Source organism: Trachypithecus francoisi, unplaced genomic scaffold (assembly GCF_009764315.1).
Source record: "Trachypithecus francoisi isolate TF-2019V2 unplaced genomic scaffold, Tfra_2.0 Lachesis_group0, whole genome shotgun sequence".
Taxonomy (NCBI): Eukaryota; Metazoa; Chordata; class Mammalia; order Primates; family Cercopithecidae; genus Trachypithecus; species Trachypithecus francoisi.
The window spans coordinates 146,963,825-147,035,913 of record NW_022681453.1 but is presented as its reverse complement, the minus strand read 5'-3'; the positions used below and the strand labels follow the sequence as shown (position 1 = coordinate 147,035,913).

Here is a 72,089-nt window from a genome sequence, read left to right as displayed (position 1 = left end):
AAATATACATTTACTGTCCTACCTCGGGGGTATATGAATTCCCTGACTTTGTGTCGTAATCTTATTCGGAGAGACCTTGATCACTTTTTGCTTCCTCAAGAAATAACACTGGCTCTAATGGGGGCCATAGGTGACATGCTGATTGGATCCAGTGAGCAAGAAGTAGCAAACACACTGGACTTATTGGTGAGACATTTGCATGCCTGAGGATGGGAGATGAATTCAATGAAAATTCAGGGAATTTTTAACTCAGTAAAATTTCTAGTGGTCTAGTGGCATGAGTACTGATGAGATATTTCTTCTGAGGTGGATAAGTTGCTGCATTTGGCCTTTCCTACAACCAAGAAAAAGGCACAAAATCTAGTGGGCCTATTTGGATTTTGGAGGCAATGCATCCCTCATTTGGGTGTGTTACTCTGGCCCATTGATTTAGTGACCTGAAAGGCTACCAGTTTTGAGCGGGTTCCAGAACAGGAGAAGTCTCTGCAACAGATCTAGGCTGCTGTACAAGCTGCTTTGCCACTTGGGCCATATGATCCAGCAGATCCAATGGTGCCTGAGGTGTCAGTGGCAGATAGGGATGCTGTTTTGAGCTTTGGCAGGCCGCCATAGGTGAATCACAGTGAAGGCCTCTAGGATTTTGGAGCAAGGCCCTGCCATCTTCTGCACATCACTACTCTCCCTTTAAGAGACAGCTCTTGGTTTGTTACTGGGCTTTGGTGGAAACTGAACATTTGACTATGTGTTGTTAAGTCACTATGCCACCTGAACTGCCTATTATGAACTGGGTGCTTTCTGATCCATCTAGCCATAAAGTGGGTCATGAGCAGCATTATTCCATCATCAAATGGAAGTGGTCTATATGTGATCCGGCTTAAGTGGTTTCTGAAGGCACAAGTAAGTTACATGAGAAAGTGGCTCAAATACCCATGGTATCCACTCCTGCCACCCTGCCTTCTGTCCCCCAGCCTGCACTGATGGGCTCATGGGGAGTTCCCCATGATCAGTTGACAGAGGAGTAGAAGACTAGGACCCAAAATTCACAGATGGTTCTGCACGACATGCAGGCATCATCCAAAAGTGGACAGATGCAGCACTACAGCCCCTTTCTAGGACATCCCTGAAGGACAGCAGTGAAGGGGAATCCTCCCAGTGGGCAGAACTTTGAGCAGTGCACCTGGTTGTGCACTTTGCATGGAAGGAGAAATAGCCAGATATGCGATTGCATACTGATTCAGGGGCTGTAGCTACTGGTTTGGCTGGATGGTCAGGAACTTGGAAGAAGCATGATTGGAAAATTGGTGACAAAGAAATTTGGGGAAGAAGTATGTGGATGGACCTTTCTGAGTGGTCAAAAACTGAAGATATTTGTATCTCATGTGAATGCTCACCAACAGGTGACCTCAGCAGAGGAGGATATTAATAATCAAGTGGAAAGGAAGACCTATTCTGTGGACACCACTTAGCCTCTTTCCCCAGGCACCCCTGTCCTCCCCTAATGGGCCCATGAACAAAGTGGCCATGGTGGCAGGGATGGACGTTATGCACGTGCTCAGCAACATGAACTTTTACTCACCAAGGCTGACCTGGCTACTGCCACTGCTGAGTGTCCAATTTGCCAGCAGCAGAGACCAACATTGAGCCCTTGATATGACACCATTCCTCGGGGTGGTCAGCCAGCTACCTGGTGGCAGGTTGATTATATTGAACCACTTCCATCATGGAAAGGGCAGAGGTTTGTCCTCACTGGACTAGACACTTATTGTGGATTTGCCTATTCTGCATGCCATGCTTCTGCCAAGACTACCATCCGTGGACTCACAGAACGCCTTATCCACCATCATGGTATTCCACTCAGCATTGCCTCTGATGAAGGCACTCACTTTATGGCTAAAGAAGTGCAGCAGTGAGCTCATGCTCGTGGAATTCACTGATCTTACCATGTTCCCTACATCCTGAAGCAGCTGGATTGATAGAATTGTGGAATGGCTTTTTGAAGTCACAATTACAATGCCAACTAGGTGACAATATTTTGCAGGCCTAGGGCAAAGTTCTCCAGAAGGCCATGTATGCTTTCAATCAATGGTCAATATATGGTATTGTTTCTCTCTAGCCAAAATTCACGGGTCCAGGAATTAAGGGGTGAAAGTGGAGGTGACACCACTCACTATCATTCCTAGTGATCCATTAGCAAAATTTTTTGCTTCCTGTTCCCACGACATTATGTTCTGCTGGCCTAGAGGTCTTAGTTCCAGAGGTAGTAATGCTGCCACCAGAAGACACGACAAAGATTCCATAAAAATGGAAGTTGAGATTGCCACCTGACACTTTGGGCCCCTCCTACTTTTAAGTCAACCATCTAAGAAGGGAGTTACAGTGTTGGCTGGGGTGATTGACCCGGACTATCAAGATGAAATCAGTCTACTACTCCACAACGGAGGTAGGGAAGAGTATGCACGGAATACAGGAGATCTGTTAGGGCATCTCTTAGTATTACCGTACTCTGTGATTAAGGTAAATGGGAAACTACAACAGCCCAATCCAGGCAGGACTACAAATGGCCCAGACCATTCAGGAATGAAAGTTTGGGTCCTTCAGCAGAAAAAAAAAAAAAAAACTCCACCGGCTGAGGTGATTGCTGAAGACAAAGGGAATACAGAATGTGTCGTAGAAGAAAGTAGTCATCAATATCAGCTCTATCAGCTATGACCACGTGACTAGCTGCAGAAATGAGAACTGTAATTGTCATGAGTATTTTCTCCTACTTCTGTTAAAAATATGTTTGTGCATGTATATACTTGTACTAAGAAAAATCTTCATTTTATTTCCTTTATCATGTGACATGATATTTATTGACTTCATACCAGCATCTAAATATTGTTAACTTTATTTAATAGTATTTCAGTTGGGGATTGGTACATTTCCAGTTGTACGAAGGATAGTTATATTATCTTAGGCATAATTATGATTTATTATTGTCTTTATTTGAAGAGTGTGTATGATCTCAGGTGATGTTATGGGTTCAAGTTGACAAGGGGTGGACTTGTGATGGTTGATACTGAGTGTCAACTTGAGTGGATTGAAGGATGCAAAGTAATGATTCTGGGTGTGTCTGTTAGAGTGTTGCCAAAGGAGATTAACATTTGAGTCAACTGGTTGGGTAAGGTAGATTCACCCTTAATCTGGGTGGGCACCATAATAAGCTGCCAGTGCAGTGAGAGTACCAAGCAACTAGAAAAATATGAAAAGACAAGACTGACTTAGCCTCCCGGTCTATATCTTTCTCCCATGCTGGATGCTTCCTGCGCTTGAACATCAAACTCCAAGTTCTTCAGTTTTGGGCCTTGGTCTGGCTGTCCTTTCTCCTCAGCTTGCATGTGGCCTAATGTGGGACCTTGTGATGGTGTGACTTGATAAACCCCATATATGTGTGTGTGTGTGTGTATATATGTATATGTGTATATATATATATATATGTTATATTAGTCAGGGTTCTCTAGAGAGACAGAATAGAGAGACCGATATACACACACACACACACACACACACACACGCATACACACACATATATATTATATGTGTGTTTAAGTCACACCATTCTCTAGAGAGACAGAATTATACACACATATATATTATGTCTATATATATATTTTATATATATATCTGTCTCTCTATTAGTTCTGTCTCTTTAGAGAACCCTGACTAATATAACTACCTATATTTCTTTAAAATTTTAGCACTTACAAACTGACATGTATAAAATGACATTTTTCATTAAGTTTTTAATCCATGCCAGGCATAGAATACTTATGGGCAATACCAATAGAAGTCTGCCATAACTAATCTATTTTCCAGACTTCACACATTAATGTGGAAAACTTTGGTGACTCATAAAGTCTGAATTTTAATTTTTTAACGTATATCTTAACATACTTTTTCTAATATGTATTTCTCAACTACTTCTGTAAAAACTTGAGGCACAAAATATATTATAAAAAATAATCTTATTTCATATCTGAAACAAAACACTTCTCAACTTATTTTTAAATTATTTTGTTTTCTTTTTTACTAATTTACTACTTTTTAAAAACTTTTATTTTAAGTTTAGGGGTACATGTGCAGGCTTGTTACACAGGTTAACTTGTGTCATTGGGGTTTATTGTACAGATTATTTCATCACCCAGGTATTAAGCCTAGTACCCATTAGTTATTTTTCCTGATCCTCTCTCTCCTCCCACCCTCCACCCTCGTAGCCCCTAGTGAGTGCTGTTCCCCTCTATGTGTCCATGTGTTCTCATCAATTACTGTGTGCTTTCTTTACTCCAAGAGCCCATTAGGCCAAGTAGTGTAAGTTATACAATACATAGGTATAGAATATTTGATTTGTATTCATTATATGATAGTAAAAATATGTTCCATTGTATTTACTTTCTAACCTCTATACGTGGTTCCCAATATGTATTACAATTTGGGCTTCAGCGATACTGCTTGCCACATTGCTAAATTCTCTACATATTTATTGCTGAAAGCCCACACACCTGTCTCACCACATAGCAATTTCTATCAATACATTTCCCTATTAAACCATCAAAATAATTTTATACCTATATGACATTTGAAACATTGTAGCTCTCTGTAAGATATTTTTGAAAAACAGGTACACTGTATTTTAAGGATTGGTTCATCTGTTTGTGTTTTCAAATCCCCAGATAATTATCTCAAAAGCAAAACCATAATGAACTTGATCTTTATTCTATTCTTCTAATATAGCCTCCTACCTCACAGCCTGAGAAACTCAGTGAAAAGGAGAAAGTTCTTATTCAGTGAAGACGATTAGAGTAGCCCTTGTGAATTATTTAAAAGTGAATAAGACCACAAATATTTGGTGTTTTTGAAAGACTACTACTGAAATCCAAGACAAGAAGAGGCACCGAAAATGTTTTGAGATGTGGCCCCCTGCCTTTAGAATCAGTGTTTCCTTTTCATCACAGATAAATTAAGTTATATTCTATAGTAATATAACAAAATATTATCATATTACTTTTCCATTTTGTGTAGCCACAAGAAATGATGAACCTTTTTTTTTCTGACAATGTCAAGCCAAAATAACTATTCAATGAGGAAAAAAAGGGAGAGATTTGATACTTCAGCCTATCTATTATCTTTTTTCTAGCCCTCACAATTATTTCTCTACGTATTTTTTCTTTCCTTCTCTCCCTAATTCTGGCTTTCCCTTTCCATCACTTGTGAATCAAACAAGAACAATTTTAAAAACATATATTATCTCAACCTTTAAGGAGTTTAGAACCTCACAGAGTAAACATAAATGATTAAAATACACTGCAGTGAGGTTTGGGCAAAAGATTATGATAGGGTAAAAGATAGGACAGAAGCAAAGTGTCATGGGAGTAGAGAAAGGAAGTCACCACCAACTGAGATCTGAAGGGTGAGTCTGAGTCTGATGAAGAGGGAGGGGCTCCTGGGTGAGGAGAGTGTAGGCATTCCAGATACGGAAAGAAATTAAGTGAGGCTTAAAGACAGAGATAAAACTGTGGCAGTGTCTGCCAGCTGTGTGCTACAATTCATTTTGTCTCCTCCCTGGACATTCATCAACACTATCTTCCAGCTTCTCTCTCAATTTTGTATTTAGGTGTGGCTTGTGACAAATTCCCACCAATAAAATGTGAGCAGAAATGATGTATGTCACTTCTGAGCCAAGCCCACCTCCCTTTCACATTTGTCAGTTAAATACCAAGATGTACCTGCAGGACGGCAGAGTCACAGGATAGGAAGAACCTCTGTTCCTGAGGCAATGTCAGAAGACGTCCTCTCCCCTCTATGCACAAGAAGTAACACATCCATTGTGTTTAAGTCATTACACATTTGTCCTATCTCAGCTAACACAAGGGTTCAGTGGTGGTAGTGGTAGCACAGACTAGCAGGCTAGGTTAAAGTGTTCCATCTTTATTATAAGGGCAATAAGTAGCCACTGAAGGGCTTTTAACTGGAAAATGTCATGTTCAAAAAACCGGTTATCTTCAATTAGCTTTAATGATGATGAATATGTAGCCATTGTTTTAAATAATTTAGGTAATTTCCCCCAGACTCCTGCCCCTCTCACATGATAAATAATATATGCATGATTTACTCAAATAGTTTTAGTAAATCATTGTATGCAAAACCATAGCTCACCTTTTTTTTTTTTTTAAGATGGAGTCTCGCTGTGTTACCCAGGCTGGAGTTCAGTGGTGCCATCTGAATGTGGAGCATCTTGGCTCACTGCAATCTCCTCCTCCCTGGTTCAGGCAATTCCCCTGCCTCAGCTTCCCGGGTAACGGGGATTACAAATGCACGCTACCACGCCTGGCTAATTATTTTGTGTGTTTTTAGCAGAGACAGGGTTTCGCTATATTGGTCAGACTGGTCTTGAACTCCTGACCTTAGTCAATTCTACCCCCCTCAGCCTCTCAAAGTGCTGGAATTACAGGTGTGAGTCACCGTGCCCAGCCTCATAGCCCATCTTGATACAGATAATAATCATAAATATCTGGATTTGAAAGGATGTAATAGACAATTTTCTCATAGTCCATTATTTAACAGAAAAAAAAGAACCATAAAGGTGAGATGCTCAAAGTCATGAGGGGTTGGTAAGAGCAAAGTGTGAGATCAGGAACTGCAACCAAGTTATTTTGCAATCATTCCAAGACTTTTTACACTTTGTTTAGCTGTTTTAATTTCTTTAGCCCAAGTGCTTGAAACCTATCAGATTACTCAGGGGACATGAATTAGAAGATTAACCACTAAAAAGTTAAAGTGTTGCACTGAAAATAAATAAACTATCAAGTCATTAAAAGACATGGAGAATTCTTTTTTTCCATTTCTGTAAAAAATGTCACTGGTATTTGATAAAGAATACATTAAATCTGTGGATCTCTTTGGGTGGTGTGGCAATTTTAGCAATATTAATTCATCCAATCTATGAATGCAGGATATCTTTCCATTTATTTGTGTCCTCTTCAATTTTTTCATCAATGTTTTACAGTTTTCACTGTAGAGATCTTTCACACCCTTGCTTAAGGTAAAGCATCTTACTTGTTTGTAGCTATGTAAGTGGGATTTTTAAAAATTTCTTTTTCAGATGATTCACTATTAGCGTATAGAACCACAAAGGAGACAGAATAGCCAAATGAATCCTGAGCAAAAAAAACAAAGTAGGAGGCATCACACTATGTACTTCAAAATATACTACAAATCTATAGTAACCAAAATAGCATGATACTGGCATAAAGGCAGATACATACACCAAAGGAGTAGAATGAGGCCCCAGATTTGGATTCATACACCTACAGCCACCTAATTTTTTACAAACATGCCAAGAACAAACACTGGCCCAAAGATAGTCTCTTTAAAAAATAATACTGGAAAAATTGGATACCCACGTGCAGAAGAGTGAGACTAGACCCTACCTGTCATCATATACAAAAAACAACTCAAAATGAATTAGATTTAAATGTAAAGCCCAAGACTGTGAAACTAATAGAACAAAACATAGAAGAAATGCTTTATGACTTTTGGCAGGAATAATAGACTTTTGAACATTCTTACCACAAAGAAGTTATAAATTCATGTGGTGACAAATATGCTAAATACCCTGATTTAATCATTATACAACATATATACATTCTGAAACATCAAATTGTACTCCAAAAATATGTACAATTATAATGTGTCAATTTTAAAAAATAATAAATAAATAAGAACATGCAGGGACATAAAAAAATTTACAAAAGAAGAAATATGCTTACTTTATAATTTATTACCTCTCAAAGAATCAAACATCTATTCCAATCTCAATGAAAAACCCTCAAAAAAGACATGGAGGAAATGTAAATGCATGTTGGTAAGTGAAGAAAGCCAATCTGAAAAGCCTATGGACTGTGTGATTACAACTATATGACATTCTGGAAAAGGCAAAACTATGGAGACCCTAAAAATAATCAGCATTTGCTGAGGAAAGAGGTAAGGAGAGATGACTAGGAGAATCACAGAAGATTTTAGGTCAGTGAAATTGCTCTCTATTATACTATAATGGTAAATAAATATCATTATATCTCCATCCAATGTCGAGTGAATGATAATGATATATCAATGTAGGCTCATCAGTTATAACAAATGTACTACTCTGGTGGATACTGATAATGGAGAGGCTATGTATATGTAGGGGTAGGCAGCATATGGAAAATCTCTGTGTTGTATTCTCAGTTTTGCTGTGAATCAAAAACTGCTGTAAAAAATAAAGTCGCCATTGCTTTTGGTGTTTTAGACATGAAGTCCTTGCCCATACCTATGTCCTGAATCATATTGCCTATGTTTTCTTCTAGGGTTTTTGTGGTTTTAGGCCTAACATTTAAGTCTCTAATCCAATTTGAATTAATTTTTGTATAAGGTGTAAGGAAGGGATCCAGTTTCAGCTTTCTACATATGGCTAGCCAGTTTTCCCAGCACCATTGATTAAATAGGGAATCCTTTCCCCATTTCTTGTTTTTGTCAGGTTTGTCAAAGATCAGATGGCTGTAGATGTGTGGTATTATTTCTGAGGACTCTGTTCTGTCCCATTGGTCTATATCTCTGTTTTGGTACCAGTACCATGCTGTTCTGGTTACTGTAGCCTTGCAGTATAGTTTGAAGTCAGGTAGGGTGATCCCTCCAGCTTTGTTCTTTTGACTTAGGATTGTCTTGGCAATGCGGGCTCTTTTTTGGTTCCATATGAACTTTAAAGCAGTTTTTTCCAATTCTGTGAAGAAACTCATTGGTAGCTTGATGGGGATGGCATTGAATCTATAAATTACCTTGGGCAGTGTGGCCATTATCACGATATTGATTCTTCCTATCCACGAGCATGGAATGTTCTTCCATTTGTTTGTGTCCTCTTTTATTTCGTTGAGCAGTGGTTTGTAGTTCTCCTTGAAGAGGTCCTTCATATCCCTTGTAAGTTGGATTCCTAAGTATTTTATTCTCTTTGAAGCAATTGTAATGGTAGTTCACTCATGATTTGACTCTCTGTCTGTTATTGGTGTATAAGAATGCTTGTGATTTTTGCACATTGATTTTGTATCCTGAGACTTTGCTGAAGTTGCTTATCAGCTTAAGGAGATTTTGGGCTGAGACGATGAGGTTTTCTAAATATACAATCATATCATCTGCAAACAGGGACAATTTGACTTCCTCTTTTCCTAATTGAATACCCTTTATTTCTTTCTCCTGCCTGATTGCCCTGGCCAGAATATCCAACACTATGTTGAATAGGAGTGGTAAGGGAGGGCATCCCTGTCTTGTGCCAGTTTTCAAAGAGAATGTTTCCAGTTTTTGCCCATTCAGTATGATATTGGCTGTGGGTTTGTCATAAATAGCTCTTATTATTTTGAGATACGTTCCATCAATACCAAATTTATTGAGAGTTTTTAGCATGAAGGGCTGTTGAATTTTGTCAAAGGCCTTTTCTGTATCTATTGAGATAATCATGTGGTTTTTGTCTTTGGTTCTGTTTATATGTTGGATTACGTTTATTGATTTGCATATGTTGAACCAGCCTTGCATCCCAGGGATGAATCCCACTTGATCATGGTGGATAAGCTTTTTGATGTGCTGCTGGATTCAGTTTGCCAGTATTTTATTGAGGATTTTTGCATTGATGTTCCAAATGTCCATCAACGACAGACTGGATTAAGAAAATGTGGCACATATACACCATGGAATACTATGAAGCCATACAAAAGGATGAGTTCATGTCCTTTGTAGGAACATGGACGCAGCTGGAAACCATCATTCTCAGCAAACTATCGCAAGAACAGAAAACCAAACACCGCATGTTCTCACTCATAGGTGGTAATGGAACAATGAGATCACTTGGACACAGGAAGGGAAACATCACACACGGGGGCCTGTTTTGGGGTGGGGGGAGGGGGAAGGGATGGCATTAGGTGATATACCTAATATATATGACGAGTTAATGGGTTTAGCACACCAACATGGCACATGTATACATATGTAACAAACCTGCATGTCATGCACACATACCCTAGAATTTAAAGTATAATAAAAAATAATTAAATAAATAAAGTCAATTTTCTAAAAAGTTATAGCATTACATTTATGAATTTGGAAATATTCATGGAATTTTAAGAATATAGAAATAGAATGAATTATTTCTTCTGCCTTTGATTGAGACTTCATTGGACTAAAACGAAATAAATATTTTTACACCTTACATCTCCTTACAAACAACATCTCTACATCAGTTAAAGAAAGTATTGTGAAGACCATTTTCTAACTTTGTCTTTAAAATGTTATGTGTTTATAATCTGACTCTTCCTGTACATCTTTTTCAGAACTCATTTCCTAGTCTTGAAGGGAATTGCCACAGCCCCTAAGTGTTACTCTACTGCCGTTTGTAGAATACCTGATGTGACTGAATTGACTTAGATTGGCATTTTACCTGTGCTGCCAAATAATAAGAGATAAAAGACACTCTGTTGAGGAAGTTGCTTTTTAATTTTCCTGGAGTAACTAAAAGCCCATGGCTGTTACTGGTAAGAATGATAGAAATACATCCATCTGCAAATATAAGTGTAAGAGAATTGAATATATCGAATAAAAATGAAGGAACATTAGAGTACCTTACAGATCAGTAAATGAGAAACCATAATAAAGCACATGCTGGCACATATTAAGAAAGTATTAGCCAATGTGGACATTTTCCTGCAATTGATATGAATTTGGTGTCAATACAGATCCGAAGAATGAAAAACAATCACAGTCTCTAATGGCAAACTAGAAACTAATGGAAATAATATTTGTAATGTATGTTAGAACTTCTAAATAGCACAGTTGCATTTAGCTATTTATCTTCTAATCTCATAAACATAAAAGTATAACCCGTAATTAATTGTAAACAAATGAATCAGTCTATGTATATATTTAACATATATAGTATAAATATTTTTAAATTATATATACTACATATTTTAAAATATATATTATATAAATATATATTTATACATTATATAAATATATATTTATATTTACTATTATATAAATATATGTTTACTATACTATAAATATTTATATATATAAATAAAATATATATCTAAAAATGGAATATCCACCTTTAATGGGGCTTTAGGTTATATACTAATACATATATGTAGTATATTGTGTATACTTCTACCTAAAATAATGACTATATGTGTGTATACATAATATATAAATAGAAAATGTACATCTCTTTGAGTAGGGATCTTTCAGTTAATCTATGTGTTAATGGAATATCCACCTTTACTGGTGACTTAGGTTATATACTGTACATATCATTATATGTAGTATATATATATCATCATCACTATATATCATTATATATATAGTATATAACCTAAAGTATGTAACATATATGTATATATATAGTATATAACTAAAGCACCAGCAAAGGTGGATATTCCATTAACCTGTAGAAATCATTTCAAAGTAAACTTGAAATAACAGGTGATTCTAGAGTTTCAACATTGTATGGTTCATGAGGATAGGTTCAAGAATAGGTTACACCCATCTACACAATGGACAAGCTTTTACAAATGAACATTCAATACATTAGGAATGGCAAACATATTGATAAAATGTATGACAGCCAAATCTGAGAGAACGGGAAGTTGACCTAGGATAAGAGGTGTAGGAATTGCAGAAAGAGAACGATCCAGTGTAAATCTAACTTTGGGTGAGAAAGCTGTCAATTCCTCATTTTTCTTATGCGTAAAATGGTTATGATCATAACTATCTTACAAGTTTTATGTGAGAATTAGAAAGTGTACACACCCACATACAACACATGATGTCTGGCATTGTATCTGGTACATGGTAGTTATCTAAAACATGGTAGCCTAATTACCATTATTAATATTATTTTTGGATTACTGTTATTGTCACTTTAAGTGCCACAGGTCAAAGTTCTCATTCAGTTCATCAGTTCATTGTTTCTTTCAGAATGAATGGTAAATGATATTAATATTTAACTGAAAGATTACTACTTGAAGAGATGTACATTATCTAATTATATATTATGTACACACACATATAGTCATTACTTTAGGTAGAAGAATATACATATTCTATTCCACTAGGATTAAAATAAATGATATTATGCTACAGAAGTGTGGTTACCAATTACTTGCTTATTTCATAAGGAAAAAAATAATCTGCCACAGCTGTTATCTGAAGTTTGAAAACTTTTTGTGAAAACTATAAGAAAGTGTTCTTCATTTCACAACAATGAATAAAAGGGAGTTAACTTAAAAACAAACAAACAAACACAAACAAAAAATGCTTCAAGCATATTATTTCATGGTGGCCCTGGAGAGTATTGGACAGAAAGTTCAAGATAAACTACAAAAAGCAGTGTGAAGAGGGGGCTGGTGAAAGGGGCCAAGGGGCCATGGGGCCATGTGAATCCATGTGGAAAAATGATCGGAGAAGGTTAAATTCTCAGTCCCCGAAGTCTCGCTGTTGTGGCTACAGCCCAAGAAAGTTAATGAAAGAAAGGAGCACTGACAACTCCTGCTGCTTCGACAGGAGCTTACCACCTCATTACTGGCCAGATTCTTACAACCAAAAGAAAAGAATACTTCTGCCAAGAAAAAGAGTAAGAGCTAGAGTGAGAGAGTCATCCAAGCAAAGCATTGCTGATATTGGGTGAGGATCAAAGTAATATCAAACAAAGGGAACTGGACAAGAAATAGCTGAGCCAAGAGCTATGACCAGGCTAGACAAGTATCCAAATCCTAGGCAGGAGACATGGAAAGGACAGTTAAATCTCTTAGTCCTCCCTGCAGCACAGGAAAAAGTAAATGAAGTGACACCATCTGCTCAGTTTCCCAAAAGAGAGAGTTTCAAATCCTCATGGTTAGCAAGGCAAACACTTTCAGAAACATTATTCTAATTGCAAATGATTAGAAATGATTCCTAGAAGTGAAGACTTAACGCACAGTGTGCCTGATTAATGAACGTTTCCTGCACATCCCACTGCACTTTGAGCTTACTTTGAAAGCACTGGCTAGAGACAGTTTCTGAGGCTTTGAAATTATCCTCTTAAAGATAATAGGATGCTACACTTTTTCTCTCTGTTTCTGTAAGCATACAAATACATGATTTTTTTCCCCCTAAAGCACCATAGGAACTTACAGTGTTCTTTCAAGACCAGTAAATGCAGTTTTTGTTTCAGGTTTGGGGAAGGGGGTTTTGGGGCGGGGTGTGTGTACCAAACTGGAGATGTGAGGAGGGTACAGATCCACTAAAATTAAATGTTAAAACATAAATTTAAATGTATATAGTAATACCTTCCATGGAGATATATTTCTTGCTGTAGATTTAGATATTTAACTCCTAGTGTCATCTCTGTTTAAGGAGTAAATCATCACTATACCAAATTAAAAACTGACAATACCAAGCCTTGGTGGAGGAATGGAGCAAACAGAACTCTCATATATTGTGGTGGATGTGAATTCAGAAAGCTGTTTGGTAGTATCTAGCAAATCTGAACCTAAACCCTCTCTGTCCCAGCAATTACTAACTCATTATAAGCATAAACAAAACACACATGTACATGTACCTCAAAAGACATGAACTAGAATGTTTTTTAGCATTATTAATCAAACTGGAGACAATGCCAATAGAAGACTGGATAAATGAACTGTGGTATGTTTTTAAAATAGAATACTGCACAGCATGGGTTGGCAAAATATGACCCATGAACAGAATCTGGCCCAGCACCTGCTGTTGTAAATAAAGTTTTATCACAACACAGACTTGTTTATTAACTTATATATTGTCTATAGTTGCTCTCGTATTATAACATGCTATAAGGGCAGAATTGAGGAGTTGTGATAGGTACCACACAGTCCCCAAAACACAAATATTTACCATATTTACTTTTTATAGAAAAATTTTGCTGACTGTTGCTCTCCGGCAAAAAACATAATGAGCTGTTGCTATAGTTAACAACATGGATAATCCTCACAAACAAATATTGAGTAAAAGCAGCCAGATATCATGGTGAACTTACTGTTTGATTTCATTTATATAAAATTCAAAAGCATACAAAGTGAATCTATGGTAATGGATATCAAAAAAATGATTAGATTTGTTGGAGGATTAAGGTCTAAAAGGAGCATGAGGCACCTTCTAGTACTGCCTCTATATGAATACTGGTTTCATGACTGTGTTTATTTGTGAAAAATGACTTACAACTTGTGAACTTTCCTATATATTTCAAAAACTTTGCTTAGAAAAGTAAAAAAAAAGAAGTTAATCAAAAGTAAAAATGAAGGCAATTTCAATTTTGTGGATAGTTACTTATTTTCAAATTTTACCTGTCTCTCTTAAAGATTGTTTCTACTAATGATAGAAAATAAATGTTAAATAACAAGAAGAGAGTATAAAGCCATAGATATTAAAGACAAAGCTTATTTTAAAGTTGAGAGTTATAAACTGAAAATGGACACCTTACTTACAATGCATGCCTACTTAGTTTTATGTAACCAACATATATAGATGCTACTTTTTGCCTACAAATAATTTTCGAAATTTTCTACCTGCCTTCTAAACAACATAGAAAATAACCCTCTAAGGGCCGGGCACGGTGGCTCATGCCTGTCATCCCAGAACTTTGGGAGGCCGAGGCGGGTGGATCACGAGGTCAGAAGATTGAGACCATGGTGAAACCCCATCTCTACTAAAAATACCAAGAATTAGCCGGGCGCAGTGGCGGGCGCCTGTAGTCCCAGCTACTTGGGAGGCTGAGGCAGGAGAATGGCGTGAACCCGGGAGGCGGAGCCTGCAGTGAGCTGAGATCGCGCCACTGCACTCCAGCCTGGGAGACAGAGCGAGATCCCGTCTGAAAAAAAAAAAAAAAAAAAACTAGGACTATAAATACAATTTCTGTATATAAATAGTGAAATTGAAAAGTGAAATTCAATGTTATAAGTCCTTGAATATCCATGAGTTCTTCTAAAAGAAGATATTCTGATACTAGATTGTTTAATGAATCAGTAACATGTCAGAAAGAAAATCAAATAATTATCCAATCTTGTGGAGGAAGACTACCTAGATTATGGCTGGAAGGATTTAGGACAGCTAGAAAGTTGCAAGTACTTCCACAACATGATCAGAATAAATACACACACACACACACACACCACACACACACACACACACACACAGTGGCAGATGTTCAAATACAGAAACCTACTGAATGCCACATAGTTTTTGAAACTTGCAGATTATCTGTTTTCTTTTTCTCATCCCCCTAGAAAAGAACTCACACTTTTAAATTGAGTTCTAAGCCTTCCCTTTTGTAAATACTCTCTGTTATAATTTGCTCTCCTAACTATGAGTTCCAAAAAAGCAGAGATAACAAGTGTTTGCTCAATATTATGTTCCCAAGACCTGGCATTGTACCTAAAACATAGCAGGAGGCCGATGAATATTTATCATATGAAAATAAATAAATGAATGAATGAAGGCAGACAAAATCAATCCTAACTAACTGCAGATGAGAAAAACTTCAAAAAATGTAAAATCAACCAGAAGTGCAATAAACACCAAGGACAGGGAAAGGGAAGTTTCTGAGTTGCAGGTCTTGTTTATTCATCTTAAACCACAAGTTAAATTCAATTAGAAAAATTAAGACACTAATGTTAGCAATGGCTGCTTCAAGATAATAAAGTTAAGAGCAATCAATGTTCTTTATATTCATAGATGTCTATCAAATATTCCACAATCGAGTTTATTATTTTATATTCATAAAAAGGGAAAATAAAGAAAACAAAACACTTATTTTAGCAAATATTTACTTACGGTCTAGTGTATGCTAGGCATTGCCCAGATGTCTAGATGTGGATATGAGAAGACAACATTCCTGCCATTCAGAACCCAGATTTATGCAGAAGACAGAGAGTAAAATGAAATATTATAAGCAGTATAGTGAGTGCTACAATCGGTGTGTTCATTAAGCACTAGAGAGAAAGCAATCATCTGTGCATATGTATAGCAGAGTGGAGAGGCCTGAGAAGATTCACAAAGTGGGTGAGCTGTAAACTGTTTTCTTCTAGATTATATTTAAAGACATTACTAAAGGAACTATTATCTTTAGTAAAACTGATCTTAAAACCACTCCGTTACATTTTTTTAGTAAAATTACAAGAGCTTGAGAACATAACTATAAATAAACTAATCATTTATAATTTAAGTAATAATCACAAGCATGAAGCTAGAAAAATACTAAGTGATGGAAAGTATTTATAAGTGGAGGAGAAAAGGAATTTTCCCTTTTTTCAGAGAACATCAATTTTAATAAAAAATGAATGAGCTTTTATAAATCAGTAGCTCCAAAATCTTTTCCTTTCAGAAAATAATAACTCTTTTTTAGTGATCTCTTATAATAGAAGAGTCTGATAATCTCACAACTTTGCCAGAATCAGAAACTAAGAGGTAAGTGTTGAATTTGTTCATTCAAACAAAAACAATAAAACAGAATGAAGGAAAAAAGAAGCCTATGTTTTCGTTATTTGTCCTGCTTGTATATGTGTTTTTTTTAAAAAAATCCCACAATAGTGGATTAGTTTAGAATAATACTTATCTCCTCTTCCTCTTCTGGAATCTTTGAAATCAGTGGGAGATGCACACACACACACACACACACACACACACACACACACAAAGAGATTGAGTATGAGAGGAATAAAAAGCATCAGCCTTTTGAAGCCAAAACTACATTTATATCAATGCCCATTTTAAATATACTCAGTTTGAAAAAGTAACCTTTTTGAATATTTAACTGGTTAATGAGTTAGGAGACTCTTGATTTTAGGCAGTGACTTTCTACTTTTTAAGTACTTAATAGGAAAATCTTTAAGAGTGATTTTTACTATATATCAATTTCTGAGTTTTGTGTAGGTTCCAAATAGTAAAACAAAGGCAGTAAGATGAGTCCTCATTGCTCAACTGATTAAAAATAATGTTTAATACTTATTTAGTATATAAAAGCCTTGGCTATCCAATATACAAAAGCGATCAAGTCATCTTGCCCAAGGACCCTATTATTGAAATGTGTCTGGTCTTACTCTCAGAACATCCTGAGTGATTAAAGTTTAAATAAGCTACGAATTGGAGTTTTTTTGAGAGTGAAGAGTCTCCAGTGGCAGAGAGTGTTTTGGAAGGATTATCCTCTCTAAATTTATTTGGAATGTATTGGGCACCTTCCTTATCATGTATGCCACCAGATGAGACATCTGCAAGATGTTTATCAGATAATCTATACCAGATAACAGGTATATGTTATCAGATATATTAGAGGAAAAATCATGAAGTGTGTGAGAGAAGAGATTTTAAAGGAGATGAACTGTATAATTATATACTTATTCTATAGAACCAAAAATAAAATAGATTAAAACTAAATAAATAAAATAATATGCATAACATTATCTACCCAACTAAGGGTAAAGATAGTGTAATAAAAATACTTGGGTCCATTCTTCCAGATTCAACTATAAATTAAATTTATCTATCCGATACACTACCAAAACCATTTTTATTGAAACATTAGGTGATTTGCAGATGAACCATATTCCCCAGCTTTTCTGCTAGTAACAGATTTTCCAAGATGTGTTTAATAATCTGAATTCCAATGAAGAATACTTATAGCAATCTGCAACATTGAGGAAATGTCTACTATGAACCTTATTTTAGTTGCCTATTAGGAGAGGATCATTATTAGACTTCTACTCTTCAGAATTTCATAAAGAACAGGTTCTTCTATTACTCCAGAATATCATGAAGAACAGGTGCTTCTGTAATACTTCTAATGCAATATTACCCTAGTCTCCGCTCCACAAACTTAGAAGAATGAACCAGAGGCCTAGACACAAGTATATGTCATAAAATGCATATTTTAAGAAAATCAGGATTTCAAGTAAGCTGCATTTTAAAATAACTGCCATTTTTTTCACAGTGAATTGGAAAATCAACATGCAACAAGAGTGAAGATATGAAATTTAGGAACAAAGCATTAAGACCTGTGCCAGAATTGTAGTTTTTTTAAAAAAATTAATTAGCTGTCACATACCAGAAAAATGTTCATAAAGTGAACTAATCTCCAGGCAGGGAGCAAGTCTTGAGGGAAGTCCCTCTCCCACTCTGCTCCATGCATCAAGAGAACCATTGGTCCAGATCTTCATTCAACAGGGACCTCATCTGCCCTCCTTTCACTCCACTAGGTTCCATCATTGCTATGGGGACTACAAAAAGGCATTATAAGGTAAGGTCACTTATTAGCTATTCCCATTTCTAGTTGTCTTTATTTTATCACAGGTACATATAATTACAAATGTTGTGCTGTGGATTTTTATTGTAATTTACAGAATAAATTTTTCATTGCTAACTTGAAATAGTAACCATTATTACAATTGCAGCCCGTAATCATGATAGACAGCTTCCTACTGTAATTCTCTGCCCCAATCTCTTGGTTTCATACTAACCTTAGGTTCCGTTTATTATGCACCTGCTACATGACAAGTGTGAGGATAAAGTTGTGAGAATGTAGTCTTATGAAACTTATATTCTTCATGGGGAGATGGAGAAGATAAAGAGTGGATAAATAAAGATTTTGTGATAGGAATTCTGAAAGTAACAAAACTGTGTGATGCTATTCAGCATAGAAAGTAATTGAGCTGGGAGCGGAGGAAGACACTCCTCAGACTGAAACATTAGAAAGGTTTCCTGTAATGAAAAAGTGAGCTGATTTTGAAGTGATGAGGAGGAGATGGTTATGGGCTGATCTAGAGAAGGTGGGGGCAAGCAAAGAGAAAATCATGAGTGTATTAGTCCTCACTGCTGATAAAGACATACATGAGACTTGGAAGAAAAAGAGGTTTAATGGACTTACAATTCCACATGGTTGGGGAGGCCTCACAATCATGGCAGAAGGCAAGGTGGAGCAAATCACATCTTACGTGGATGACAGCAGACAAAGACAGACAGCTTGCGCAGGGGAAGTCCTCTTTTTAAAAGCCATCAGAGACTTATTCACTATCATGAGAACAGCATGGGAAAGATCTTCCCCCATGATTCAATTACCTCCCACCAGGTCCCTCCCACAACACATGGAAATTCAAGATGAGATTTGAGTGGGGACACAGCCAGATCATATCAATGAGAAAACCCTGGGGCAGCTCCATGCTTACTATGACCTAAGGATAGACAGGCAGCAAGTGAGTGCAGAGAGCACCAGAAAGCTTGACATGAGATTTAAAGGAGAGAGAGAAGGGTCACAGAGAAATTATATAGGGCTTTTAGGCCTGAAATTCAAAATGTGATGAAGTTATTAATGGATTCTATGCTCATGTATGGTGTTATCTAACTCATCTCTCTGACTGAATGTGCAGAATATATTATAAAAGGAGCCCAGTATAGAAGGTAAGGATAATTAAAAGGCTCTGGAGAGGTTTAGGTGCCTAGGTGACCCATGTTGGAGGTTTATACTGAAGACAACAATAAAAAGGGACAGTGTGCATCCAAGTTACTGGTTAGAGAACATCCTTTCTTAAGGCTTTCATAGATCCCAAAGCCCTTGCCTCTTTTTTTGCAAGTGTTGATGGTAATAAAGAAGGTAAGCAATTATCAAATAGCAAGGAAATACACAGTATATTTTATTTTTCTCAAAAAAATGTATTTGAGTTAAGCAGTTTGTAAAGTTTTATCCTTTCTTCCTTGTAATGCTGTGAGATACTAAGGAGTATTTATTTTAGAGATGGATTTTTTCATTAAAAAATTCTAGTAATTATAGATTTGTGGTTTAATTTTTACTTGATGAAACAAAATTTATTCAAATAACAACAATACAAAAGAAAAATTAAGCAAATTCACACACACTCAAACAGAGAGAGAAAGAGAAGAGTTGTGGACCACATTTTTATTCCTATGTCATGAAACAGCCATTATATAACTTTTAATTTATGTTTATGTGGGTTTGAAAATTTAAACTTTAATTCCTTAGATGAAAAAAACTAAAAATTTTTATTTTGGAGATATTGGTGTTTGTGAACATTTGACCTTTCCATTTTTTCATAAATTCAAAGAAAATATTTTAGCAAGAAAACTAAATTAAAACATAACAATTTATGAATATTCTACAAAGATTTCAAGGTGCAACATGTTCCAAAAATAAACTGTAAACAACCTTGCCATTACAAAGCTGACTTTTCTAAATCCAAACTCTTGTTCTCTATCTTCTACCAACTGAATAAATGAAAGACATATTTAGCAGTGTCTATAGCTATCATATTCTCATGCTCTCAAGAAACAAAGTGTGATAATACATGAAAACACAGTAGAGCAATGGAGTAATGAAAATTTGGTGGAAAAAAGAATCAGCTATTCTGGAAAAGCTAGAATAAGAAGATAGGAGGCTCTTGTATTCAGTTTATGAAAAGGTATAAGATGAAAAAAGTGCCCCTGGGTGCATTGGATTAAAATCATGAAAACAAACCATTTACATGTAAAAGGCAAAAATAAGTGTGTATCCTAGAATAAACTTAAGTCCAGCCAAAAATAAAAATTTTTTCTGTCCACGTTATGTATCATACACTCATTTTATTACACACCATCTTTTTTAATATTGTTTATACATTCTAACATGGAAATAGGAGAAAAGGTATGGAAATATGATAGGCAAAATCCTAGAGAATTTAGAAAGTTTTCATTTGGAAAGATAAATAGCAACAAAAAATGTTATAAGAATAAATTATCATCTTGCAAACTAATTTTAAAGATAGCAGGCACTCATCAGTAGCCTTTGCCACCATGAGAGCTAATATTATCTGTGATGATAAAGCTTACTGGGATTTCTCTAAAGGAACACAGTTGGGACTTGTTCCTAGCAAAATGCAGTATGCTCTGTGAAAGGTAGGGGTCCCTCCAAAGGGGATTACATCCTGCCAAAAAGCTCATTTGTATAAGCATTCCCCCCTCCCAGGCTCCCCAGCAATTCTCCCCTTTGCTTGGCACCATGCAACAGCATCACGTGACTTTTTGGATTGGCTGATTGAGTTCATTGAACATACAGCCTTGGCAGTGGCAATTATCCTGGCAGTGTCAGAAGCCAGGAAACATATACCAGTAAATGGATCTCATTTTAATCACTGTACATAGGGTTTGCTTGATTTATCCCATATCATACCAAGCTCTAATGTGGCAGCCAAACTCTTCACTCAGTTGCCATGCTCAACAAAATGATTAACGTTGAACTTCTATTACCTTGCCAATGTATAGTTTTCTGTGGTTACCTTTTCCTTTTTAATTGTTTTTCTGTCATTTTTGTTTCCTTCCCACTTAAGTTTCTTTAATAAGGCTGAGCAAGTTCAATTTTGTTCAATTACTACAAGCTATGTAGGAACGAAGATGTTTCTGTTTGAACCACAAACTACTTTTAACAAAATTTTAAGAGAAAATAAAGATTATTATTCCAAAAAAATTAGGAGAGTTTCTTGCTTTATTAATTTTTCATATAATCTGAAAATTGTGGCTGAATATTTTCATTAAGCCCCTTGATGTCTCAGTAAGTGCCTGAACAGAGATTGAAAAAAGAAAGGTCGCATTGACATTTAACATACTGTCATGTTCTTTTCTATGTGTCCCCTTGGCTAGGCTATGGTCCACAGTTACTTAATAAAACATTAATCTATGTGTTGCTGTGAAGGAGTTTTGTAGGTGTGATTAAAGACTATAGCCAGTTAATTTTAAGATAATCTTAGATAATATGGGGAGCCTTATTCAATTAATTGAAAGGTCAAAATCATCACCAAGACTTCTCTCAGGAAGAAGAAACTCCACCTGTGAACAGCAGCTTCACTTGACGTGCAAGAGCTCTAGCCTCTCCTAACAGATGGCCTGTCTTGTGGGTTTCAGACTTGCCTATTGAGCCCCCAAAATTACATAAGCCAATTCCTTATAAATCTCTTTATACATATGTGCATATATGTGTGTGTGTATATGCATGTGTGTGTATGTGTGTGTGTGTGTGTGTGTGGTGTGTGTGTGTGTGTATAGTACGGGTTCTACTTCTCTGGTTGAGCCTTGGTTGACAGGTATTTGGGTAACTAGAAGTGAATTGCTATTGTAATAAATACCTAAAAATGCAAAATGGCTTTGAAATTGGGCAATGAGAACATGCTGGAATAATTTTGAGCAACATAATTATTAAACACTACCTAGATTATCTTAAACATGCTATTAGTAGAAATATAGATACCAACAACTCTGTGGATTTATTACTCAGAAGAAAATGAGGAGCATGGAAGACAAAAGCTAAATCACCTTAGAGAACATCTAAATTTTCATGAACAGACTTGGAGTAAATGTATGCATATTCTAGGTACTCCTGGTGAAGGATCAAGGGAAAATGAGGGATATCTTATTAAAAACTATTGAAAAGGGGATTCTCATTACATAGTAACAGAAATCTCAGCAGAATTGTGTTGTGAAGTGATGTGGAAAGTAGACCTTAAAAATGATGAAATAAAACATTCAGCTGAGGAAATTTCCAAGCAAAGTGTTGAAATTGTGACCTAGTTTTTTTTCTTCCTGATTATCATAAAAGGCAAGAACAAAGGGCTAAATTGAGAAAAGATGTGCTAAACACAAAGAAACTAGGTCTTGATGATTTTAAAAATTCTTGATCTACCAAAATTTCAAAATGTCCTATAATTAAGAGATTTGCCATTGTAAATGGAAGTTATAGTGGAAAAAAAATCAAGAATATGATCAGGCAACCTTTAGATAATATCTCAGGAAGATTAAAAAGCTAAGGATTTAGTCACAGAAAGCCTTCTTGAAAATAATGTGTGTGATTCATTGATTCCCTCAGTCAACTAGACAGAAGCCAAAAATAGAGATGGGATCTTTCAGAAAACATCTCTGGAAAAGATCGTTGTCTACTGGAGTGAACCCTCATGATATACACAGAAAAACCCCAAAATTCTTGAGAATTGTTATACCAGGAGGAATAATGCCAACTTAGAATTGAAAGAGAGAGAGGATAAAATGAAAGAAGTCTTTCTGACCCCCAAAATTCTGCAGGCAGGAAATAGGTGGTAAAATCACCCAGCAGCAAACCCAGGATATCTTCATAAAAAATATATGATGGCTCACCGGGTAGATCTTCAAGGGACGAGGATGAAGCCTCAAACTCGGACTGCAGAGGCTGGAATTGCAAACCACAGACAATCATTTCCAGATTTGAAATCTAATGTAGTTTGCGTGGCTAAATTTAAAAGTTGTATGGGATTGATGACTCATTTTTTTCTTATATTTTCTCCTTCTTTGAGAAGGAATGTTTATAACTACTCTCCTATGCCAGTCTCACTATTGTATTTTGAGAGTAAATATCTTGTTGTCTAGTTTCACAGGTCTACAAATGGAGAGAAATTTTGTGACAGAATCCAGTACACTCAAATCTAATTAAAATTATTTTAAAGATAATGAAATTTGGAACTTCTGTGCTGATGAGATTTAGATGAGATTTTGGACTTTGAGCTGATTATATAATAGGTTGTGATTTTATGGACTTTAGAACAGAGTGAATGTATTTTGCATGGGAGATTAGCTTGAATTTTGGGGGTACAAAAGATAAATTGTGATGGGCAAAATAATGACTTCCCAAATGTATCCTAATCACTGGAAACTGTGATTATGTTACTTTATATGGCAAAAGGAATTTCACAGTTGTGATTAAGTTAAGGACCTCAGGATACATGTATTAGCTTGGATTATCTGGGTGGACCCAATATATTCACAAGGGACCGTAAATGAGGAAAGATAGGGAAAAGAGTCAGAAGCAGATATGTCCATGGAAGAGGTCAGAGTGATACCATGTGAGAGATGTGAAAAGAATTTAATTCAGCTTTTCTAGTTTTAAAGATAGAAGGAGTCTACAAGTTTAAAAAATGTTGGCAAGTTGGAAGCTAGAAAAGGCAAAGAAACAGACCCTACACAGAGACTACAAAAAATAATTTAGTCCTGTTCTAAAAACTTTATGTTTACCCTGGTGAGACTAACATCAGACTTTTGACCTACAGAACTGTAAGATAATAAAGTTGTGTTGCTTACGTGTGGCAAGAAGCTATATTGATTCATTACCTGTGGCTAAGGGTTTGGCTGGATAGCCAAGTACTTAAAAAGAAATACAACTGCCAATTTGGTTACAACAAGGTCTTGGAGAGAGAGGTATGTGAATAGAACTCTCTTAATGGACAAAGAATATAAAGATATTTATGTTTCATATGAATGCTCACCAAAGGGTGATTTCACTAGACAATGCATTTAATACGTACTTTATAAGATGGTCTGTTCTGTGGATACCAATGAGCCTCTTTCCCCCCTCATTTCTCTGATTTCACATAGGGTTCATGAACAAAGCGGCCATGGTTGCAAGGATGGAGATTGTGCATGGGCTCAGCAATACAGACTTGCGCTTACAAAAGATTACATGGCTAATGTCATGTGTAAGTGCCCAATCAGCCATCATCAGAGACCAACACTGAGTCTCTCATGTGACACAATCCACTAGTATGATCAACAAGCTGATAGATTGATTATATTTGGACCATTTCCATTCTGGAAGAAGCAGCATTTTGTTCTTACTAGAATAGACACTTATTTTGGATATGGATTTGCCTTCTCTGTCACAAGACTTTCACCAAAACTACCATCTATAGACTTATAGAATCCCTTATCTGCTATTATGTTATTTTACATACCATTACTTGTAATCAAAGAACTCACTTCATAGCAAATAGGGTACAACAATGGGCCCAGCCTCATGGAATTCACTAGTCTTACCATCTTCTCTTATTTTGAAGCAACTGGCTTGACAAAGTAGTGGAATGGCTTTCTGAAGGCACAGTTACAGTATCAACTATGTAGCAACAATTAGTTGGAGCTAGGACAAGTTCCAGTCTTCTGTGTATGCTTTCAATTAGCTTCCAATACATTATTCTCTTTCTTCCAGAGCCAAGCATCTTAGTCTGTTTTGTGTTGCTGTAACAGAAAACCATAATTTTATGATGAGCAGAAATGTATTGACTCATAGTTCTGGAGACTGGGAAGTCTAAGATTGAGAGGCCAGCATTTGATGAGGCCTTTTTGCTGCATCATTCCATGGTAAAAGGGAAAAGAGAGGGTGAAAGAGACAGTAAAAGGGGGTCAAAATTCCCCTTTTATAACAAACCCATTCCTGTGCTAACAGTATTAATTTATTCACTCTGCACATATGGTCTAATCACCTCTCATTAGACCCTACCTCCTAACACTGTTATATTGGGAAAGAAGTTTTCAACACATGCTTTTTAGGAGACACATTTAAAATATAGTTCCAAGATTCACAGGTACAGGAATCAAACAAAATAAATGGAAGTGGCATTACTCACTATCACCATAATGATACACTGGCAAATATTTTGGCTACCTGTCCCTACAACTTTACGCTCTGGTGGTCTAGAAGTCTCAGTTCCAAAGGGAGAAATGTTTCTGCCAGGAGACAAAATAATTATTTTGTTGTTATTGTCGTAGGGCCACTTTGGGGTCCTCATGTTTCTAAATCAATACGCAAAAAATGTGGGACACTCTACTGGCTGGTGTACAGAGGAAATTGGATTGCTGCTACACAATGAAGTTAATGGAAATGTATGTCTGAAATACAAGAGATACCTGAGGGTTTCTCTTATTCCAACCATGTCCTGTAATTAAATTCAACAGAAAACAACAACAACCCAATATAGGCAGAACTGCTAATGGCCTAGACCCTTTAGGAACAAAGATTTGGGTCCCCAGTGAGTAAAGAATTATGATCTGATGACCTCTTGCTGATGGCAATGGGAATATGGAATAGGAAGAAGATAATTGTAATTACCTGGTGTGACAACACAACTAGTTGGAAAAACAAAGATTGTATTATGAGTATATCTTCCTTATTTTGCTATAAATGTTTGTGTGTATATTATTCAAACATTTGTTTTGCTTTTATCACCCTCTTGTTCCTTCATTATCTATAAAAAGTGTATCAAAAAGCTAACTTTCAACTTTCTCTCACAATACTTAAGTTGAAATATATCAAAGAAAAAAGAGTGAATATTCCTAAAGGACTTTACATCCTCTTTTAAGGCAAGGGTTAGTTTGTTCTGGGTTGAACCCAAGAAAGTTTCATCATGTTGGGCAAAAATATGACTTTGTTATTGTCTCTATTTAAAGATTAAATAAGGTTTAAGATATGTCTTAAGGAGAGAAGTGCCAAGTTGACAAGGAGTGAACTGTGATGGCTTTTTTGGTGGGTCTGCTTGGCTAGCCTATAGTCACTAGTTATCCAGTCAATACAAGTATCGCAGTGAAGGTATTTTGTATATGTGATTAAAGTCCACAATCAGGCGAAAGTGAACATACTGCAAAAATTTAATAACGCTGGGTATTTTCTGTAAATTGAGAAATTATACTAGCTGTCTGGAATGTAAAGGAAGGCGAGCTGAAGTGCTTTAAGGAAGGCGAGCTGAAGTGCTTCATGCAACCCTGATTTACTGCTTCATGGGTTGAATGTAATGTGGCTTTGAAACAGAGTAGTAGAGAATGGCTAACATAAGGTATAGGCTGCAATTATTAAGATGAAGAACAAAGTGGTTGAGTTCAGAGAAGGGATTCACGTAAAAAAATCAGAAGGAGTTGTTTGGATACAAGGACAGTAGATGCATGGAATTAAAAATGTGATTTTGCTATGGAAATTTATTTTTATATAGAGCATACAAGATAAGTACTGAAGAATAAAGTAGTAACAATATGCAATAAAGGCAGTGTACTCAATAGGTTAAAAATATTGTAAAGTAGCGCGAGCAATGTGGAAGTCAGAAAAAAGATGATATTAAGGTAAATAGTGTCTGTTAAATAACCAGTATCTGTGTGAATAACTGTGAACTATAGCCACCAGAAGAGAAACACTATCTTAGCATTTTATTGCTGCAAATGAAAAAACTAGTCTCATCTTGTCATCTTAAGAATTAGAAATCAGAAGCCCAGTTAAAGTATCATCGTCAGTGGCATGAGCTAGTTCAAGGTGGCAGAACTAATAAAAATTGTTTGTTTATTTTTTGTTGTTTGTTTCAGTTGTGAAGCTGATTCTCAACATTCTTACTTTGAGAGATAGCATAGTATACTGGATAACAGCGCTGGCTCTCAACCCACACACACTGGCTTGAACTTGTCGTTTTGTTTGTTTGTTTGCTTTTGTTTTTGTTTTGTTTTGTCTTGTTTCGTTTTTTGAGACGGAGTCTCGCTCTGTCACCCAGGCTGGAGTCCAGTGGCGCGATCTCGGCTCACTGCAAGCTCCGCCTCTGAGGTTCACACCATTCTCCTGCCTCAGCCTCCAGAGTAGCTGGGACTACAGGCGCCCGCCACCACGCCCGGCTAATTTTTTTGTATTTTTTTTTAGTGGAGATGGGGTTTTACCGTGTTAGCCAGGATGGTCTCGATCTCCTGACCTCGTGATCCGCCGGCCTCGGCCTCCCAAAGTGCTGGGATTACAGGCGTAAACCACCGCGTCCTGCCAAATTTGTCATTTATAAACTATGTAACCTTAGTCAATGATACACTGCTTCCTCATCTCTAAAATGGAAATGATGAAAACTGTGTTTATTTCAAAGACTTATTGAATGTAATAAATGAGTTTGTTCATTTAAAGTACTTAGAATAGTGCTAGGCACAATTGTAAATGCTGAGCAGATCTAGCTATTATTATAAGAACAATTCTATGAAATTATAATGGGTAGATTTTGAAGTTTTAGGTTACAATAGATATGGAATACTTGGTGATGCATTAAAATTCTATTCTCAATATCTTCATAGTTAAAGTGAAAATATGGATTAAAGAGTAGAATGAATGAATGACAATCATGGTCTTTCTTCATTTTGTCAAATTAAAGATTGTAGTAGGTCATCCATTTAGAAAGTCAAACACAAGTGATTTTTTAAAAAAACATGAATAATGGGTTCAGACATTTAAACACTATCAAATAAAAGAATTTCTCCAGTAGAAAAGAAGCTGAAGTCACTTGTTAAAGTGGTGTCTTCAGTGACGGTGAATTGATAAAATTGATAACCATTCCCATATGATGGGAATGGTTATAAGGAAATTTCTGAGAAGAAACCCCAGATAAGTAGTAAGAAAGGGAGAATAGAAAACAACTTTGTTTCTTCATGGAAGGATATTCAACAAGCCTGTGAACTGCTGATAAGTGGAAATAATCATAGCAGGAGAGTCGTTTCGGATACACTACGTAGAATGAAGCAAGGACTGGGCGCCATAGCATCATATTCAACTATTCAAATAAAGACTTGTTAAAGTAGACCAATAAAGGGAAACGGAACTCAGATGAAACCTCTCAGTGGCATCATTGACTTTTTTAGAGCAACTAAAAGTTAAATGTATTTAAAGTCCTAAGCTCTGTGATGAAATATTTTCTGGATACATTGCCGTGAGAATGACTTTTTGAATGGGTGGAGCAATTGTCTAACCCTAACTTAACAAGACCCCATATGTTTTTGGTGTAGGAGTTGCATCAGTGGATCATAAAATATAGTTAAGGAATTAACCATTTATAGTGCTAGATACTAGGAATTTTTGTATTTGGCTACATAACATATTTCCTTTCCACAGGAGGTAGTTATGACAAATTAGAAGTCTGAAAATTTTCTGATGGTGTAAAGGCCCAGCTGTCACTGGGGAGTTAGTGATCAGATTTCATAGCTGCGTGGTCCTGTGGCGCCACGGAGAGCTCCATATGGTCACCCAAATGTTCCAGCTAAATCCACTGAAAATTTCCAGTCTGAGTTTTACATGTAAAGAATAAAATGCTTGTATGAATTTATCATTATGTGCCTACCAAGAAGAAAAGTCTTGTTAAGTAGATACATTTTAAAAAATGGAAAAAATAATCTATCTAGGAACAACTTTGTACAGCTGTTATGTTATCCTCATGATAAACACACAATGATGCACTCCTGGGAACTCCACAGAATTTAGTCTCCAGTGATTGTAATATATCTAGGGTAGGGAGACTTTTTAATGGATGTATAGTAAATAATTAAAATCTGTGAAAATATCTTCTTATGATAAGAAACAATTTTATGAGACACTGTTCTCTCATTCACCCAGAAAATCACCTCTGCTAATTTGTTAATGTAATTACTATGTGCTGTGACACTTGTATTCATGTCGAAGATGTCAGCTTAAGCCTTACCTAATAACAAATGACAAATGCATAATTTATTGATTCTTAAATGGCTATTTCCTTTGATATATTCCCTGTAAGCAATTTGCTTGAAAACACATCTGGCTCATAAAGGTAACAACTGTTTAAAAGAAGGTCAGTTCTATGTCTTAAAGTTAAAGAAAGAATACAGTAGTCTTTTATTTGTTATATTTCTATACCAGATCAGGAAGGCTTTATGTTTTGTAATTCCATTTGGGTTTTGATGATATTAACAATATAACAAAAATATTTCACTAAAGTTTCAAACTATTGAAAATATAGGCATTAACTCAAATATTCTTTTATGAAAAGTTGTTTCATTTTTAACAAAAGGATCTGGTTTACCTAGTTTTTATGACACCCACTGGACTCTACGAGTTTGAATATTTGTTTTTATTGAAATTTAAATGCACGCATCTGTCATTCTGTTATTGAAAAAACTAAAATATGAGTGAGGGTGCTTCAAATATTTAATATTTCTCAATTTAAAAGGTTTAACCATTAATTCTTAATCACATAAAACTGACACAGCTATTTGCATTCTTTGTGGTGGTTTTCAGATTTCCTGAATAGTTTCATTCCTCTTACAAACATAAGAAAGTATCACCTCTCATTAATTATCTCATCCTTTATGTTTCTCTGATGAAAACAAAGTATAACTTTTGAAATACACTTTAAATATTTTTGAAATTTTTATTTTGTCTGTGTACAAAGAAATGCACATAGAGAACAGATATTTTTAAATCCCTATAATAAAGAGCCAGGCCCCTTTAACTTTACATTTCACCTTGCAGCACACACACAATTTTTAATTATTTGAGGATTAATGGAGGTAGTTTATAATTAAGCTGAAGTATGAACTGATGTCATCATCTCAGTATGATGATATACATTTTTATGCCAAAGCACCTGTTGTTTTGGAAGGAAGCAGCTGATATCATTATCTGCGCAGCCAGATAGCCCTGTTTCCTGCTGCTTAAAAAATTATCCTAAGGGTTACCTAAGTTAGAGTAATTCAGCATTTACGTTTCCATACCCAGAAGAGGACAGAATGGAGAAAATGACTTCTCCAGCAAAGAGAGAGAAAATGAGAGACACACTGGGAAAGGAGAAGGGAGAGGAAAAGAAGAACATCAACATAGATCAACATAGGTGACCAAACGTTACTAGAATGGTCTTTGTAATTTTTCTAAGAGCATTTGTAAGTTGCAAAAGAAGAAAATAACTGAAACACCTAATTAATTTATATTAACATTAATGAAATGTGCTGCTGGTGGAAGTGGAGTAGAAAATATATACTTTAATGCATCATGTAACAAACTTTATTTCTAAATATTAAGAAAAATGTTTTCATTTACAACTTTAGTGTGTACGAAATCAATGCATCACTGACAAGATACTAGTGACCCAAATTTTCATTTTTTTCACATCTAGTACTTACCCTGTCCCTGAATTTTTTTATGTTCTGGTTGGCCTTTTGGTCTATTGATATACATTAGTTAGGAATAAAGGTAACCCATAAACACAAATTACCATGTAAACATATCAATCAACATACCCCCTTGCCCTGTCACTTGCTTCATCCCCAAATTGGGAAGAAATCTCTAAGTGTCTCAATATAAGACAACTCTACAATGTCCCATACTGCCAAAACATGTCCAATATACATTGACTATATTTATTGATCCCATGCATGTGGATCATGTATGCTTCTATACTCTTCTATAAAAAGTTGTTGCCTAGTCAGTGCTACCTCTTACCAGAGTTCTTCTCAACTTAGTTCTTACTGTTTATTCCTCATTGAAACTCAATTGCCCTAATCAATAAAGCCCATCTTCCACATATTATTTCATATATTTTTTCCTCTATACAAGCTATCTCACGTGATACCTACACACTAGTTATTGTATCTCCAAAGATTATTACTGTTCATTATTGAGCTACATTGTATTCATACAAAAATATCATGATGTAGGCACTATTGCTATGTTAAGATTGTACATGAGGAAACTAAACATTATAGAGTTAAAGTAATACCCCTGGTCATACAATTAGTAAATGGTAGAGTTGACATGTGACCTTAGTCTGCCATATTAAAGTATGTTGTCTTAATCACTACATATATCCTTTCCAGTTTAACTTTTTCAAGTGTACTATTTCTTTTCCTTAAGTGAAACCTGATTTTTCTCTGAAGACCACACTTACAAAACTTGTGTCAGGATTGCTCAACTCTCACTTTCACTCTTTTTCTCTACCACTCCAACACTCCTAATAGGTCAAGGGCCATGATAAGCAGCCTCTTTGCTACCCGCTGGCCCCAATAGTAACACACAGTTTTCTGGGTTTTTTGTTAGGCAGCTACAGGAATTCACCTGGAATAATACAGCACAGATACAGATCACAGAGATACTGAGTTTCCAGTCACTCAATACTCGTAACATCAATGGCCTATACTCTGCACTATTTCAGCAATCATGTGGGCTTCATCACGATTGTATGCGTGTATGCATGTAAAATTTGAAATTCTGAAATACTCTTCTAACTATGAGATCTCACCCCTACATATATTTTATTCTCATTCCTACATGTATTTTATTCTCATACTCCGTTTACCTTGTTGTTCATCTTCTCATAACTTCCAGTTTTTCAACTCTTTCAGAGTTAATTTATTTGATTTCTCTGGTTTTTAGGTCACTTATTTCACCTATCCAGCTTGAATGTATGAACCCTGTGGTTTTGCATTTCAACTATTATCTTACTGCCAACCTGGAATCCCTTACCCTTATCATCTTTTCTCTCATCAAGTCCAAATCTGGTTATTTATTTTATATACTTTCATTGTTGGAGAATATCTGAAAGTCATGTAAATTGGTTCAATTACATTTTCAGGCTATGTAATCTTAATGATGTCTATTTCTCTACTCCTTAACACCACACTTTTTCGAAAGTTGAAAGTATATTCAGATACTTCAAACAATGATTTTAGCCTGCCATGCTTTTAAAATGGATTGTTCTCTTCAATGTTCACGCACCAACTTGCAGGTACATTTTAGGTCCTCATCGCCTTGATTTGAACCTTTTCATTACTTTATTAAACTTCCATGACATTAACAATAAAATATCATGGTACATGTCTATAATGCACATATTTGTATTTTTTTAATCCCCACTGATGGTTTCTCCTAATCTTCAGGTAGTATTTTACAGATAACAGATGCAAACCTAATATAAACAAGAAAATCTCTAAGCATTTTCTACTTATTGCTGATGAAGGGATTTTACACAGGAAGTGTCATTATTGTGCAAATGGGGGTTTTGTTTCACATATTTCCATAAGAGAGAAAAAATTTTTTCCAACATAAAGGGTTCAAAAATCCATTAATAAGTAGAGAATTCAAGATACTCTTTTAAAAATGTAAAGTGCAATAACATTTTATGTTTCACTCATTAGATCAAAAATTTTGTAACATACTATTGATAAGAGTGTGAGGAAATAAGCATTTCGTTCGCAATCTTGTACAATCTCTGTGGAAGCAGTAATCTTTCAAAATTAAAAATGTTTGCAACTTTTGACCCAGCAAATCTAATTTTAGGTAAATATTTTTAGATGTACATATCCCTTCAACATAATGGTGTATGTGCAAGGATATGATCTGCAGCTTTGATAGCAATGGGAAGACACTGGAAACCACCTAAAAGTTCACAAATTATTGGAATAATTAAATATAAAGAGTATTGTGCCACATTTGGAAAGAATTATGTAGCTTTTATGTAATGATATATAAAATTTTACAATATATTTCAGGAGAGAAAACATGGTGCAAAAGACTGTACATCATAAATTACTCATTTTCTCTCTCTCTCCTTCCGTACACACACACACATACATACACACACACACACACACACACACACAGAGAGGGAAAAAAGGAGCAGAATGTTCCATTATAGCTTAACAGTAAGAGTCACAAGATGGAAGGTGAAACTATCAAATGGGAGCTGGAGCCACGGAGCAGCCTCAGTTCTGCAAGAGATGTTGCCGAGATAGAGAAGTATCTTGTCCTCTCTCCCTTTCTCCAGTCTGACAGCCTATGACCTGTGCATTCCACTGGCTGAGTCCAGTAGGAAATAAGCTCACATGAAGACTTGGAAAATGAAACACTCAGGGATCACTCCACTGGATATATAAAACAGAAATGGATTGGAAGGTAAACAGGCCAGCTAGCTTTTCCTTTTTCTTAGCAGCCATTCTCATTTATAATATATAAATTATATATAATAATTTATACCTATGTATAAATTATATATAATAACGTCATGTTTTATCTAACATGAGGCAACCATTCATTATATAAACTGAAATCCTCTTGCCCTATCTCCAGCATTGTGTCTCTCTCAAATACAGAATCTACAGAAAATTTCTGTCCAGGTGTGGCACCTCATGGGGCCTGTGGACACAATGACTGAAAATGTAAATTAAGCACTATGAACACTCCTTAAACAAAATAATAAGTGTATGGGGGGAGAGACTTAATTACATATATATGTGAAATATACTAAAATATATACTGAAATACATGTGTCTGCCTGTATGTATACACACATGCACATACACATACACACACACCTGCATACCAAAGCTAACAATCACAGCTGCGGAAGTCCTCAGTTCTGGAGATAATTATAAAGGTATGACTAATATTCATCATTTCTTTTCCCTCTACTCGTAACATATTACTGTTACTCTCAAATCAGTTAGTCAGTACTTTTTATTTTCAAGAGTGTCTCAGACCTTAATTCCAGAAGGTTTTACCTTTATTTTATTGGCCTCTATAATTAGCCAGGAAAGTAATGTGATAAATTCTAGGGAATCCAATGAGTTCCAAATGTAGTATTTCTTGCTATACAGCAACAACCAATTTTTCCTTGATAAGTTGGGACAGTGAGCCCTACTAATACTAGAATTTCTCCTCTGACTGTTAATTGGGAGGCATAAAAGGCCATGCCTCTGAAAGTAACCCCATGGGAGCTTTAACTTCTGGATGTATTGCATCCCATAGTAGACACTTAGAAAAGTTTAAAGAAACTGAAAGAAAAATGTCTGTGAATGAATTATTAGGTATAATGGTGAGAAGAATTCTTCTCACTTTCATTTCTTACATGCAGAAACTGTGAATGCTGGCTGTGAGAGAATGAGCATCACGTAATAGTGGCAGATTCAGAGCATAATACCACATGTCATAGGAGAAAACCTCAACTTCATCTGGTTTCCCATCAGGTACCACAACTGTCTTCAGTGGGCTATCCACCAGGCCTGCTGCTTCTGGGTATTGGGGTTTGTAGTTAGGTCAGAGAAATTCTCTGACCCTAGCTGTCAGCTTACTTCTGCACTTCTCTTGCAGCAAAATATGTTCCTAAGTCAGAAGCAACGTTATGCAGGCTAATATTATGGTGCATAGGGAATTCTCTAAGTCCATAGGTGGTGCTGCTGACAGGAGTACTGTGGGCATGGAATTCAAATTCATATCAAAAATGAATTTACCAGTAAGGAAAAATTACCTTTACAATGGAAAAAGTTCAGCGTAATCCACCTACCACAAGTTGATGGACCAGTACCTACAGCATTTACAGTGCCAGTACTACAGTATTTACAGTGCCATAGAACACTCAATGCAGTTCAGAAATTAAAGACTTGTCAGAGACAATGTAAGGTCAACCTTGATAAGAGAAAGTGTATGCTGACTTTTTTTTATATTCTAGGCCTGCTCACCAACAATCTTCCAATTCCATTCTTTTCAAGTCCCTGACCAAGGAGAACAAACTAATCATTGCCCACAACTCAATGTAGAACTTTTCCTCAAGTCATCTCTCCTTCCACATAAAATGAACAGCTACATTTACTATCAAAGTCATCCTAAGCACAAAAAAACTGTTGTACCACTCCCATATGTGACTTGTAAAGCCAATGAACTTCAAATGAAATACAACAAGTAAATTCTGGGGAAAAAAAAGTCAACCATGGGGAGGCTGACCTTTACCACTATCCTCTAGGATTACCCCTAAGTGGGACTGTAACATGGCAGCAGTCCACCTGCAGCCTGTGCCAGCATATTGTACAAGTTCTCTGTAAACCAACCATTTCTCTCTCCACCGACAGGTCATAGAAAGTCTACATGAGGCCATAGCTGTTGGTTAATGGAGGAGCAGCATTACAGAAAAAGTAGATATCATACAAGTATAAGCCACCTTTTCATGTTATTTACTTGTGCTTTCAGGATTGGCTCAAGCAGTTGTTCAAATATTATATGTCAATATCATTTCACAATATACTGCTTCTGAACATATGCAACTTTAACATAAGATAATTTTGAGGTTTGTTTATTTATGTTATATTATAATTCTACATTCCACAATTTGGACCATCATAATTGGAAGACCTCAGTTATGTCTGCATCTCTGCTACTACAGAAGATACTCTTTTATGGTGCCTGTAACATCTCTCTGATTATTTAATCATGACATGAACAAGGAACTCAAAGCTGTGAGCCTATACTTGTCTTTCTGCAAGTTCATCAAAGCTGTCAGAAGCAACCATTTCAAAAACAGTTATTGAAATATTTATTGTGACACTGGTAAGGAGAGGTTGTTACTTGTTTTCTCAAACATTGCCTTTGACTGGCATTTCATCCAGTAAATGATAAGCTCACTTAAGCAATTTAAACCATTACACACCAGCTATTAGTAATATCTCATTTTCCACCTGCAAGGAGCTCTTGTTTGTGTTTGCACTCAAATGGGAGGAAACCCAATCTAACAAGCCCATTTTGAAAGGCTAACTCATGGGATTAATCCAATAATAAGAAGTTTGTCAATCAAGGTTCAATCAGAAAAATAAAGTCATAAACACATAAAATCAATGTGATAACATAGATAGGTGACAGAGGAGGCTGAGATTCAAATCATGGAGTAGTGGAGAAATTCAGAGATTAACAACAGCAGAAACTGCTTTTTGCTTTAGGCTGAAGTGGCAGAGAGATCAGGAAGTATTAACAGAATTCAGGGGCTCATGTAAATAGAATAATCTGAATTAGAAGCATCTGGAGCAAAAGAAGAGACATGACAACTTCCTCTATATTATCTGAGTTGGAGTCATTGGGTGAAAGCACTCTGATATCTCCTTTCCACTTGTTTCTTAATATCTGACAGAACTTCCAATGGCCAAATCCTAATGGAAAAGAGCTATCCCTGGAACCTGGGAAGTGCAACCCCATAAGAGATCTGCCCCCCTATAATTCAGTAGAGCAGGAAGGCAGGCAAAGATACTTAGGAATAGTGAAAGTCACTTCCCTTGTCACATCTAGGTTTTGAGGCCAATATGTAAAATAATAATCTGGAATGGTAAAAAATCATCTTGGAAATTCCTTAAGTTTCCCATAAGGTGAAGAAAGGGTCTTTAAATACAAGAAGCATATTGGTATGGAGATATGGACACGCCACAAGTGTTCCTAGAAGAACAGAAATCAGCCAAACAGAAGTGTACATCTGTGCCCTCTCCCATCCATGCTCTGGAAAATACATAGATGGAGTGAAATAACAGAGATAATCATTGAATTTTTAAAAATGCATACATGGCCCAGTGTGGTGGCTAGTGCCTGTAATCCCAGCACTTTGGGAGGCCGAGGGGAGTGGATCACCTGAGGTCAAGAGTTCGAGACCAGCCTGGCCAATCTGGTATAACCCCGTCTCTATTAAAAAAATACAAAAATTAGCTGGGCATGGTGGTAGGCTCCTGTAATCTCAGCTACTCAGGAGGCTAAGGAAGGAGAATTGCTGGAACCTGGGAGGTGGAGGTTGCAGTGAGCTGAGATCATGCCATTCCAGCCCAGGGTGACAACAGTGAGACTCCGTCTAAAAAAAAAAAAAAATGCATACATGTATGATGTGATTCCACTATTCTTTAAGTAGTTGTATGGGCAAAACTTAGAATTGTTAATAAGACTCTGAGGCAAAAATTGACCAACCCACTTAATCTACACCAAACTGTATGAGGCAAGAGATGTGGACCTAGTGTAGATGGAATAGACTAAAGACATCTAAAATTTATAATAATAGTAAGCTTGATTGAATTTTGTATAGGAAAAATAATACATAATTTTTCATAAATCATCCAGTCTACTACATCTTTGAAGATAATAAAAGTGTTACTAACAATTACACCAGGAAATGTTGTGCCAGACCAACTCAGATACATCACATCCAAGTTATGATAATCTGTGAATGTAATTCTTTGGATTAGGGAACTATGAGGCTAGTCTGTGCATCAATGATGTTAGAAAATTATGTTAATTTTCTTAGAGGTGACAGTGGTGTCATGCTTATGTAGGAAAATATCCTTATTCTTTGGATATGTATGTCTACTGAAGTATTTAAACATAAAGTATCATGATGCATTCAACTTTTTATTGGATACTTTGATAAAAAGAAAAGACGCGTGTGTGCGTGCGTGCGTGTGTGTGTGCGTGCGTGCGTGCATGCATGCGCATGTGTGTGTATACATGTTTGTGCATAGAAAGAGAAAGAAAGATGGAGCTTGCACAAAAATATATTAATGGTAAGTTAGATAAAGGGTATTATGTTTCCATTGTTCTATACTTTCAACTTTTTCATGGGTTATAAATATCCACTCCCTCTCAAAATAATACTGCCCAGGGAAATAAAAGAGGACAATATGGTAGATAATAGGACAATAGATAACAAATATTTGAATATATGTTTGTGGGGGCAATCACATTGATTCCTAGCTCCTACCACACCTCTAGTGATTCAGATTTAATTGATATGAGATGAGATCAGAACCAATATATATTAATGCCTCTCAAATAGGTTTGGGAACCATTAGCTTTGACAGTTAATTACATACTGGTGACTTTTAAGCCATACTCACTGTTCTTACTCCTCTCTTGCACTATACTTCTGCATTTCTAGCTGTCTGATCCATAATTTCTTCCATAGAACTACCCGGCCCCTCAAACTTGCAATGCCTCAAGACAGTATTATCATCTTTTCCTACCATCTCTGTTTCTTCCAGTTTTTATTTCTTTGCTTTTCTATTTTGTTTTACTAAAGACACCTAAATTCTTCCAAGTACCTGAACTAAAATGCATCAGGTTATTCTTTCTCTACCTCTCCCACCCAACCAGCATCAGATGCTGCCATGTCTTCTTCTCAATTGCCTTCTTCATCACCGCCATGCAAGGCCTCATCATCTCTCTCACTGTACCACTACAAGAGTTTCGTGGTTGGTCTCTTACTTCTATTTTATCTCTTCTTCAATGAATCATATGCACTGAAACCAGAGTAAGCTTCCAAAACCACACCTCAAAAACAAATAAACAAAAACACCAAACTTTTGATTATACCCTAATACCTACTAAATTAAATGAAAATTTCATTTTCTACCTTTTAAAATCCTCCATCATATTATCCCAACTTAATATTCCAAGCTTATTTTTCATAACACCAGATACATACGTTATATTTGAGTAAAAATTCAGACCTGTATTTTCATGATCCATATCCATATTAAAATTGTTCCTTGTACATTAATGCTTTCCTCTCTTAACTTCCTCTTTAGAAACTATTCTTTAAAGACAAAGGCACTCCTTCCTACAAAAAGTTTCTTATATCCTGTTTAATAAATTGCCAGAGGACTCGTTTATATCAAGTCCACTTTTTCACCTTTACTGTTGGAAAACTGAAGTTTTGCATAAGAGAAATACTATAAGAGTTCAGTGAGGTACAGCTGAGTCTCTACCAATAATTTAAACTCTAGATTTTGGAAAGAATAAAAATGGGAGAAGTTGTTTGGAAGTCAGAATAGAAGGATTGTACAAACTGACTAGCAAATGAAAATTAATGCTCCCTTTTAATATACTAAACCATCTTGAAACTATTTTAAAGTAACTTGAAACTGTTTTTTATTAAAGTTTAAATTGATAAATGCTCCAAAACCGGGCACATAAAGCTGCAGCTATCTTGTGATTCTATCTTATCATTCTAATGTCACTGAAGAACCAAACTAAATGTCTTCTGTCATTTTTTATGTCACTATGACCTTTGGATAAAATTACAATCTTATACTAAAGAGCATTTGAATAAAAAAAAGGCTGCCCATATTAAACACACTATATAAAAAATTATATGTAATGAATATCTGTATAACATAATTATGTGAATACCTGCTAAGTGTAAATATGCTATTGTACTTCAATCTTTAATCCTGTGATTGTTTAAAATATAAAGAGAAAAGGAGAAACAGAAATGTTCCAATGCTTTATCTCAAAGGAATATGAGATATGTAGTTTCCTGCAGGATTTTTGAGGCTGTAAAATAATATGTGTTGTTTCTTTTGGCAGCACAATTATTCTTAACATTTGACATTCCACTCAAAATAAGAAATATTTTTCTTTATCTTCTGTCCATATTTACGATTTAATTGAACAACATGTCAAGAAAGTAACAAAATCATACAGAATTCAAAATGTAAGGTATAAAAGTGCAAAAGAGAAAAAAAAGCTGTCATCCAGAAATGAAAGAAGTAATAGACCAAAGAGAAAATCAATGATTAAAAATATTCATATTCCAATCACTTCTTGTGATGTAAAAGACAAATATTAAAAAATAAATGAAAATCTCTATTGTAGAAGTGAACAGAAGTAAAATTATTTTATCTAAACAAATTTGTCATAGGAAATGAGGTAACCAGAATAAAAAGAATTTCAACAGAAATCATGAAGGTCATAATAAAATTCTTCTAAAAATGAATTAATATGACTATAATATATCAGAACATATTTTTATTAAAGGTATATTTCACAATATATCACATTATTTCTATTTACGACTTAATTAGTTTCCTTTGTAAAATTATCATTAGTGAGTTTTATATATTTATTTTAAGGAATAAAGTAATTATGTATTTCTTTTCTTGAGTGAAAAGTATTCTCTCAGTAGTAAGATATAATTTTTTATACTTTACATAAATAATAGCATACAATTTCCATGGTTACCTAAATAAGTTTTTCTTTTCTTCTTTTCTTTTCTTTCAGATACTAATATTTGCTTTGCTTTTTTTTCAAATCACTATTCTTTTCTGTTGAGAAAAGTTTGGCATTGTAGTGAGTTTCTAATTTTTTTTCCTAAATAAATATCATCATCTTTTCCTCTACAATTTTCCTCAACTATAGTTAGATTTGGTTTGTATGCATACTTCTATAACATACCAAATAATTTTTTCTTTTAATTTCTTCAAAAGACTCTAATTTTTGTCTTATTCAACATTCCCCTATCAGTCATTAAATATATTTCAGGATCCATAATCATCAAGTTTCTTGTAACATAAGTTTTAAATGCTAGAGTCTCTAGGAAGTAAGTTAATTTGACACTGAAAAACGTATTTTATATGTGAATAAGCACATATTCCCTAAGTCATTCATTCTTTTCACTTACATACCCACATCCTTTTAGTCAATAATCCTATTGGCTCTGCTGTCAATATGTCTACAGACTGCATCCGCTTCTACCTATCTCTAATATAGAAGTAGATGTAGAGATTATCAGCAAATGTAGAGATGTTAGAAGTGGATGGAGTCTGTATACATATTGACTCCTTTTTAATGTATCATTTCTCACCTGAGTTATCATCACGGTTCTCCAACTGATCTCTTGCCTCCATCTTTGCCCCACCTTTCCTCTCTCTGCTCTTCCCCTCTTTTTATAGCTTATTACCAAATACTGTCAAGCTATAAATCAAAATTCTCTCCATTCTTCCCATTATACTCAGAGTTAGAGCCAAAGTCTTGTCATTTGTCTAAACTGCGGTCCGTGATCTGACTCCCATTGCCTCTCTGACCTCATCCCTTACCAATCTTCCCTGCACTCTTTCTTCTTTATCTGCACAATTCCTTACTCTCTCTGTAGCATACCAGACTTGACCCCCGCTTTAGCATCTAAAGGGATAACCCAAAGTGTTTTATCCTCATAGAGTTTAACAGAACATGATATGTCACTACAATAGCTTTTTTCTCGTATTTGTTTAGAAAACAGGTATTGAGCTCCTCTATTTGCCAGATACTCTGCTAAGTTTATGAAATTAAAATATGCAAAAAGAAACCAGTTTCCACACAGAGCAAACAATCTAGCAAAGGAGATAAATGCTGTGATAGAGATAAGCAGAGGGAGCCATGAGTCCGGAAGATAATATATCAGTATACATTGTAGACACTCAAGCTTCAGAGAAGAGTTCAGCCCTGAAGGATTTGCAAATGTTATAATGGTTAAGAAGGAATTCAGAGGGGATTTCAGTCAAGGAATAAACAAAGTCATACAATTAGTAGAAGATGGGATCAGTTTGGAGAAATGTAAGATAGGCCCTGACATTTTGAACTGGAGTGCTAACTAGAGATGTCCAATAGATGGATGGATATATGAGTCATAAACTCTGCACAGAGATTAAAAAATAAAGTTGAGATACAGATTTGAGTGTCATTTCAAAATGGCTTTTACAAATTAATTTTAAGGAAAATAAATTAAATTGAATGAGAAGTCAGATTAGAAGAGATTGCTTAGTGAATCAAACTAAACATGATTGTAGAAAGGAAATCCTAGGAAAGAGCTCCAGGGACCATCAGAATTTAAGAAAAGCAAGGAAAAATGGACCCATAAAGTAAGGTGAACAGTATGGTCAATAAAAGAAAACCAGACAGCACTATAGAAGAAGAAAACATGTCAACACTGTCAAGTGATACAGAGAAGGCAGAGGTGTAAGAATTCTATTAGTTTTGGAGTTTTTGCTGGTCTTAGCTAAAAAGATTGTTCAGTAGTTTGATTGCCTCTAAAGCCAGATTATAACTCTTGATGTGTACATAAGTGATGTTAATAGGAGGAGGCAGATACTTAACGATTGCAAATACAGACATGAGGTGGTGGGCTATGAAAGTGAATAAAAAACAAAATGCTCACTGAAGGCAGATGTGCAATAAAGGAAGTTTTTTAAGGTGGACGAAACATATGGATGCTTAAATTTGAATGAGAAGGAGCCAGAGAAAAAAAATTTTGAATAATAATAACAATAAATAGCATTTATGTCATGTTTACTTTATGAACAGCCTATTATAAATACCTTATTTGAAATAAATTATTCAACACTAGAGTGAATTTTTATCCTCACTTAATAAATAAGAATACATAGGCAAAGACACGATTAAGTAGTTTTCACAAAGTTGCACAGTTAGTAAATAAGCGAGTCAGAATTTCAAACCAGGAAATATGGCTTTAGAATTTTCTCTCTCTCTCTCTGAAGGTATAGTAGAAAGATTAACTTCAAGGGATCATTTGACAGAATTAAGGACATGATTGAGATTGAAGAAAAGATAATAAGTTTAAGGTAAAATAAGCTGAGAACACACACCACTCTTCTCAGAGATAAAACATGTTACTCCCAGGATACTAAGTATGGCTCTTCTCATTTGGTAGATTCAAGCAAAGAATTCAGTTAATTAAGTTAGGGGAGAAGCCAGATAAGAAAAGAAAGTAGCATACATTTGTGCAATAATTCATGGATTATTATTATTATTATATAAGGAGCAGATACAAATTATTGGGAGTAGGTATAATTTTGTTTATCCAATCAACTATGCAGTCTAAAAAAAATAAAGCTCATTGTTTTGGTGGCAAATTACCTTTTTTCAAGGTAATTTAGCAGGATTCAGGATCCCCAGAAATCAGCACAGTTGGTAGGTAGCTCCACTCGGAGCCATCTGAAGCCCGAAGGAGCAAAAATTCCAAGGAACAAAAATAAATAGGGGTTGGTATCCCATTGTTCTGTGGGCTCATGTATTGTATTCTAATTTAATCATCTGGGATATTATCTTAACATCATTAAAATATTTATTTTAAAAGATGATAGATTAATTGATTTCACAACTGATTTTACAATTAGTCTATGATCTTTTAAAATAAGTATTTTATAATACTAAGTATTGTGACGGTTAATATTTGAGTGTCAACTTGATTGAAGGATGCAAAGTACTGTTCCTGGGTGTGTCTGTGAGGGTGCTGCCGAAGGAGATTAGCATTTGTGTCGGTGGACTGGGAAAGGCAGACCCATCGGCAATGTGGGTGGGCACCATCTAATAGCTGCTGGCACTGCTCAAATCAAGTAGTTAGAAGATGGAAAGAGCAGATTTGCTAAGTCTTCTGGACTTCATTTTTCTTTTGTGCTGAATGCTTCCTGCCCTTAAACATCAGACTCCAAGTTCTTCAGCTTTTGGACTCTTGGACTTACACCAGTGGTTTGCCAGGGGCTATCCGGCCTTCCACCACAGACTGAACACTGCACTGTTGGCTTCCCTACTTTTCAGGTTTGGGACAGGGACGGGTTTCCTTGCTCCTCATCTTGCAGATGACCTATTGCAGGACTTCACCTTGTGATTGTGTGAGTCAATACTCCTTAATAAACTCCTTTTTATATGTACATCTATCCTATTAGTTCTGTTCCTTTAGAGAACCCTGACTAATACAGGTATAATATTGATTGTAAAAAGATTTGAAAAAATATGTAGAATTGCTTATAAAAATTCATGTGTAATCCCACCAAGGAGTGAAAACTCTAAAAATCTTGAGATTTATGTGTTTCTAATGTTTTACAGATACACATATGCCCATGTTCAAGATCACATAATATAGAGAATCTCTAGATCCCCTGCTATTACTTACTTATTATTTATCTTATCTGATGAACATGGTCTAATATAATTTGAAAGTCTTTTAAAACCTTTTTTAATGTCTATTTAACATCTTATTCAAGTAATAGTCCATAATTTATTTGGCCATTTTCTATGATTTGTCATTGAAGCTATTTTAAATTTTTTTACAAATATAAATAAGCCAGAAATGAATATCTCTATAATTTTTTATTTTTAATTTTTTATCAGATATTTTCCCAGAAGAAAACTATTAGATTAATAAATTTGAGCTTTCAAAAGTCCTCAATGAATTTTTCTAAATCTTCGTATAGAAAAACTGACAATTTACCCTCCACCAGAGTGCGTGAGAGAGACTTCTTCACTATTGAAGGAGGAGACCATTTATTATCTAGAGAAAAAACAAACAAGTGTATTGATTGTTTGTGAATGGGAGAGATGTACTTATTTATGTATTATAGTCACTCTAAGCAAAACAAGAGGCTAGAGGAAGTAGTTAAAGATTTGGCAGAGTTTCAGAATGGGGAGATTTAGGGATTGGGTGAGTTTCATTTTCGGGAGCATGGTTACTGGAGTTAGGCTGTTGTTGATCAACTAACATTCAAACGTGTGGCATTGTTATCCATTGTCTGACTTTCAGAGCCATGGATATGGATGCAAAGCATCTGAGTAACCGAGATAAGATTAACCTCTATTCTTCTTTGTTACCTGACCAAAGTTTAGGATTCTGATGAATAAACTATTCATTTTGTCAATGTTTGAATTTTGAAAGCATAAAATTTTTATTTTACATCCTATCTCTAACATAACTGAGAATTATATTTTAAATACTTGTTAAAGGTAAAAAAAATGAGATCTCATTGAAGTTATCAATTGGATTAATAATGAGGTTTAATTTTTTTGTATATTTCTTTTGCTAATACCTATAATGTACAAGTGTACTAGGGGATGCTAAGACAAATAAGACCAGTAAACATTCACAGAACAGTTGGAAAATCTAGAAGATAATCAGACAATTGCTATAGAATGTGCTGAGAGTTGTCATGGATCTAAGTTAAGGTAGGCAAGTGCAGAAGAAGGGCATGCTTCTCATGGGAGATAATGCATGAGCTGAGTCCTGAAAGCCAGAGCATCAGCTACAAGGATTCAAAATGGAGAGAATGTGTGAAGCATCTGAGAGTTCTAAATATTTCCACACAGAGCAGAAAGGGTAATCATTAGTGACGAGACTGTGGAGGAAAATATGAATATATTTTGTAGTGTCACACCAAGGGAAAAAAAAAGTGTGAAGATTCTGTCAGACTATATAGTTGACTATATAATTGCCTAGCTGATAGAATGTGTGAGACGCATAAGTAAACAGAGTGAAATCATTTACATTAGGATGACTCCTAGTTTACTGACGTAGACTAGAGAGGAGATGCTGCATGCACAGACATAGGGAGCTGGAATGGAAGGAGACTTCAGGCAGGATAGAGAATAAATTCAGTTTGGGACACATTGCATTTGAACTGCCTGAGGGAAATACAAATGTAAAAGAGAGGTTTTCTCCTCTGCCCTTACCTACAAGTCCCTCCTGCTAGAGTCCCTTCCTTGTGCCTTCTCACTCCTCAAATTCTAGTGGGTTAAGCTATAGTCAAAGTTTAACCGATTAGTCATAATAATCTTTGTCTACCTGAATTCAGTTGAAACATTTGCCTAAAAACTATTTAAATGACACTCATCCAGATGTATGAGTTTTGTCCTTTCAAAAAAGCTGCTCTTACCTTGTTGTATGGCCCCTGTATGAGATAGGATCAATATATTGGACAGCAAGTCTGTTGGCTACTTGTATTTCAATAAATACCAACTAGAAATGAACAACTCATTGAGTGAGGTAAAAAACAAGTTGGAGGCTGATTTGAGGAAAGAATGCATGCTTTGGGGAAAGTATGCACTTATTACTGTAAATTGTTTAGCTCAGTCACAGTGAGTTACAGCTGAGATGTGATGGAATAGAGAAAGTGTTTTCCTAGCAAAGGGTGATGAGCTGTGTTGGGTTCTGTGTAGATGGTATGCCATGGCCATATTACATCTTAATAGATGGAATCCTAGGGTGTGATCACTGCCATGGTATTATACATTAGTGACTTATTTGCTTTTATTTGTATGTAAGGGAAGAGCACCTTCCTAGAGATTAATAGGCATTGAAATGCATAGATACAAGGTTTGATTATTACTAAGGCTCCCTTTTCCCCCTGCCTTACAACATAATAAAGATTTAATCTAAATTAGGTTTTCAAAATTATACGTAAGAAAAGAGGAAGACACATAAGCTATGCTGACATTCAGAATATATAGTAATTGCCCAAGGAGATGCACTATGCCTGTAGCTGATTAATCATAAGCTTTGAATATCATTTAGTTATTTTATATACATCACCCAAAAAAGTATCACTAATGTTTTAAATGATAGTCATGTAGCAACTGTCATTGCCTAACAAATGAAATAGACAGATGTGAACAGTGATAACAAAGATGTATATCTTTGTTCTAAATCAAATAGTACCTTCTCAGAGACAATAGTTTAGCAAGAAAAAAGAAATGTGAATGAACAGATTTTTACACATTTAACACAATGGGAAAAGAATTGTATGCATGTCTGATTTTTGTGATTTGACTCAAATTAAAATCACTATGGGGTCAGGAATTAAAAGGAGCCCAGTTCACAGTAGTATGGATTAGCAATTCTAAAATTGCTATCTGTGATTTTAGGATTGAGCATATGAGGGAGTAATGCTGAGCAAAATGAAAGCCACATGACTGCCAGTTGGAGAATGGAACTAGAAATGTAAAAAGAAAAAGACAAGAATAGCCTTTGTTATAATAAATTTAAATGGAAGTAATAGTATGAATGTATAGATTTTAATATATAAATAAAATTATAGCTATTGATTATATATCTAGATATATGCATGCCTATATTTTGTAGTTCTTTATATTAAAAGGGACTAAAAATAAAGATACCTGTACAGCAATGAGCAAACCTAGTTCTCATATATTAGTTTCCCTTTTTTTGTAGTCAGTGTTTCTTAATTATAGTAAATTATACATAAAAATCTATCATCTTAGCCGCTTTTGAGGGTACAGTTCAGTGATGTTACATACATTCACACTGTTTTACAGAACTTTTTCATTTTCCCAAACTGAAACTTTTTACCCATAACACACTAATGCCCCATTTCCCTATGCTACTCAGCCCCCAGCAACCATCATTCTACTTTTAGATGTTAGTTTCTGTATACTATACCCTACTAACAGAAGCTGGAACTCCATAGAGAAATGAATGAGTCCAAAGCTACGGCAGAGGAGCACAAGACCTGTCTGGAACATATCATTGTGATATAAAGCAAGGAAACTTTAAATAAAATAATAGTAATATAGCAAAAGGACACTGGAGACAGATTGAAGGGGCTCTCATTTGACAAATTTCAGACAATTTCATGAAAATGGATAATGGGACTAAAAGAATCTTCCTGAAATAAAGTAATAATCTATGATTCCATACTAAGATATGTATGTAAACAAATATATACATATATATATAGAGGTCCTCCATGAGGGTCCCACCCCTGCAGCAAACTTCTACCTGGACATCCAGGCATTTCTATACACCCTCTGAAATATAAATGGAGGTTCCCAAACCTTAATTTTTGACTTCTGTGTACCCTCAGGATCAACACCACATGGAAGTTGCCGGGACTTGGTGCTTGCACCCTCTGAAGCAATGGCCTGAGTTACACCTTGGCCCTTTTAGCCCTTGACTTAGTTCTCAGCTAGAATGGTATTGGTGTAAAGAAATAGTACTGACTTTTATATATTGATCCTGAAACGTTGCTGATGTTACTAGGTCCAGGAGCCCTTTGGCAGCAGCATCTTTAGAGTTTTCTAGTTATAGAGTCATATCATCAGTAAAGAGAGATAGCTGGACTTTTAATCTTTTTATTTTTTTATTCAGATGGCTTTTATTTCTTTCTCTTGTCTGATTACTCTATCAAGGACTTCCAGTACTATGGTAAATAAGAGTGGTGGGAGTGAGCATCCTTGACTTGTTTCAGTTCTCAAAGGAAATGGTTTCAGCTTTTGCCTGCTCAATATGATGTTGGCTGGATTTGACATAGATGGCTCTTATTATTTGGAGATATGTTCCTTCAATGATTAGTCTGTTGAGGGTTTATATTATGATGAGATATTATATTTTGTTGAAGTCTTTTTCTACAATTATTGATATAATCATACGGTTTTTGTATTCTAATATTTTATATGGTGAATTACATTTACTGATTTGCATATGTGGAAACAACCTTGCATCCCAGAAATAAGCCTACTTTATCATGGTGAATTAAGTTTTTGATGTGCTGTTAGGTTGAGTTTGCGAATATTTTGTTAAGAATTTTTTATATCTATGTTCATCAGGGGTATTGACTTGCAGTTTTCTTTTTATGTTGTGTCTCTGTCAGATTTTAGTATCAGAATGATGCTGGTTTTCTAGAATGAGTTAAGGAAGAGCCCCTCCTCCTCAATTGTTTGGAATAGTTTCAGTAGAATTGGTACTATTCCGTAGAATTGTTCAGTAGAATTGGAATAGTTTCAGTAGAACAAACGTTGTATGTCTGGTAGAATTCAGTTGTGAATACATCTTCCATCTGGTCCAGGGATTTTTTATTTTTTATTTTTTGGTTGCTAAGTTTTTTATTACTGATTCAGTTTTGAAACTTCTTGTTGGTCTGTTCAGGTTTTGCTTCCTGGTTCATTCTGGGAGGTTGTGTGTTTCCAGGAATTTATCTATTTCCTCTTGATTTTCTAATTTGTGTACATAGAGGCATTAATAATCATCTCTGAAGATCTTTTGTATTTCTGCAGGATCAGTTATGATGTCATTTTTTTCATCTGATTGCACTTATTTGAATCTTCACCTTTGTATTTTGTTATTCTAGGTAGTGGTCTATCAATAACAACAAGTTCATGATTTTATTGATCTTTTCTATGGATATTTACATCACAATTTCATTCAATTCTTCTGTAATTTTAGTTATTTCTTTTCTTATGCTTTTGTTTTTTTTTTCCTAGTTCCTCTAGGTGCAATGTTACATAGTTAAAATGAGATCTTCTAATTTCTCGTTGAGGACACTTACTGCTATAAACCTTTTAACACTGCTTTAAATGCATCCCCAAAATCTTGGTAGATTGTTTCTCTATTTTCAATAATTTGAAAGATTTTTAAAATTTTGCCTTAATTTCGTTTTTTCACCCAAGAGTTATTCTGGAGAAAGTTGTTTAATTTACATATTTTATGAAGTTTTGAGAGAACTTATTGGTACTGATTTCTATTTTTATTGCAATATGGTCTGAGATTGTGCTTGATATAATTTTAATTTTTTGAATTTACTGAGACTCTCCTTATGACTGAGCATGTGTTCAATCATAGACTATATTATGTGTGTATGAGAAAAATATATTCTGTGGTTTATAGGTGGAATATTTTATAGATATTTATTAGGTCCAAATGGTCAAGTATTAAGTTTAAGAATTTATTTGTTAGTTTTCTGCTTTGATGAACTGTCTAACATTGTCAGTGGGATGTTGAAGCCCTTGACTGTTATTGCAACTTTCTAAAAATTTGAATAGGTCAAGAAGAACTTGCTTTATATATCTGGGGGCTCTAATATTGAGTGTGCATATATTTAGGACAGTTAAATGTTCTTGCTGAATTGAGCCTTTTTTTTTTTTTTATTATACTTTAAGTTCTAGGGTACGTGTGCATAACGTGCAGGTTTGTTACATATGCATACTTGTGCCATGTTGGTGTGCTGCACCCATCAACTCGTCAGCACCCATCAACTCGTCATTTACATCAGGTATAACTCCAAATGCAATCCCTGCCCCCTCCCCGCTCCCCATGATAGGCCCCGGTGTGTGATGTTCCCCTTCCTGAGTCCAAGTGATCTCATTGTTCAGTTCCCACCTATGAGTGAGAACATGTGGTGTTTGGTTTTCTGTTCTTGCGATAGTTTGCTGAGAATGATGGATTCCAGCTGCATCCATGTCCCTACAAAGGACACAAACTCATCCTTTTTTATGGCTGCATAGTATTCCATGGTGTATATGTGCCACATTTTCTTAATCCAGTCTGTCACTGATGGACATTTGGGTTGATTCCAAGTCTTTGTTATTGTGGATAGTGCTGCAATAAACATACATGTACATGTGTCTTTATAGCAGCATGATTTGTAATCCTTTGGGTATATACCCAGTAATGGGATGGCTGGGTCATATGGTACTTCTAGTTCTAGATCCTTGAGGAATTGCCATACTGTTTTCCACAATGGTTGAACTAGTTTACAATCCCACCAACAGTGTAAAAGTGTTCCTATTTCTCCACATCCTCTCCAGCACCTGTTTTTTCCTGACTTTTTAATGATTGCCATCCTAACTGGTGTGAGATGGTATCTCATTGTGGTTTTGATTTGCATTTCTCTGATGACCAGTGATGATGAGCATTTTTTCATGTGTCTGTTGGCTGTATGAATGTCTTCTTTTGGGAAATGTCTGTTCATATCCTTTGCCCACTTTTTGATGGGGTTGTTTGTTTTTTTCTTGTAAATTTGTTTGAGTTCTTTGTAGGTTCTGGATATTAGCCCTTTGTCAGATGAGTAGATTGCAAAAATTTTCTCCCATTCTGTAGGTTGCCTATTCACTCTGATGGTAGCTTCTTTTGCTGTGCAGAAGCTCTTTAGTTTAATTAGATCCCATTTGTCAATTTTGGCTTTTGGTGCTGTTGTCTTTGGTGTTTTAGACGTGAAGTCCTTACCCATGCCTATGTCCTGAATGATATTCCCTAGGTTTTCTTCTAGGGTTTTTATGGTATTAGGTCTAATATTTAAGTCTCTAATCCATCTTGAATTAATTTTCGTATAAGGAGTAAGGAAAGGATCCAGTTTCAGTTTTCTACTTATGGCTAGCCAATTTTCCCAGCACCATTGATTAAATAGGGAATCCTTTCCCCATTTCTTGTTTTTCTCAGGTTTATCAAAGATCAGATGGCTGTAGATGTGTGGTATTATTTCTGAGGACTCTGTTCTGTCCCATTGGCCTATATCTCTGTTTTGGTACCAGTACCATGCTGTTTTGGTTACTGTAGCCTTGTAGTATAGTTTGAAGTCAGGTAGCATGATCCCTCCAGCTTTGTTCTTTTGACTTAGGATTGTCTTGGCAATGCGGGCTCTTTTTTGGTTCCATATGAACTTTAAAGCAGTTTTTTCCAATTCTGTGAAGAAACTCATTGGTAGCTCGATGGGGATGGCATTGAATCTATAAATTACCTTGGGCAGTATGGCCATTTTCACAATATTGATTCTTCCTTGAATTAAGCCTTTGATCATTGTGTAATGTCCATCCTTGTCCTTCCTGATTGATGTTGGTTTAAAGTCCATTTTATCTGATTTAATAATGGTGACTTGCTCTTTTTTTGTTTTCCATTTGCAGGGTAGATCATTCTCCACCCCTTTACTTTTTGCCTATGGGCTGTCATTACATGTGAGATGTATCTCTTGAATACAGCATACAATTAGATCTTGTCTTTTTATCTGGCTTTTCACTATGCCTTTTAAGTGGGGTGTTTAGACAACTTACATTCAGGGTTATTATTGGTACATAACATTTTGATCCTGTCATCATGTTAATAGCTGGTTGTTTTGTAGATTTGATTGTGTAATTGCTTTATACTGCCTGTGGCCATGTCCTTAAGTTGATTTTTTGGTAGCTAGCATCAATCCTTCATTTTCATGGTTAGCACTGTCTTAAGGACTTCTTATAAGGGGGTAATAAATTTCCTTGGTGATTGCTTGTTTGAGAAGTATCTTATTTCTTTTTCATTTATGAAGTTTAGTGTTGTGAGATATGAAATTCTTGGTTGGAATTTCTTTTCTTTGAGGATGCTGTAAATAGGCCCCCAATATCTTCTAGTTTTGTGGTTTCAGTTGAGAAATCCAGTACTAGTCTAATGGGTTTCTCTTCGTAAGTGACCTGATCTTTCTTTCTAGCTGCCTTTAACATTTTTTCTTTCACATTGATCTTGAAGAATCTGATGGCTATGTGACTTCGTGATAGTTGCCTTATATAATATGTCACAGGGTTTGTCTGCATTTCTTAAATATGCATATCAGTTTTTGCAAGACTGGAAAAATTTTCGTGGACTATCTACTTGAAAATATTTTTTTAAGTTGCTTATTCTCTCTCCTCTCAGAAATGACAATAAGTCATAAATTTGGTTTCTTTACCTAATTCCACATTTCTTGGAGGTTTTATTCATTTTTAAAATTCTTTTTTCTTTATTTTTATCTGACTCAGTTAATTTGAAGAACTGGTCTTTGAGTTCTGAGTCTCTTTCCTCAGCTCAGTCTATTCTGCTGTTAATGGTTCAAACTGTATTATGAAATTCTTATAATTAATTTTTAGTTCCAGAAGTTTATTTTGCTTCTTTCTTAAAATGGCTATTTTATCTTTCAGCTCATGAATCATTTCACTAGATTTTTTTGGACGCCTTGGATTTGGTTTTGACTTTCTCCTGGATCTCAATGAGTTTCCTTGCTATCACATTCTGAATTATCTATGACATTTCAATTATTTCAAACAGACTAAGAACTATCAGTCCAGAGGCATAATGTATTTGTCTGAAGGTAAGGAGACACTCTGGCTTTTTGAATGGCCAGAATTCTTGTTCTGGTTCCCTTTCCCATCTGAGAGGTCTGTTGTCCTTTTAACTGTGGTGTAGGTAGAGTATACTTGGCTTCATTTCTAGGTGTTTTCAGAGGGATAAAAGTATGGAGCAGTTTATGAAAGTCCATGTCATCCTTGCACAGAGGCCATGCTAGTCTTCTCAGTATTATCCCGATTTTAGTGTATGTTCTGCTGAAACAAGCACTGAAAGACCATTTGACCATATATATGTGGGTTTAATCATGAGTTCTCTATTCTGTTCCATTGTTCTATTTTTATACCAATAGCATACTATTTTAATTATTGTTGCTTTATAGTAAGTTTTGAAATCCAGAAGTGTGATACTTCAAGCTTTGTCCTTCCTGTTGAAAACTATTTTGGCTATTTGGAGTCTTTGGTTATACCATATGTATTTCGGGATAATTTTTTTTATTTCTGCAAAAAATGATATTTTGATAGGGATTGCATTCAATTGACTTTGAGTAATATGGATAATTTAACAATATTACATCATCTACTCCATGAACAGAAGATATCTTTCTACATGTTTTTGTCTATTACAGTTTCTTTTGGCAATGTTTTGTAATTTTCAGTGTCCTAGTCTTTGTCTCCTTTGTTAAGTTTATTCTCCTTTGTTAAGTATTATATATACTTTGTTAAGTATTACATTCTTTTTTATGCTTTTGTTAAAATAAGGTTGTTTTCTCAATTTTCTTCACAGATAGTTTGCTGTTAGTGTATGGAGATATAATTGATTTTGTTGTACATAGATTTTTGTACTCTGCAACTTTGCTAAATTCACTTATTGGTTACTTTAAAGAGAGAGAGAGAGAGAGAGAGAGAGCGAGAGAGAGAGAGAGAGATGAGGTCTCATTCTGTCACCCAGGCTAGAGAGCAGTGCAATCTTAGCTCAGTGTAGTCTCAAACTCCTGGGTTCAAACAACTCTCTCATCTCAGCCTCCTGAGTAGCTAGGATTATAGGCATGCACCATACTGCCTGATTATTTTTTTAATTTGTGTGTGTGTGTGTGTGTGTGTGTTTAGAGCCTGACTGGATCTTGCTATTTTGCCAGTGCTGGCCTTTAACTTCTGGGCTCCCACATTATCCTCTGAAAGTGCTTGTATTATCCCCTTTAGCCACTATACCTGGCCTAATTTATTAGTTCTAACAAGTTTTTGTTTGTGTAGTCTTTAGGATTTTCTAGATATAATATTATGCAATCTGCAAACAGAGATAATTTTACTTCTTCTTTGTTGATTTTTTGCTTTTCATTTCATTTTCTTGCCTAATTATTCTGGCTAAGACGTCTAGTACTAGGTTGAATAGAAGGGTCAAGAATGAGTGAGCAGAGTGAGTGAGCATCCTTGCCTGGTTTCAGATTTAAAGAAAAAAGTTTGGCACTTTTCACCACTGAGTATGATGCTAACTATGGAGTTTTCATATATGGTTATTATTATGTTAAGTTCTTTACATACCTAATTTGATAAGAATTTGTGTCAAAAAAGAGCATTAAATTTTGTCAAATGTTTTTTTTCTGCATCTGTTAAGATTTGACTTTTATATTTTATTGGTTATGGTTATGTAACACATCAGTGAATTTCTAATGTTTTGTACCATACTCACTTACTGAGATAAGTCCCACTTGGTCATAGAGAATGATTTTATTGTGCTGTTACTTCTGTTTGCTAATTTTTGTTTTTGAGAATTTTTGTAGCCAGGCTCATCAGGGATATTTGCCCGTAAACTTTTTGTTTGTTTTTTTGTTGTATCTTTTTCTGGTTTTGTTATTAGGGTGATGTTAGCCTCATAAAAAGAGTTCAATAGTATTATTTCTTATTTTATGTTTTGAAAGAGGTTATAAAATATTGGCATTAATTCTTTAAAAAATATTTTATAGAATTCTCATGTGAAGTCATCTGGTCGTGGGCGTTTTCTTTTAAAAGTTTTTTTAAATTACTGATTCAAAATTTGTATTTGTTATTGGTCTGTTCAGGTTTTCTATGTGTCCAGAAACTTATTTATTTATTTAACATTGTCTAATTTATTGGTGTATAATGTTCATAAGAGTCTATTTTCTTTTGTATTTATGTGGTATCAGTTGTAATTTCTCCTCTTTCGTTTCTGATTCTATTTATTTGAGTCTTTTTTTTCCATACGTAGACTAGCCGGAAGTTTGTCAATTTTATTTACTTTTCTATAAATCAGCTATTTGTTTTATCTGTTTTTCTATTTTTATGGTCTTTTCCATTTTTGTTTTCTCTAAAAGTTATTATTTCTTTCTTTCTACTAACTTTGGACTTACTTTGTTCTTTTATCAGTTCATGGTGGGGGGTTGTGATGTTTAGTTGCTGATTATAACCTGTCTTATTTATTTCATGTAGACGTTTATAGCCATAAACTTCCTTCTTAGTACTACTCTTGCTGCATCCCATAACTTTTTATTTCCATTTGTCTCAATATACTTCTAAATTTCCTTTGGTCTCTTTTTTAACTCAGTAGATATTCAATAATATGTTACTCAATTTCTAGCAATATAATGACCATTGCTGTAATCCTTTTATATTGAATATTCTGACACATTTTATGACATAAGAACCATTCTTATATAAATTAAACAGAAACTAAACTACAAAATATTTTTATATTTTTATTTTAAATACTAACAGCACATGCAAATCAAAACCACAATGAGATACCATCTCACACTAGTTAGAATGGCAATCATTAAAAAGTCAGGAAACAACAGGTGCTGGAAAGGATGTGGAGAAATAGGAACACTTTTATACTATTAGTGGGATTGTAAACTGGTTCAACCACTGTGGAAAACAGTATGGCGATCCCTCAAGGATCTAGAACTAGAAATACCATATGACCCAGCCATCCCATTACTGGGTATATACCCAAAGGATTATAAATCATGCTGCTATAAAGACACATGCACACACGTTTATTGCGGCACTATTCACAATAACAAAGACTTGGAATCAACCCAAATGTCCATCAGTGACAGACTGGATTAAGAAAATGTGGCACATATACACATGGAATACTATGCAGCCATAAAAAAGGATGAGTTTGTGTCCTTTGTAGGGACATGGATGCAGCTGGAAAACATCATTTTCAGCAAACTATCGCAAGAACAGAAAACCAAACACCGCATGTTCTCACTATAGGTGGGAATTGATCAATGAGATCACTTGGACTCTGGAAGGGGAACATCACACACCGGGGCCTATTATGGGGAGGGGGAAGGGAGGGATGCCATTGGGAGTTATACCTGATGTGAATGATGAGTTGATGGGTGCTGATGAGTTGATGGGTGCAACACGCCAACATGGCACAAGTATACGTATGTAACAAACCTGCACGTTGTGCACATGTACCCTAGAACTTAAAGTAAAAAAAAAAAAAAAAGGATTATAGTAATAAATTGTACCAATTCTGAATATCAGATATTTCACAAAGTACTAAAATGAATGGTAGCTGCTCACATTTGAAGATAATGCTCATGTCATTAACCAAAGAAGTCATTCTAATTTAAAGTTATATTAATAGAAGATTAAATAAAATCCAGAGTATCATGCTAAAAATAGCATTATTAAGTTGTAGAAATTTTTACCATTACAAATGTGTTTGGCACAAATCAAACATTTTCTGTTTAGTCATTACAAAATAAGTGTTAAGTTTTAGGATCTATGACAAGAAAACCTAAAATTTAGCTAGAATTTATTTATATTTATATGAGATCTGGCTCTTAAAATTGAATTTCAGTGATTTTAAGGTCATATTAATATTTAGTATTCTTTAAATATTTTTACTTTTAAAAATATAATTTAGACCAGGTGCAGTGGCTCACGCCTGTAATCCCAGCACTTTGGGAGGCTGATGCAGGTGGATCACAAGGTCAGGTCAGGATTTCGAGACCAGCCTGGACAATATGGTGAAATGCTGTCTCTACTAAAAATACAAAAATGTTAGCCAGGTGTGGTGGTGCATGCCTGTAATCACAGCTACTTAGGAGGCTGAGACAGGAGAATTGCTTGAACCAGGAGGCAAAGGTTGCAGTGAGTTGAGATAGCACCACTGTACTCCATCACGGGCAACAAGAGTGAGACTCCATCTAAAAAAAAAAGAAAAAAAACCCATAATTTAGTTCAAGATGAAGCTGGGCAGCATATTGAGACCCCATCTCTACAGAAATATTTTTTAGAATTTAAAATTTAAAAAGCTAAAAATAATTAACTTATGAAACTTACAAAGTATGCAAACTATTTAACAGTCATTTCATAAAATAATATATACAAATGGAAAGTGTTAATAAAGATGTGGAATAACTGAAACTGTCATGCATTGACAACACTGAAGAGACACTTTCAAAAACAGTTTGGAAGTGTCTAAAAAGGACAAACATAACATGTAGCATATATGATAAAACAATCACCTATGCAGCTATTTATCTGAGAAAAGTGAAATTGCACATTAGGGAAAGACTTGCACTTATAGTTTTTTAGTAGCTTAATTTATATCAAAAACTGGAATCAACTCAAAAGACCATCAACTAATGAACAGAAAAACAAAACTGTGGTACATGCATACTGTGGGATTTTACCCAGCAATAAAGAGGAAAAAACTAGTGAGACACTGTAGCAACATAGATAAATTACAAAACCATCTTTCTAAGTGAAAGAAACCATACACAAAAGACAATATATGCACTCTTTCATTTATATGAAATTCTTTATAAATGGCTAACTATATTAACAGAAAACATATTGTTTACCAGAGTTTAAAGTCACGGGAGAAGATTGACCGCAAAGAGGAATGTAGGAACTTTTTAGGATGATGTCATGTTTAATATCATAATCTCCTTGAGAATTACATGACTATGTACATTTGTTCAAAACTTGTCAAGTACTACCCCAATAAACCTTACTTAAAATAGCTTATCATGGAAATAATGTAAATTATTCTGAAATGATGGATATATTTTATTTTTTGTTTGATAATCATAATACACTACACATGTGCAGAAAGTGCAGGTTTGTTACATAGGTGTATACATGCCATGGTGGTTTGCTGCACCCATCAACCTGTCTTCTACATTAGGTATTTCTTCTAATGCTATCCCTCCCCTAAACCCTCACCCCCTGACATGCCCCAATGTGTTCCCCTCCCTGTGTCCATGTGTTCTCATTGTTCAACTCCCACTTATGAGTGAGAACATGTGGTGGTTGGTTTTCTGTTCTTGTGTTAGTTTGCTGAGAATGATGGTTTCCAGCTGCATCCATGTCCCTGCTAAGGACATGAACTCATACTTTTTTATGGCTACATAGTATTCCATGCTGTATATGTGCCACATTTTCTTTATCGAGTCTATCATTGGGCATTTGGGTTGGTTCCAAGTCTTTGCTATTGTGAACAGCGCTGCAATAAACATACAGGTGTATGTATCTTTATAGTAGAATGATTTATAATGTTTTGTATATATACCCTGTAATGGGATGGCTGGGTCAAATGGTATTTCTGGTTCTATACCCTCGAGGAATCGCCAGACTGTTTTTCCCAATGGTTGAACTAATTTACACTCCCACCAACAGTGTAAAAGAGTTCCTCTTTCTCGACATCCTCTCCAGCATCTGTTGTTTTCTGACTTTTTAATGATTGCCATTATGTGTCTTTCTAGATGTTCATCAGAATTCCTTCTTTCTGTCTAACATAGTACTGGAATTACAACTGGAACATTGTTGCCTAGCTGGAGACTGTTTTTCTCAGATTCTTTGCCATGTTCAGGTGATTGAGCTCTATCAATAACATGTTAATGAAAATAATATTTGCAATAATCAATTGCAAAATACTTTATTAAAAGTATTTACCTTTGGTCTTCACTGTTTGTCCCTACTCTCTGGAATGGGGATGACTAGAAAGACCTTAAAAACTATGTATGTAAGATGGCGTAGTTACTGCTGGCTTCTGTGAAATAGCACTACTAACTCATCACAACGATTCATATTTGCCTGATTTTGCTTAAGAAATTATTTCTTTGTTCTTTAAGTCAAAAAGTTTTGGGAGTTTCTATGTTATTACATAGCCTATCCTACTCGAAAATCACTTTTCTTAATGGAAATTTCTCCTTTGATAGTATTAACTCTCAAATAAAGACTAAAAAATTCCATCACATTCCACTTACTAGGATTTGAGAAACAGCATCTTTGTCCCTTCATTCTATTTTTTAGTAATAACGTCCATCCTCTTTAAATGTGTATTTTCCTTTGATATTTACATCATGTGTTTATGTTAGCACCTACTTTTCCTCATCAGAGAGAGCTGCTAACCATTCTTTTTTCTTCAGTAATGAAAAACTTTTTCTATGTTTAGGTTTGATGTCAACGTAGTCATCTTAAAGACTTGATGTATGATGTAACACCTTGATTTCATGACCTTATTTCCATTTTTTAATTAACAAATGTATTTATTTCAATAGTTTTTGGAAAACAGGTGACTTTTTGTTATATGGGGGGAGGGGTGATTTCTGAGACTTTGGTGCAATTATCTTTTAAACACTACTTCTGCCTCCACTCTGAAAATTCTTACTATTCTCCTAGTTTCCAGCGATTTTTGTGCCTCAGCCTCCTGAGTAGCTGGGATTATAGGCTCTGCCACCATGCCTGGCTAATTTTTGTATTTTCAGTGGAGATGGGGCTTCTCCATGTTGGCCAGGCTAGTCTCAAACTCCCAACCCCAGGTGATCCACCCATCTCAGCTTCCCAAAGTGCTGGGATTACAGGCCTGAGCCACAGCACCCGGCCTAACCAACATATCTTGATCTCTGAAATAGTTAATTCATAATTCTATCATTTATTTTCTTCACTTCCTCCATTGTTTGCTCCATGATTGGTGTTACACCTGTTCTATCTCAGGGAGATCACATTGTATTGGCCACCTTATGCCTTCATGTCCTTTATCATCCCAGTTTAGAACTGAGGGTCCATCAGTTCAATCACTCTCTTGCTTCTTCCCCAATCTCTCTTGCTACCTTGTGACCTCTTAATTTTCATATAAAAATATTTCCACCTTACATAGCCCCATTTATTCATGTACTAGGTGAACATTTATTAAAGCAATCAACTCAACAAATTATTACCATTTAAGCTCCACCAGTTCCTGACACATTACCCACTAATTCTACTGCATGCATCCCTCTGCTATTGTGGTAAGAGTAGCAATGGTGGTTAAGATGCTTTGAATAGTTTTTATCATACCTGCAGTAAAATATCCTGACTAATGACTATTCTCTTACATATTAGTACATTTTCTGTTGCCGTCATAGAGTCTAACATAAAAATACATTGTACATTAGCATACATTATACTTGCTCTATACATTTTCAATTTCTGTGTTGCATATTGCTGATCCAAATCTCAAACATTTAAAATATAAACTGACATAAAAAGACACCATGTAGAATGTCAATGGAATAGATTTAAAAATCTATCAGAAAACTTTGCAAGATATATGCAAAATATGCATGAAATAAAATGAATACTAAGGGACACTAAAGAAGAAATATTTAATGAACACAAATGTTTATATGTTGTCAAGAAAACTCAACATCATAAAGATTTCCATTTAGCTTAAGTAAGTTTTAAAAGTACCTACTATCTACAAATTTAGTGTGATTTCATTATATTTTAAAAGACAGGAGAATAATTAAACTGACCCAAAATTGTATGCGAAAAAAATAGCAAGAACATTTCATAAAGAGTATTGATTGGAATTAGATACCCCAGTGTTATATGATACAATAAAGGTACTACAATTTAAAATTTTTAGTAGTAATGTATCATTGCTCATATGTAGTCAAAAGAGCAAAATGTTTACGTAAAGACCCAAATGCATACAAATATTTAGTATTTAAAACAAATGAATTTCACATTAGTGGGTGTGTTAGTCTGTTCTCACACTACTATCAAGAACTACCTGAAATTGGGTAATTTATAAAGGAAAGAGGTTTAATCAGTTCATGGGTTGGTGGGCTGTACAAGCTTCTGCTTCTGGCAAGGCCTCAGGCAGAGGTGAATCATGGCAGAAGGTGAAACGGAAGCAAGAGCATCTTCACAAGGCTGGCAGAGGTGGGAGAGGCAGGGTTACACACTTTTACAACAACCAGATTTCATGAGAGCTCACTCACTATCACAAGAACAGCATGGGGAAAGTCCACTCCCATGATTCAATCACCTTCAACCAGGCCCCTCCTCCAACAGTGGGATCACAATTCAACATGAGATTTGGGTGGGAACACAGACCCAAACCATATCATGGAGAAAAGACAGTGAATGGAACAACTGACATCAGGAAAAAAAATTACTGTATCTTTACATTATAACTTATAACCATTGAGAGTCATAGTTCTGGAAAATTATTTTACAGATATTCTCAAAAAAATGCGTGAAATTTAAAAGGTTATGAAGCCTGCCATTGAAAATAGCCTAAGACTAGAAACATTACACTAAGAAGGAATCAGTAAAATAAATTATTGTACAGTTACTTAACAGAATACTACAGAAGCATTAACACATTGAGAGGATTCCTAATGTATTGAGAATACATAATGTACTGAGAATTTTCCCAAGAAATATTGTAAGTAAATTAAGTGATTCAGAGAATGATGTACATTGTATGCTATCATCTGGGTAAAACTATTGCTAATATCTGCGGTGGCAGGGGATGGGGAATTAAATGACTTGGATATAAGGACATAAGGGAAAATTTCATTATATACCACTAAGGAATGAGATTCATGAAAAACACTTGGATTTGAAATTTTATACTATGTAAATACGTAGCCCATTCAAACATAAATATAGCTTAAGTCAGAGAATAATAATTTTTTTTAAAAAAACAAATGTTTTTGACTCACTGTTTATATCATATTTAATTACAGAGATTCTGTAGCTATATTACACATACCCAGAGATACCATGGGGTCAGAGAAGGATTATGAGACAAATGCATGTAAAGGCATTACTTTGAAAATGCATTACAGACAAATGCATTACTTTGCAGAATGCTTGGCACATGGCAGAACTTCAAGAAATGTGTCCTCGTCTTTATCTTTGCATTGTACTTGACAGTTTCTTCAGTAGCTGCTTTACAGCGTTTTCCTGAAACGTGATCCTGCGTACTTTGGTGGAATGCAAAACAATTTGAGGTGGCACATGAGGTGCTTATATGAAGTATAAAGAAATGAAATTATAAAGCATTCATTCAAAGGATCATTATCTTTCCAGTCTTTTTTGTTAATGTAAAATTTAACTTTAGCGTGTTTTATCATGTCTCTAAAACTTGTCTCAAGTTTGGGACCTTTGAAAGAAGCAGTACCTAGCTAAACTTAACAGATAAATTATGTTTACCATCTATGTCAATTTTACTTTTATCTGATATTAAAAAGAAGTGATACAAGTCCTCCAAGCATAAAAGTGATTTTTATATAAGCTCACTTTAAGAGTTTGTGTCAATTAAAGAAAAATAAGTAAAAAAAAAAAAAAAAAAAAAACAGTACAGGCAATTTAGGGTTATGGCAAAAAAAATAAACATGGACAGGTACACAAAGTTTTACAGAAAACTGTGAATTTTTTAAAATTTACTTTTTCCACGAAGGCTTTCTAAATGACTCCTATATGAAATTATTTTTCTTTTCTATAAATTATTAAACTCATGCCTGTATTTCTCCTTTGTTTAATCAGTCTTATATTTTCTACATTGCCTTTTGACAATCTTTGGTATTGTGTTTATTTACTCATTCAATAAGTATATATTGAATATATATATATATTAGACACTTTATTGGGGCTTTCACAGAAGTAAACACAGGTTTCACAACATTTACAAATAAAATTTTGGAGAATGACTTTGTGATCTACAGCGTACTTTACAGGAACTACATTTCATTAAGAAACAATAGTAAAATGGCATATCATACCCAATTGTTCCATTTGTTCACCATAATCTAATTTTAATAGCCATGCAACATTGAGTCAATCTGACTACAAGCAACCCATCACTATATAAACAAAAACCTTGGGAAACTGCATTTTAGTTCAAAAAGCAGATGATAAACCACAGATAAAGTAAATCACATATTTTGCTTCTTTTTAAATGTGTATCAGGGTAACAGAAATCAGAAGTATGAAGGAAAAGGAGAGAATTTCATTTTTAATAGATCTATTTTAATGAATTGTCTTCTGTGACAAGATTTTAAGGTTATGTGTCAAAATTTTATCATTTTTATTATCTAAATTTTGTGTATTCTTTCCTGTTTTAGTTATGTGCTTAACATAGCAAAACTTGAAGCAGTTTTCTGAGTCTGTGTGAGATTTCAGCATTTTCTAAAGGAAATTAAACCTAAAGTGCATCTACTGGACATCTTTTGTACATGTGTACATAGTATACATATATATCCATTATTAGTAAATTTTCTGTTGTGAAGTAATGCATTTACATGCATTTGTCTCATAATCCTCCTCTGACCCCATGGTATCTCTTGGTATCTGTAAAATATCTAGAGAATCTCTGTAATTAAATATGATATCAACAGTAGGTCAAAATCATTTGTTTTTAAACAAATTATTATTCTCTGACTTAAGCTATATTTATATTTGAATGGGTTACATATTCACATAGTATGTGAATGTGTACATGGGTACATAATATATATATACACACATATGTACAAAAAGTATATATATATTTGCATATATATTTGCATATACATATGGTACATTAGACATTTTGATAAAGGCACACAATGCGCAATAATCACATCAGGGTAAATGCAGTATACATCAACTCAAGAATCTATTATTTATTTGTGTTACAAATATTCCAATTTGTATAGAAATTGTCTTTCTGTACCTGGCTTACTCCATCCATTTGTTGCATATGACAGGATTTCATATTTTTCATATGGCTCAATAGTACTCCATTGTATATATGTACACATTTTCTTTATCCATTTGTTTGCTAATGGACATGTAGATGGCTTCCAAATCTTTGATATTGTGAATAGTAGAACATGGGAGTGCAGATATCTCTTTGATGTACTGATTTCCTTCCTTTGGGGTATATACCTAACAGTGGGATTCCTGAATGCTTTTAATTTTAGCTTTCTGAAGAAACTCCATACTTTTCTCTGTACTGGCTATACTTATTTACATTCCCATTAACTGTGTATGAAGGTTCACTTTTCTCCACATTCATGCCAGTATTCATTATTCCCTGTCTTTTCAATAAAAGGCATTTTAACTGGGGTGAGATGATATATCATCGTAGTTTTAATTTGCATTTCTCTGATGATCAATGATGTTAAACATTTTTTCATATACCTATTTACTGTTTGTTTGTCTTTGTTTGAGAAATCTCTATTCAGATGTTTTGCCCATTTTAATCAGATTATTAGACTTTTTTGTATTAAATTGTTTGAGCTCCTTATATATTTTGGTTGTTAATCCCTTGTCAGGTGGATAGTTTGCAAATATATTCTCCCATTCTGTGGGTTGCCTCTTCACTTTGTTGATTGTTTCACTTGCTGTGCAGAAGCTTTTAAACTTGATGTGATCTCATTTGTCAATGTTTGCGTTGGTTTCCTGTACTTTTGGAGTATTACTTAGGAAATCTTTGCTCCAATGTCCTGGAGATTTTCTCCAACGTTTTCTTCTAGGAGTTTCATAGTTTGAGGTCTTAGATTTAAGTCTTTAATACATTTGGTTTGATTGTTGTATGTGGCAAGAGACAGGAGTCTAGTTTCATTATTCTGCATAAGGATATCCAGTTTTCCCAGCACCATTTATTGAGAGACTGTTTTTTCCTTAATGTATGTTCTTGACACCTTTGTCAAACAAGAGTTCCCTCAAGGTGTGTGGATATGTTTCTGGGGTCTGTTTTCTGTTTCATTGGTCAATGTGTCTATTTTTATGCCAGTATGATGCTGTTTTGGTCATTATAGCTTTGTAGTATAATTTGAAGTCAGATAATGTGATTTCTTCAGTTTTGTTCTTTGTGCTTAGGATGGCTTTGGCTACTATGGGTAATATGATTTGGCTCTGTGTCCCCACCCAAATCTCATTTCCAACTGTAATCTCCTGAGTTGAGGGAGGGACCTGGTGGAAGATGATTGGATTGCAGGGGTGGTTTTTCACATGCTCTTCTCCTGATAGTGAGTGAGTTCTCACAAGATCTGATGCTTTAAAAGTGTTTAGCAGTTCCCCTTCTCTCACCACGCCCCCTCTCCCACTACTTTGTGAAGAAGGTGTGTGGATCTCCTTGGCTTTCTGCCATGATTGTAAGTTTCCTGAAGCCTCCCCAGCCATGCAGAACTTTAAGTAAATTAAACCATATTAAAAAAATAAATTACCCAGTCCCAGGTAGTTCTTTATAGCAGTGTAAAAATGGACATATACATTTTAGAATTTTTTTTATTTCTGTAAAAAATATCATTGATATTTTAATAGGGATTGCATTTAATCTGTGGATTGCTTTGGGTAGTATGGAAATTTAAGAATATTGATTCTTCCAATTCATGAACATGAAATATCTTGCCATGTTTTGGTGTCCTCTTCAAATCCTTTCATCAATGCTCTATAGTTTTTATTACAGAGATATTTCACATCTTTAAGTTAATTCCTAGGTATTTAATTTTATGTGTGGCTGTTGTAGATGGGATTACCTTTTTATTTATTTTTCAGTTTGTTCAGTGTTGGCATATAGAAATGCTACTGATTTTTGTATGCTGATGTATTCTGCAACTTTATTAACTTAGTTTATCAGTTCTAATAGTTTTTTTCGTGGAGTCTTCAGGTTTTCCCAAATACAAGATGACATTATCTATAAACAAACAAAGATAATTTGACTTCTTTCTTTTTAATTTGGATCCTCTTTATTTCTTTCGGTTGTCTGATTGTTTTGGCCAGGACTTCCAGTATTATGTTGAATAACAGTGACGACAGTGAATATTCTTGTCATGTTCTACATTTTAGAAAAAATGCTTTCAGTATTTCCCCATCTAGTATGATACTAGCTGTGGATCTGTTATTTAGGGCTTTTATTATGTTGATATACATTCCTTCTATTCCCAGTTTATTGAGGGCATTTTATCATGAAGCGATGTTGAATTTTATCAAATACTTCCTCAGCATCTACTGAAATTATCATATAGTTGTTGCTTTAATTCTCTTAATACGATGTGTCACATTGATTGATTAGCATATATTGAACTATTGCTGCATCCATGGGATATACCGCAGTTGGTCATGATGAATGGTTTTGTTAATGTGTTGCTGAATTCATTTTATAAGTATTTTGTTGAAGATTTTGCATCAGTTTTCATCAGGAATATTGATTTGCAGTTTTTTTGTTTGTTTGTTTTTGATGTGTCCAGTATTCCCTTCTCTTCTATTTTTTGTAATAGTTTAAGTAAGATTGGTATTAGGTCTTCTTTACATGTTTGATGCAAATTCAGCAGTGAAACCATTAAGTTCCAGGCTATTCTTTGCCAGGAGACCTTTTATTAAGGCTTCAATCTCATTATTTGTTATTGGCCTATTTAAGTTTTGGATTTCTTCAGGGTTCAATCTTGATAGGTTGTATGTATCTAGGAATTTATCCATTACTCTAGGTTTTCCAATTTATTGCCATGTAGTGGCTCATAGTAGTCTCTACTGATGCTTTGAATTTCTGTGGTATCATTTATGATAGCTCCTCTTTCATCTGATTTTACATATTTTGATCTTCTCTTTTTTTTTTAGTCTGGTTAAAGTTTTTCTATTTTGTTTACATTTTCATAAAAGCAACATTCTGTTTTGTTGATATTAGTGTTGTTTTTTCTTTCACTTTCATTTATTATTATTATCATTATTATTTTTGCTCTAATTTTATTTTCTTCAAATAATTTTGTGTTTGGTTTGCTCTTGCTTTTCTAATTTTCTAAGATGCATCACCAAATTGTGTATTTGAAATTTTTGTACTGTTTTATGTAGTTACTTAATGTTATAAACTTTCCTCATTGTATTAATTCCATTGTATCTCAAAGGTTTGAGTACATAGTGTATCCATTTTTATTTGCTTCAATTTTTTTTTTTAAATTTTCTTCTTAATTTATTTATTTACCCACTAGTCATTTAGGGGCATATAGTTTACATTCCCTGTGTTTGTTGTTTGTACGTTTTCCAAAGTTTTTCTTGTAATTGATTTCTGGTAACATTCCATTGTGGTCACAGAAGATGTTTGATACAATTTTTTTTTTTTGAATTTTTAAAGACATTTTGTGGCCTTAAGAATGATCCATGTGTTGAGGAGAATAATGTGTATTCATGCAGCTCTTGGATCAAATGTTGTGCAACTATCTATTAGGTATACTTGGCCTACAGTGCAGATTAAGTCAAAAGTTTCTTTGTTATATCTTCTTGCTGAAATGACCCCCTTACCATTATATAATGCCCTTCTTTGTCTCTTTTTGTAGTTTTGTCTTGAAATTTCCTTTGTCAGACAGAAGTATAGCTACTCCTTCTCTTTTTTTGGTTTTCATTTGCATGAAATATCTTTTACCATCTCTTTATTTTCAGTAAAATATTTGTGTCTTTATAGGTGATGTGTGTTTCTTAACATATCATTGGGTCTTGTTTCTTTATTCATTCAGCCATCCTATGTCTTTTGATTGAGAGTTTAGTCCATTGCTATTATTGTTCAATGTTATTCTTGATAAATAATGACTTGGTACTGCCATTTTATTATTTGTTTTCAGGTTGTTTTGTCATCCTCCCTTTCTTCCTGCATGCCTTCCTTTTTGTAAAGCTGATTTTCCCTAGTGGTATGTTTTAATTTATTGCTTTTTATTTTTTGTGTATCTGTTGTAAATTTTTTATTTGAAGTTACCACAAGGCTTGCAAATAACATCTAACTTATTATTTTAAACTAATAACACACCCATTGCAAAAACAAGCAAAGAGAAAATCAATAATAAATCTACACTTTAACTTCATCTTTCCACTTTTTAACTTTTTTGTTTCTATTTTTGTCTTATTATACTGTGTCTTGAAACATTGCTGTAGTTATTATTTTTGATAGGTTCATCTTTTAGTCTTTCTACTCAAGATATGAGTAGTTTACACATCATAAGTACAGTATTATAATTATCTGTGTTTGGCTGTGTACTTGATATTACTAGGGAGTCTTGTACCTTCAGATGATTTCTTGTTGCAGATTAGCACCCTTTTGTTTCAGACTGAACAATTCCCTTTAGCACTTCTTGTAGGATAGGCCTGGGATGAAGGAAATCCTTCAGCTTTTGTTTGTCCGAAAAAGTCTTCATTTCTCCTTCATGATTGAAGGATATTTTTGCTGGATATCCTATTCTAGAATAAAAGAGTTTTTTGTTTGTTTTGTTTGTTTGTTTGTTTTTCCTTCAGCATTTTAAATATGTCACACCACTCTCTCCTGGCCGGTAAGGTTTCCATTGAGAAGTCTGCTGCCTGATAAGTATTTGAGTTCCTTTGTATTTTGTTTCTTTTCTCTTGCTGCTTTTAGGATCCTTTATTTATCCATGACCTCTTGTAGTTTGATTACCTAATATCTTGAGGTAGTCTTATTTGGGTTAAATTTGTTTGGTGTTCTATAACCTTCTTGTATTGAATATTAATCTCTTTCTCTAGATTTGGAAAGTTCTCTGTTTTTATCCCTTTGAGTAAAGTTTCTACCCCGATGTCTCTCTCTGATTCCTCTTTAAGATCAATAACTCCTAGATTTGTCCTTTTGAGTCTACTTCCTAGATCTTTGAAGATTGCCTCATTCTTTTTTATTCTTTTTTCTTTTGTCTCCTCTGACTGTGTATTTTCAAATAACCCATTTTCAAGCTTACTAATTCTTTATACTGCTTGATCAATTCTGATGTTGAGGGATACACATTCTTCAATATGCTGATCCAATTTTTCAACTCCAGAATTCCTGCTTGATTTTTAGAAATTATTTCAATCTCTTTGTTAAGTGTGTCTGAATGGATTCTGAATTCCTTCTCCATGTTATCCTGAATTTCACTGAGCTTCCTCAAAACAGCTATTTTGAATTGTCTGTTTGAAAGATCTCATATCTCTGTCATTCCAGGATTGGTCACTGTTGCATTATTTACTTTGTTTGGTGAGGTCATGTTTCCTTGGATGGTCTTGATGCTTGTTGATGTTCATCAATGTCTTAGCATTGAAGAGTTAGGTAACTGTGTAGTCTTCATAGTCTGGACTTCTTTGTACCCATCCTTCTTAGGAGTGTTTTCTATGTATTCAGAGTATATTGAGTGTTATGGTCTAAGTCTTTGGTCACTTCAGCTGTATCTGCCTTAGGACTAGCCCAAGCCCAGCAATTCTGTGACTCTCACTGACTCAGAGGTATTGCTTTGCTGGTCTAAGGTAAGATCTGGGAGAATTCCCTGGATTACCAGGCAGACTCTGGTTCTCTTTCCTTACTTTTCGCCAAAAAAACAGAGTCTCTATCTTCATGCTGAGCTACCTGGAACTGGGGTGGGAGTGACACAAGCCACCCCCTTGGCCACTACCATTGGTACTGCTCTGGGTCAAACCTGAAGGAACGACAGCACTAGGTCTCACCCTAAGCCTGCGGTGACTGCTGCCTGGCTACCATCAATGTTCACTCAAGGCCCAAGGATTCTTCAGTCAGCAGGTGGTGAATCCAGTCAGGCATGTAACCTTCTTTGCAAGCTACTTCCAGCTATGGGCAGGTCCAGAAATGCCATCTAGTGGCCAGGACCTGGAGTCAGGAACCTTGGGAATCTACCTGGTGCTCTATTTTACTGCAGCAGATTGGGCACCCAAGCCACAAGTCAAAGAGCTTCCCGTTCTTCCTTCTCCTTTCCTCAAGCAGAAGCAGTCGCTCCCCGTGACCTGCACTACCCCAGGCCTGTGACCAATACTGCCTGGGTCCCACTGATGTTTACTCAAGGCCCAGAGACTGTTCAATCAGTTTGTGGTAAGTGTTGCCAAGACTGCCTTGGTCTCTTCCTTCTGGATAATAGGCTGCCCTCTGGCCCAGTGCAGGTCTAGAAATGACATAGAAAAGCCAAGGCCTGAAATCAGGAACCCCAGGAGTCCATTTGGTGCTATATTCCATTGTGGCTTGGCTGGTACCTAAGTTTCAAGATGAAGTTTCCTTTACTCTTCCCTCTCCTTTTGTCAAGCAGAAGGAATCTCTTCCTGTAGCCACCACAGCTGGGAAAGTGCTGGGTCATATGTGAAGCCAGCACAGCAAGGCTTGTGGCAAGGATTTCCTGGCTACCACTGATGTTTATTCAAGGTCCACGGGCTCTTTGGTTAGCAGGTGATGAATCCTGCTAGAACTAGGTCCTTTCCTTCAAGGCAATGGGTTCCCTTCTGGCCCAGCCCAGCATGTGTCTAGAAATGTCATCTGGAAGCTAAGGCCTCTAATGAGGGCCTCAAGCCTCTGTCTAGTGCCCTATTCTACTTTAAATGAGCTGGTATCAGTTGTAAGACAAATTTCTCTTTACTTTTCCCCCTCCTTTTCTCAAGTTGAAGGAAGGAGTCTCTCTCAGAGCTGTGAGTTGCACTCCCTGGGGTTGGGGGAGGGCTAATGAACGCACTCCCTTGGCCACCCTGGCTGGTCCATCCCCTGTCCACTGGCTCTAAGCCCAACACAGCAGTAGGACCTGCCCAGAAATTGCAGTCCCTGTGACCTAGACTGCCCTTTAAGTTTATTTAGGATCCCAGAGCACTTTACTCTGTGATTTACTGGTTCTGGGCTAGCTAGAACTCTGGTTCTGACCACTGGGATACATGATTCCCCTCTAAGTAGGCCTGGTCTAAATGCTTTCTCCATGGGTGCTGACTGAATTCTGCCCCATGTTGCTTTCCACTGTGACAGTGCAGCACTGAGCTCCAATGCAATGTCCCACAATTACTTTTCTCTCCCTTCCCCAAGCACACAGATTCTTTCTCCTTGTCATGAGGCCACTGCCAGGGAATGGCGCAGGCTAGTTTAGGCAATACAAGACTGTCTTTCCTACTCTCTTTAGTGCCTCTTTCTTTAATATGATGTTAAAACCAGGCACTCATCTAATCACTCAACTAATTTTTGGTTCTTGTGAAGGTGTTTTCTTGTGTGGATAGTGTTTAAATTTGGTGTTCCTGCAGAGGGAACAATCACTGAGGGTTCTATTTGGCCGTCTTGCTCTACTCTGCTATATTAGACACCTTCAGTACAATAGTAAGGTCATTGCAAAGTCACTGGTCCTTGAAGCATTTACTGAAAGTTTGATGTGTTGCCATAAAACAGTAGCTACTCTTTACTACTAATCCACTAGCATTCAAGACTAAAAAGCATCTTCCTTAAGCAGCAACTACAGGCATGTAGTCCCTGGAATACTGTGCCTAAGGCCACTGTCTCACATATCATGTGGGACAGTAATTGTAAAGAACATGGTTGTTTTTCCATACCTCAACACAGTTTTCCTAAAGACATTAACACATTTTAAAGTAATGGTGTCATGAGATATTCATAATGTACATGTTTCCTATATGGCCATGTATATGATCTTGAAATAATTAAATTATTCTAATTTCATTTATTCATTTTCTCCCTTCCATCTTTTCCTGCCTTTCTCTTTCCTTTGTTCTCCAAGTCAGAAATATTGTTCTTCCCCATTTAATCAACCCAGAAGCTCAGTGATATTAAATAATTTTCTTCTTATGCAATATCAGATTGAAAAGAAGGAGAAAAGAGTTTTAAAATTTAATTTCCTATGTGGCTATCTTAAATCACTACTTGTTCAGAAAGATCCCTTTGAAATATTTAAGTAAGAAAAAAATGTCCATTTTTCTTGGGCTATACATCAAACTGCAGCTATCTTTCTATAGCCCCATTGTTCTCTCTCAAATGAAGTCTGTAATAACATGATGATTATATTAATATTTTGAAACAGCATAATACAGTCAAATGGACAGTATAGTCCTTGCCAGCAGATAGTAGTATGACACTGACCCTTTTCCATTTTCTGTTGATTGACAGCTTTGTGCTCTTACATGGTTATTTATAATCATGTGGAAAATTATGGCAATGATGCATGTTTGCTTGAGGAACTACCAGAATTCTTGTGTAATTTAATCCAGTTTG

At 35.2% G+C, this 72,089-nt stretch overlaps 1 non-coding gene across 1 annotated transcript; it reads right to left on the bottom strand.

Annotated features, from left to right (window-relative positions):
* Window positions 1-53,004: 53,004 nt before the first annotated feature.
* LOC117084604 lies at window positions 53,005-53,111 on the bottom strand. Its single transcript, XR_004437534.1, has one exon. It is a non-coding gene; the product is annotated as a U6 spliceosomal RNA (small nuclear RNA).
* Between the last annotated feature and the right edge of the window lie 18,978 nt (window positions 53,112-72,089).